This window comes from Eumetopias jubatus, unplaced genomic scaffold (assembly GCF_037043125.1).
Source record: "Eumetopias jubatus isolate StellerSeaLion01/CBP00866 unplaced genomic scaffold, mEumJub1_p1.0 scaffold_10, whole genome shotgun sequence".
NCBI lineage: Eukaryota > Metazoa > Chordata > Mammalia > Carnivora > Otariidae > Eumetopias > Eumetopias jubatus.
Window position 1 is genome coordinate 61,755,630 of NW_028274816.1, and position 59,720 is coordinate 61,815,349.

The 59,720-nt window shown below is 46.5% G+C and overlaps 5 protein-coding genes, 2 non-coding genes and 1 pseudogene across 15 annotated transcripts in view; all 8 read left to right on the top strand.

Moving 5' to 3' along the window:
• The window catches only part of LOC114202056 (leukocyte immunoglobulin-like receptor subfamily B member 3), a 6,911-nt gene extending 367 nt beyond the window's left edge, over positions 1–6,544 (top strand). Inside the window, exons 3-13 of one of the 5 annotated variants that reach the window (XM_028095051.2) lie at positions 97–381; positions 527–829; positions 1,057–1,353; positions 1,562–1,864; positions 2,168–2,218; positions 2,986–3,102; positions 3,430–3,472; positions 3,551–3,588; positions 3,708–3,820; positions 4,579–4,623; positions 4,816–6,544. In XM_028095051.2, coding sequence (XP_027950852.2) covers positions 97–381; positions 527–829; positions 1,057–1,353; positions 1,562–1,864; positions 2,168–2,218; positions 2,986–3,102; positions 3,430–3,472; positions 3,551–3,588; positions 3,708–3,820; positions 4,579–4,623; positions 4,816–4,962 — 1,742 coding nt within the window. In that variant the 3' untranslated portion in view covers positions 4,963–6,544. Of the gene's footprint in view, positions 382–526; positions 830–1,056; positions 1,354–1,561; positions 2,219–2,884; positions 3,103–3,429; positions 3,473–3,550; positions 3,589–3,707; positions 3,821–4,578; positions 4,624–4,815 lie in introns of all 5 variants that reach the window. The other 4 variants (XM_088027900.1, XM_088027902.1, XM_088027901.1 and 1 more) reach the window with 4 other exon arrangements.
• A 7,370-nt stretch (positions 6,545–13,914) lies between these two features.
• On the top strand, positions 13,915–19,643 carry LOC148163295 (leukocyte immunoglobulin-like receptor subfamily A member 6). The gene is made up of 6 exons (XM_088027903.1): positions 13,915–14,213; positions 14,359–14,661; positions 14,889–15,185; positions 15,395–15,697; positions 18,860–18,910; positions 19,054–19,643. Exons 1-6 carry the CDS (start codon positions 14,120–14,122, stop codon positions 19,188–19,190), a joined length of 1,185 nt encoding a protein of 394 aa, XP_087884029.1. The 5' UTR covers positions 13,915–14,119; the 3' UTR covers positions 19,191–19,643.
• Positions 19,644–23,057: 3,414 nt separating this feature from the next.
• On the top strand, positions 23,058–23,697 carry LOC114202081 (large ribosomal subunit protein uL6 pseudogene; annotated as a pseudogene).
• Positions 23,698–25,485: 1,788 nt separating this feature from the next.
• On the top strand, positions 25,486–32,720 carry LOC114202060 (killer cell immunoglobulin-like receptor 3DL3). 2 transcript variants are annotated; one of them, XM_088027220.1, is made up of 9 exons: positions 25,486–25,550; positions 25,749–25,784; positions 26,569–26,853; positions 28,102–28,401; positions 29,777–30,076; positions 30,671–30,721; positions 31,671–31,775; positions 32,102–32,154; positions 32,252–32,720. In XM_088027220.1, exons 1-9 carry the CDS (start codon positions 25,517–25,519, stop codon positions 32,396–32,398), a joined length of 1,311 nt encoding a protein of 436 aa, XP_087883346.1. In that variant the 5' UTR covers positions 25,486–25,516; the 3' UTR covers positions 32,399–32,720. The 2 variants fall into 2 exon arrangements, with proteins under 2 accessions (XP_087883346.1, XP_027950863.1); XM_028095062.2 differs by lacking the exon at positions 26,569–26,853.
• A 3,421-nt stretch (positions 32,721–36,141) lies between these two features.
• Positions 36,142–46,354, top strand: FCAR (Fc alpha receptor). Its single transcript, XM_088027023.1, is given in 6 exon segments — positions 36,142–36,212; positions 39,972–40,256; positions 44,465–44,716; positions 44,719–44,751; positions 46,097–46,237; positions 46,240–46,354. Coding segments are annotated over 6 exon segments (771 nt in total). The 5' UTR covers positions 36,142–36,178; the 3' UTR covers positions 46,266–46,354.
• LOC114202095 (U6 spliceosomal RNA) lies at positions 42,016–42,123 on the top strand. Its single transcript, XR_003607752.1, has one exon. It is a non-coding gene; the product is annotated as a U6 spliceosomal RNA (small nuclear RNA).
• A 5,753-nt stretch (positions 46,355–52,107) lies between the features above and the next one.
• NCR1 (natural cytotoxicity triggering receptor 1) lies at positions 52,108–58,435 on the top strand. Of its 4 annotated transcripts, none has more exons than XM_088027221.1 (7): positions 52,108–52,664; positions 52,848–53,132; positions 54,647–54,925; positions 55,193–55,243; positions 56,058–56,105; positions 56,228–56,368; positions 56,604–56,816. In XM_088027221.1, the coding sequence occupies exons 1-7, from the start codon at positions 52,514–52,516 to the stop codon at positions 56,660–56,662; spliced, it is 1,014 nt and encodes a 337-aa protein (XP_087883347.1). In that variant the 5' UTR covers positions 52,108–52,513; the 3' UTR covers positions 56,663–56,816. The 4 variants fall into 4 exon arrangements, with proteins under 4 accessions (XP_087883347.1, XP_027950867.1, XP_027950868.1 ...); XM_028095066.2 differs by lacking the exon at positions 56,604–56,816 and having other exon boundaries at positions 52,108–52,547; positions 52,629–52,664; positions 56,228–56,420; XM_028095067.2 differs by lacking the exons at positions 56,228–56,368; positions 56,604–56,816 and adding an exon at positions 57,926–58,435.
• On the top strand, positions 56,328–56,434 carry LOC114202096 (U6 spliceosomal RNA). Its single transcript, XR_003607753.1, has one exon. It is a non-coding gene; the product is annotated as a U6 spliceosomal RNA (small nuclear RNA).
• Positions 58,436–59,720: the final 1,285 nt, after the last annotated feature.

Below are 59,720 nucleotides of genomic sequence, written 5' to 3' on the forward strand. Positions count from 1 at the left end.
GTTCTGGGCTGACGGAGGGGGACGTCTGGGGGTTTGGGGCAGAGCTGGGACGTGGGGGTGGGGAGGTCTTGTGGCCCAACCTCTGTTTCCTTCCAGGGACCCTCCCCAAACCCACCATCTGGGCTGAGCCAGGCTCTGTGATCCCCTGGAGGACATCTGTGACCATCTGGTGTCGGGGGAGCCTGGAGGCCCAGGAGTACCGCCTGCATAAAGAGGGAAACTCAGAGACCTGGGACAGACAGAAGCCACTGGAGGCCGGGAACAAGGCCAAGTTCTCCATCAGATACATGACAGATGCATATGCAGGACGATATCTCTGTTCCTGTCTCAGTCCCACTGGCTGGTCAGAGCCCAGTGACCCCCTGGAGCTGGTGGTGACAGGTGCGAGCCCACTCAGGGTGCCAGCCCCAGGCTCTGCCCTCAGGAAGGGGGTCTGCTCTCAGGTGTCTCCCTGTCACAGCCCAGCCCTGGGGATGATGTGGGGGATCTGAGCCCCATTTAACACCATCCCCTTCTCCTCCCCTAGGATTGGACGGCAAACTCAGACTCATAGCCACGCCCAGCCCTGTTGTGACCTCAGGAGGGAACGTGACCCTCCAGTGTGGCTCGTGGGTGGGATTCGACAGGTTCATTTTGATGAAGGAAGGAGAACACCAGACCTCCTGGACCCGGGACTCCCAGCGAGCCCCCAGCGGGCGGTTCCAGGCCCTGTTCCCTGTGAGCCCTGTGACCCCCAGCCTCAGGTGGACGTTCAGATGCTATGGTTATTACAGCAACACCCCCCAGGTGTGGTCACTCCCCAGTGACCCCCTGGAGCTGGTGGTCTCAGGTGAGGGAGTCTGATTGTTGCCCCATCCATGTTTTGAGGCACCAGACAGGTTATGGGGGCTCTGCTCCCAGGGGAGCCCCAGACGAGAGGGTGGAATGGGGGACAACAGGGGCTCACAGGTCAGAGACACTGAGGGTGATGGACCGTGAGGCCCGGGGGTCAGGACGGGAGAAGGGAGGTTTGGGGAGAATAATCAGCCCCTGCAATCCACGGCTGGTCTCTCCCAGGTGTGTCGGGCAAGCCCTCCCTCCTGAGCCAGCAGGGCCCTGTCGTGACCTCTGGACAGAGCCTGACCCTCCAGTGTCGCTCTGATGTTGGCTACGACAGATTCGCTCTGTCCAAGGAGGGAGCAGGTGATCCTCCCCGGCGCCTTGGCCGGCAGCCCCACGCTGGGCTCTCTGGGGCGAACTTCGACCTGGACCCTGTGAGACCGTCCCACGGCGGCCGGTACACATGCTATGGTGGACAGAACCTCTCCTCCGAGTGGTCGGCCCCCAGTGACCCCCTGGACATCCTGGTCGCAGGTGAGATGCCACAGGTCAGTCAGGACCCCAGACCCTGCACAGCTCCTGCCAGGGGGGCCCCAGGTGGTGGTGATGGACCAGAGGTGTGGGGTCCCCAGGGAGGGAGAGAGACAGACAGAGACAGAGAAGGGAGAGACCCAGAGGACACAGACAGACTCAGTTCAGAACGAGGGCTGGACAGCCCCTCACCCGCCCTTCCTCTCTCTAGGACAGCTCCCCTACAAACCCTCCCTCTCAGTGCAGCCAGGACCCACGGTGACCTCAGGAGAGAATGTGACCCTGCTGTGTCAGTTATGGAGCTCTGTGGACACTTTCCTTCTGTCCAAGGACGGGGCGGCCGATCCCCCGCTGCGTCTTAGATCAAAGCACCAAGCTGGGCAGCACCAGGCTGAATTCTCCATGAGTCCTGTGACCTCAGCCCACGGGGGGACCTACAGGTGCTACGGCTCAGTGAGCACCTCCCTCTACGTGTTGTCACAGCCCAGTGACCCCCTGGAGCTCCTGGTCAACGGTGAGGGGCCCCTGACCCTGTCCCCTCTGTGTCCCAACATTGTCTTCAGGACCCTGTGCCCAGGAGGGCTCTGGTCTAGGACGGGAGTGAGGGGCTCCGAAGGAGCGTCGGCAGAGGGGTCCCCAGCTCACAGTGCAGGAGGGAGACAGGGCCCTCCCACCCCTGCCTCGTCCTTCGCCCCCATCACCAGAAGTCTCCAGGCGGAGGAGGACCTTGGGGGCCACAGGGCACATGAGGGAGAAGAGTGTGGGCAGAGACGGTCTCTAGGGGAAGCTCCAGCCCCCCTCTGGTCTTTTTCCCCAGGACCCTCTACAGACCCTGGCCCCTCACCCACAGGGCCCAGCTCGACAGCTGGTGAGTCACAGGGGCCGCTGTCCAGGGGCTTTTCTTCCAGTCCCTCAGACATGCCAGGGGGACAACGGGGCTCCAGGGGCTCTGAGGGTGAGCGAGGCTCTCAGTGGTGGGAGGGCCCATGGGGAGCAGGGGCTGAGTTACACCCTCGGTTCAGCGTCCTCTGCAGGCGTTGGCCTGGACGTGCCCCTCGCCTGTGTGGGCCTCAGTTTCCCCAAGTAAAGGAGAGAGTCGTGGCCTAGAGTAGAGTTCCGCTCCATTCTGACCAGGGCTCTGATCGTGGGAGAGGACTCACGGGGAAGCCCCCAGGTCATGACCTATGGGGGGGCTGTCCTTCCGCAACTGTGACAGTGATATTGTAGGAGGAGGGGAGGGAGGGCAATGGCCGGGGCGTTCAGGTGATAGGGGATCTGGAAGGACCCTCAGCTCCAGAAGAAGATGCTGGGACAGGCCGTGCCCCAGGTGAGGAGCCCAGAGCCTCGAGCTGGTGTCCCTACAGGGGACAGAATGAGGAGAGCACGGGGAACCCACAGCCCTGGTTCCAGCCCCAGCCCTGCCGCCCCCACGCTGGGCGACCTGAGACACGTGCATGACCCCTCTGTGCCTCAGTTTCCTGTCTGTGGAGTGGGCGGGATGGGCGGCAATCCCCTGCTGCGTGATCACTGACAGGGTCAGAGGTGAATGCACAGAGCCCAGCAGGTGCCTGGCACACAGCAGGTGCTCAGTTAAATGGCATCACTGGCTCCTTCATGGTGTGGCTCCTGCCCCAGGTCCCCACTGGTACCTGTACGTCCTCATCGGGGTCTCGGTGGCCTTCGTCCTGCTGCTCGGCCTCCTCGGCCTCCTCCTGGTCCGACACCGGCGTCGGGGCAGAGGCAGGAAGCCAGGTGAGAAGGGGAGGGGGTGACGGACCCCAGGGGGTGGTGGCTGCCCCGTGGGCCGACCGAGGGTGGGCTGAGGGCAGCGGCCAGAAGGAAGCCAGAGAGGTGGGAAAGGCTGGTGTGGAAAGACACTTGCAGAATCTCAAGTCAGAGAGTCTAGAAAGAAAACACCCAGGTGGGACCCACGTGCCAACTGAAGGTGTTTCCTCTTTTCAATCTCGGGAGATGGAGAGACACACAGACAATATGTGTGAAGGGCTCCTTTCCCTGGAATCACATGGGGGGTGGTCGTAACCTCCGCCCAGAGCGAGGCTGATCCCCAATGTCCTGCAGGGGCTGCAGACCCAGAGCCCAAGGACAGAGGCCTGCAGGACAGGTAACTCTTGCTCGCACACCCCCAGACTCCCACCTACCCGCGCCCTCTATGCCCCTTAACACCCTGTCTCCTCCCCAGCTCCAGCCCAGCTGCTGCTGCCCAAGAGGAGAGCCTCTGTGAGAGGAAGGGGATTGCCCTGGGGATGGGCTGGGAGGGTCTGGGGGTAGGGGACCAAATTCCCACATGCATGACCTTGGCACCTCCCCCCGCCCCTGCTGAATCCTCTGGATCACAGCTGCCCTGTCTGAGAAACCTCAGGGGACCTTGCCTGAGGTACCCCCATTCGCCCCAGCAGATGCTGCCGTGCAAGACACTCAGCCTGAGGAGGGGGTGGAGCTGGACCATCGGGTAAGACCCCCACTCTCGTGCAGACCCCAGGGCCCTCGTAGTGCCAAACTTAATCCAATGGACACTTCTCTGTCCTCACACCACCCAATCTCAGCAATGTCCCTCAGATGCCTTCTCCCTCCTTGGGCACTCTGGGTCAGCCTGCTGTGACCTCATGGGGCCTCCTCTGTGCTCCCCTTGCCTGGCTCCCTGACCACTGTCTGACTTCTGGTTGTTGAGGTGCATGCCCAGGTCTCAAGAGGGTGCATGAAGAAATGAATCACCCACAGGTCTTAGGCCCCCTTCATTCATTCACCCAGTAAATGGGCACAGGAAGCCCACCATTTACCAGGCCCCACCTCGTGCTGCAAGCACAGCAGTGGGCAAATCTGACCCACCTTCTATGAGCTCACGTTGTGGGTGACAGACAGAATATGCAAGGAAGTGGGCAGCACCCTCGAGTGCAAAGTGTGGCCAAGGAAAATAAAACAAGAGCAGGGGTAGCAGGTGCAAAAGTCCTGGGGCAGCAACATGTTTTGAAGGAACATAGGCTATGTGGCTGGAGCCAAATGAGCAAGAAACAGTGTCAGGAATAGAATCGGAGCCATAGAAAGCATTGCATGTCCCAAGGCTCAGGAAGCCCCTGGAGAGTCCACCAGGAAAGTGACCTAATCCGCCTGAAAGTTTGAAAGCATCACTGTGGCAACAGTGTGGAAAAGAGTCTGAGGCGGTCGATTAGAATCAAGGCGACAAACCTCCCCCTCACCGTCTGTCTGCAGCAGAACGCACGGGATGAAGACCGCCAGGGATTGACACGGGCCCAGGTGAGCCACTCAAGATCAAGACTCAGGCGGGGACTGGCCCCTTCTCCTTCCCCCGTGTCTGGGGCACTGCTGGGCTCGGAGGACAGACAAGCAGAGGAAGACAGGCAGACAGACTGTCAGGTGGGTCCCTTCTCCAAGCCCCCAGGCTCCCGCCTCCTCAATCACACACCTCCCCTCTCTCCCCCGCTGCAGGCTGCGACATCTCATGCCCCTTCAGATGTGACCTACGCCCAGCTGAACCGCTTGACCCTCCGACGAGAGACAAGTGCATCCCCTCCCTCCCAACCAGGGGAGCCCCCAGCAGAGCCCAGTGTGTATGCTGCTCTGGCCCTCCGCTAGCCCAGGAAGGACCCAGACCCCACACTCCAGGGAAGCGACCGCAGAGACCCTGGAAGGCACAGGAGCTGCCCACACTGGGCGCCACCTAATGCCAGCCAACCTGGACTCCTCACGCAGACCAGTAGGAACTCCGGGACCCTCTGGGAGTCACCTGATTCTGCCATCAAAGATAGTACTATCTCTATACTTTGGAAATCAAAGCAACGGACTTCTCAATAATTCAGGAATGAAATGAGAAAACCAAAATGGAAATGAGAGAATGTTTACACTGAAGGACAATGTAAATGTTACACATCAAACCTATGAAATGGGAAAATTAAGAACCAAGAACTAATATATTAGAACTAATATATTAGAACAGAAAACAGAGTAAAATAATGATATAACCTATTATATCGAGACTATAGAAAAAGAATAGCAGGGGTGCCTGGCCTTCGGCTCAGGTCATGATCCCAGGGTCTGGGATCAAGCCCCGCATCAGGCTCCCTGCTCAGAAGGATGCCTGCATCTCCCTCTCCCACTCCCCCTGCTTGTGTTCCCTCTCTCACTGTGTCTCTCTCTGTCAAATAAATGAATAAAACTTAAAAAAAAAGAAAGAAAAAGAATAGCAAATTATTCCAAATGAAGGTAGAAGGAGGAAAATAATAATGACAAGAGTATCTACTAGTGAGGACAAAAAAAAATAGAGAAAAATCAATAAAGCCAAAATGTTCATTTTTGTAAACAATGGTCACATTTATAAATCCTAGCTACAATAGCCAGGTGAGAGACAGAGAGAGAGAGAGAGAGGAGGTACACATCACCATTATCAGGACAGCATCACATCCTACACACTTTAAATCAATAATAGAATGTTATGAATCATTTTAAGCAGAGTAACTGAAAAAGTCCTCAAAAATACAAGTTACAAAATGATGAAGAAGTAGAAAATATGTATCACCCTATGTGTACATTAAATGCATTGACTCTGTGATCAAAAACCTATGACCCAGCGATTGCACTACTGGGTATTTACCCCAAAGATACAGATGTAGTGAAAAGAAGGCCCACATGCACCCCAATGTTCATAGCAGCAATGTCCGCAATAGCCAAACTGTGGAAAGAGCCGAGATGCCCTTCAACAGATGAATGGATAAAGATGTGGTCCATATATACAATGGAATATTACTCAGCCATCAGAAAGGATGAATACCCCACTTTTACATCAACATGGATGGGACTGGAGGAGATTATGCTAAGTGAAATAAGTCAAGCAGCGAACGTCAATTATCATATGGTTTCACTCACATGTGGAACATAAGCAATAGCACAGAGGACCAGCGGGGAAGGGAGGGAAAACCGAATGGGAAGAAATCAGAGAGGGAGAAAATAACCATGAGAGACTCTGGACTCCGGGAAACAAACTGAGGGTTACAGAAGGGAGGGGGTGGGGAGATGGGGTAACTGTGTGATGGGCATTAAGGAGGGCAAGTGGTGATGAGTACTGGGTGTTATTATAACTAATGAATCATTGAACACTACAGTAAAAACTAATGATGTACTATATGTTGGAAAATCAAATAAAAAACCCCCACCCCCCAAATGAAGTATGTGGAAACTGAGAGAAATGGAGAGCAGACTGTGTGGCTTCCAGGGCTGGGGTGTGGAAATGGGGAGGTGGTGGTCAAGATTATAGCTACAAGATGAACAATATCTCTAGTTATAAGACCACAAGTTCTGGGGATCTGATGTAGGACGTGATGACCACAGCTCATCACACTGTATCATATCCTTGAATGTTGCAAAGAGAGTAGATCTAAATGTTCTCAACACATGCAAGAAAGGCAACTATGTTATGGGATGGAAGTGTGAGCTAAGGCCATGGGTATAATCATTCTGTAATATAGAAATGTGTCTGTTGAGGAGGCTTCAGTGGGAATTTCCTCCAAACACCTATGCCCTTAGGAAACACACACGTGCATACACCCATGCATACACACATGCATATATACATGCATATACACACACCAAAATTACACAAACCTTTCCTGAGAATAAAAAGGGAAGGAGCAATATTGGATTAGGCCAGGAAACTATTGACACCAAAACCTGGCAAGGTAATTACAGAATGAAAAAGGCACATAAAGATGTCTCGCATAAATTTAGATGTAAATCTCTAAACAAAATGTTCAAATAAGATTCAGCAATAGTTAAAAAAGACTCTACATCATGACCACACTGGATTTTGGCGGGGAGGGGAGGAACAGAGTAGCTTAAAAATTTAAAACTCAATCAATATAATCTGATACATTAACAGAATTTGTAAAAATGACCATCTCACAAACCAGAAGAGAGGGGGAATGGGAAGATGGTTGAAACAGGTGAAGAGGATTAAGAGTTACAAACTTCCAGTTACATAATAAATGAGCCCTGGGGATGAAAAATACAGTTTAGGGAATATAATCAGTAATATTGTAATAATTTTTTGTGTGACACATGATAATTGCATTTCTTATAGTGAGGATTGCATAATGTATATAATTGTTAACTCACTCTGTTGGACATCTGAAACTCATATCATATGTTAACTACAATTTAATTAAAAATTTAAAAATGATGTACTATATGTTGGCTAATTGAACATAATAATAAAAATTTTTTAAAAATTTAAAAATTAATAATCTCAACAGATGCATGCAAAGCTTTTGATAAAACACACCAACAATTCATAATGAAAACAAAAACTCGTCTGAAATAAAAAGGTGTTTCCTACAATTTATGAAGGCATGGTTATCAATCAGCACCTGGATATCATCTTTGAAGGTGAGGACTTGAAGTCCTTTTCTCTGTGATGAGGATGATCCAAGTATGTTTCTTCTGACCATTTGTATTCAGCGCAGCACTCAATTCATTTAATTGGAGGTACCAGCCAATTAAAAGAAGCAAAACAAAACAATAAACATGGAAATGGATAAGAGTATTGTTCTGAGATTACACAGTTGTGTGCACAGAAAATAAAAAATATATAAAGTTGTGTTACCCAAAACAAAAAGGAGTTTTCCAAATTTATGGGATACGTGGTCAATATTTAGAAGTCAATTGCATTCAGAACTCTGGTTCTGAATGAAGATGAAGCAAGTGAATGTCTCCCTATTCCTTGACTTTACACCCGTGAGACTGTATTTATACTTCTGACATCCAGAATTGTAAGATAATAAATTTATGTGTTTTAAGACACCAAATTTGTGGTCATTTGTGACAGCAGGAATTGGAAGCTAATTCAACGACTTAAATTTTCTTTTGATTAGTGTTTGTATAGTACATTTTTTTTGTTATTCTACTTTTTTAATGTGGTTGAATATACATTACATAAAATTTACCATTTTAACCATTGCAAATGTATATAATTCAGCGGCATTAAGTACATGTACCGTGTTAGACAATCATCACCACTATCCATTTCTAGAACATTCTTATTACCACAATAGAAAGTCCCTACCCATTACATTATCACTCCCATGTGCCTTTGCCACCAGGTCCTGTCAATCTCTCTCTGACAAATAAATAAATAAAATCTTAAAAAAAATAAAGTGTTGTATTTACACCATTTACCTATAACATAATTACTGATAAGATTATTAGATTCATTATTTTATTTTTGTTTGTCTGCTCTTCTATTTCCATTTTCCTCCTTTTATTGGCTTTAAGAAATATGTTTCATATTACAATTTAATGTCCTTAAAACCTTATTGCAGTTTAAACTATACCTTTTGGGTGCTGTTTAAGTGGCTGTCTAGATACATATACATACCTAACTTTACACAGTCAAGTTAGAATTAGTATTTTACCTCTTCAATTAAATGTGGGAACCTTACAAACATATAAATGACTGTGTTCCTCACCCCTTTACATTGAAGTTGTTATATGTATTGTACCTACGACACTTTCAGGGTGTGTCAGGCCCCGTGGGACCAGGCACAGGTGGGTGAGTCCTCCCCAGAAATCCTGCTTCTGCCCAACAAACCACTGGGCTTTGGGGGTCACAGAGGGTCAGGGCTGATGGTGACCGGTGTGGGAAGGGCCTTGGGGCGACAGGTGGGAAACTGAGGAGAGAAGGGCACCCTTGCAACTCTATCTGATTCCTTTCCAGGGACCCTCCCCAAACCCTCCATCTGGGCTGATCCTGGCCCCATGGTCACCAAGGAGAGCCCTGTGACCATCTGGTGTCAGGCGTCTCTGCAGGCTGATGTCTACTATCTGTATAAAGAGAGGGTCTATGAATTCCTGTCCATGAAGACCCCACAGGATTCCAGCAACAGGGCCAGTTTCTCCTTTGCATCCATAAGCTCACACAATTCAGGGTGATACCAGTGTGCATATCAGAGAGGGAAGAGCTGGTCACAGGGCAGTGACCTCCTGACCCTGGTGGTGACAGGTGAGGGCAGGAACTGGTCCCCTCCCCCTGGGGGGAGGTGAAACCCTTCTCCAAGCTGAAGGAAACAGAGTGTGACCTCAGGAGGACCTCTCGCTCACAGCCCACATCTGGAGCATGTGGGACAATGGCCCCTTTTAACACAGCTCCCTCCTTCTCCAAGAGTGTATGGTACAAATCTTCTTGTTCATTTCTTATCAATCACTCTATCTAGATGGCAAACTGAATGAGTAATTGGAGCTTATGTTACCTCTGGTAATCCTTCCTCCTAGACAGATTGCCTGGTGGGCTGCAGAGATCCCACCATGTCATTCTTAAAAATAATAGATTGCTAGATTGAAGAATAGAAAGTGCTATGGAAATATATAATCCCAAGTCAGGGGCCAGAAGGAGCTGGCTGGTGTGCCGGGATAAAAAGAGAGACCCAGCCTTCCACTCCTCCACGTTCCTGATTCTCAGGACAAAATGAAGCCTCACATGTTTATTTTTGCCTCCTAATTAGACGGAAGTTGAGACTCTGGAGACGCTCACCTCAAGGGATTGAGAGGACATTAGCTAGTTTCAGGAACTCCCTAGAGATGAGGGAAGGGAATACTTCAGCATTCCTAGGTCTCCTCAATCACAGGCTCTATTTTTGACTCTCAGGTGTAGCTGATAGCCTCAGACCATCACAAAACAAGTCAGACTCCAGGAGGGATGAGTGAGGAGGAATATATATGCATTCTCCTTCATTTTTATTAACCACATTCTTTGAAGTATACTTCTGTTCCTTATGGAACACAGAATCTGGTTTTGAATAGATGGGGTAAAAATAGGGTCTACTTGGAAACAGATGATGGAAAACAATTCCCTAAACCCTCTCTGGACTCATTGAGCCCTTCTCTCCTCATCCAGTGATACCTGGTAGTTTTCCAGAAATACCATCAGTTTGAGGGAACTCAGGGGTGTTTGAAGTGACAACCAGGTGGTGAGCTGCTACACTGGCTCTAAGAAATAATCGGTTTTTAAAAAGCTGTCCTTCGTGGCATTTGCCTCTTTCTTTGGTGTAAATATGCCCATCATGGCCAATATCAAAAATCTGTGTGAATGCTCTGTGTACTGTGGTGGGAGTCATGGATACACCGTCTTTCACATGTGAGTGTGATCCAGCTACCGGCACACCTCACTGGTGACCCCAGCATGCACGTATGCCTCCTTCTATTATACTTTTTCCCTTTCTTTTTTAAGTAGGCTCCAGACATAGCATGGAGCCCAACACAGGGCCTTAAATCACAGCCCTGAGATCCAGACCTGAGCTGAAATCAAGAGTCAGGTGCTTAGCCGACTGAGCCACTCACGCACCCCTCTTTCTATTTTATTTTATTTTTTTTAAGATTTTATTTATTTATTTGACACACAGAGAGATGGAGAACACCAGCAGGGGGAGCAGCAGGAGAGGGAGAAACAGGCTCCCGGCTGAGCAGGGAGCCCGATGTGGGGCTCGATACCAGGACCCTGGGATCATGACCTGAGCCGAAGGCAGACACCCAACCAACTGAGCCACCCAGGCTTCCTTCTCCTTCTATTTTAAATATTTATTTTATTTATTTGAGAGAGATAGAGAGAGAGTAGGGGGAGGGACCAATGGTGAAGCAGAGGGAGAGGGAGAGAATCTCAACCTGACTCCCCTCTGAGCATGGTCCCTGACACAGGGCTCAATTGCAAGACCCTGAGATCATGACCTGAGCCGAAACCAAGAGTCAGACACTTCTGACTCACCCACCAACGTGACCCTCCTTCTGGCTTCCCAAGTCTCCTTGGAACTGGGGATGTGTGCCCTGCTGACCCTTTCACCTTTTTCCCTTCACGATCCCATGGGTGAGTAAAGCATTCCTCACTCATCATTCCTTACAAACGCTTTTCCCAAATCTCTCTGCATTTTTCTTCTGCTCAAAAGTAAGCTCCCATCAACTTCCTTCACTCCACCATAAGATATGGAGACACAGATTTCATGGACTCGTCTGAGCACACCAGCGCCTGCCTGTTCTGTCTCTGTAAAACACCTGGCTATTGGCCGCTGGGACTATTGCCTGACACCCTTCTCACTGCTCTCCTTCCAGAACTCACAAACCCACTGGCCTCCATGTTCCCTGGGTATCTGCATGCTCTCATTTCAGTCTGTCTGTTTTGCATCCGACAAAGAGTCCTCAGCATTGTCTTCCAATTTCATGTTCTGCTCTTCAGCTGTGTCTTATCATGGATGGAACAAGTAGCTGCATTCTGTTATATCAAGTATTTATTTATTTATTTTTATTTTTTTGTTATGTTCAGTTAGCCAGTATATAGTACTATATGTTCGCTAAGTTTTTCTTTTTTTACCTCCAGAGTATTTGACTAATTCATTTCTACATTTTTATCTTCTTCCATAATATAACTTCTGTTATAGCATCAAACATTCAATGTTCTTTTCCACTTTTCCGATATTTCACATGCTTACTGTAAAATGAGTTTCCCATATTCCTGCTGTTCCACATCCTGGGCTATCATTGATGACTCTGCACACAGTCTTCCATAGCACTCCTTATCACATTGGGATCAGTCTCTGATGTCCATTCCTGTTGGACACTCACCGCCCACACACCTGAGTTCCAGACACAGTAGATCACAGGGCTGTCCTGAAGACTGGACTGAAAGGGGTGGATGTTCACAGCCCCACTGACCCTGGCATCCACTCTCCTAAATTAGCATCTGAGCAGGGATGTGTCCAGCAGGTATGGCTCCCGTGGGAGCCACACACTCACACATGGACAGATGCCAGTGCAGGGGTCCACTGGACATAACCACTACACACACACACACACACACAAAGGGGACATGGCTCAGTGCTGACCTCTGGGCGGGTCAGTGGGCAGAGACATGCCCGTGCCCACCCTGCACATGGTGGAAGGGTCATGTCACTTCCACAGTCACCCAGAAACTATGCATTTCCTGCCTATGATGACCTGGCCACCTGCCTGACCGCACAGAGGCTGAAATCAAATTTGACCACCCCCATATTGACCCCAGGCACTGGTGGTCACTCAGCTTTGGCCTCTGTTCTATTGTAGTCCCTCTCAGTTCCAGAAATTTTTGTTGCCAACAATTTCAGAAATAATATAAATAGCACTTCTCGGTGTTAAGAGCACATGGGGTCTCTCAAGGACATGTGCATCACTGGTCCACCCTCACTGTAGGGTCTGACACATGGCCTCGGGTGTCTCAACCACACCACTCTTAATCAGGTTGGGAAACTAACAAGATTGATCCCACCCATGTTCCAGGTCCCACTGACCCCACAACCGCTCTGAGGAATGGGGTTCAGGATAGCATGCTATAGGACAAGTCACTGTGCTCAAGATCACCCGGGCAGTGGACACTGGAGTAGTATTTATATTAGAATCAGCTTTGTCTCCCATATCACAGCACTTACCCATGTATTGTCCCCTATAGCTTACTGGCAAGACCCCAGTGTGGGGAGGACGGCTCTGCCCCTGGAACAAGGGGCACTGAGGAGCCAGGAGGGACTCACACAGGTGTGTTCCCATGAATGGGGTGTGCACGGTGTCACAAGAAAGAAGAAAATAGAGAAGTGATAGAAAGCCTCAGGGAGGCTGTGACAAAAGAAAGCCCACGCTCCGGAGCCAGGAGAGGGGCTGTGTTTCCTTCCCTATTTGCCTGTATTTCTCCTCTGGGCTCAAGGCCACCATGACCTCAACCTGAGCGGAGCAGAGACGTCTGGTGTCTGTGCTGACATGAGCTCCCCAGGACTACAGGAACACATGTCCCCTGCAGCATCTCTGAGATCTGGGGGCCCCGTCCACGGTGAGGACCCCAGGGATGTGCTGAGGTTGAAGGAGACCCATGGGGGGAGGCTCTGGAGGGAAGGACATGCCCTGGTCTCCTCACCTGGATGGGGCATCTCAGGAAGCCTCGGGGTCCACTTGCTGCACCATCATGGACACCAGAGCCAGGCTAGGTCCTGGGGAGGGGCTGTTCCCCTTCCTGTGGGGCTGCTGACGTGACAACCCCGTGACAAGGAAGATCAGCCTCCGCATGACCACACCCTGTGTGTCTGCCCCTCCTGTGGGCACCGAGGTCCCTCCCTATGCACTGCTAGAGCCAGAGACGGGAGACGCCATGACCCCCGCCCTCACGGCCCTGCTCTGTCTCGGTGAGATCTGAGGAGGGGAGGGGACGCCCTATTCTGGGAGGGACCCGCCCCACAGCCAGGCCCTGGGCTGTCGGAGACCCCAGACTCAGGAGGCTCACGGGAGGAGGGGTTCTGCTCAGGATTCGGGGCAAACCTCTCACAGGAACTCTCTTCCAGGGCTGAGTGTGGGCCCCAGGACCCGAGTGCAGGCAGGTGAGTCTGTCCCCAGGGGTCTCAGTCCCACCTCCTCACTGGGGGTCACCCACCAGGCAGAGGGGATGGAGAACAGCAGGTCTGGGCTGGCGGAGGGGGACGTCTGGGGGTTTGGGGCAGAGCTGGGACCTGGGGGTGGGGAGGTCTTGTGGCCCAACCTCTGTTTCCTTCCAGGGACCCTCCCCAAACCCACCATCTGGGCTGAGCCAGGCTCTGTGATCCCCTGGAGGACACCTGTGACCATCTGGTGTCAGGGGAGCCTGGAGGCCCAGGAGTACCGCCTGCATAAAGAGGGAAACTCAGAGACCTGGGACAGACAGAAGACACTGGAGGCCGGGAACAAGGCCAAGTTCTCCATCAGATACATGACAGATGCATATGCAGGACGGTATCTCTGTTACTGTCTCAGTCCCACTGGCTGGTCAGAGCCCAGTGACCCCCTGGAGCTGGTGGTGACAGGTGCGAGCCCACTCAGGGTGCCAGCCCCAGGCTCTGCCCTCAGGAAGGGGGTCTGCTCTCAGGTGTCTCCCTGTCACAGCCCAGCCCTGGGGATGATGTGGGGGATCTGAGCCCCATTTAACACCGTCCCCTTCTCCTCCCCTAGGATTGCACGACAAACCCAGACTCATAGCCACGCCCAGCCCTGTTGTGACCTCAGGAGGGAACGTGACCCTCCAGTGTGGCTCGTGGGTGGGACTCTACAGTTTTGTCCTGATGAAGGAAGGAGAACGCCAGACCTCCTGGACACAGGACTCCCAGCTAGCCCCCAGTGGGGGGTCCCAGGCCCTGTTCCCTGTGGGCCCTGTGTCCCCCAGCCTCAGGTGGACGTTCAGATGCTATGGTTATTACAGCAACACCCCCCAGATATGGTCGTATCCCAGTGACCCCCTGGAGCTGGTGGTCTCAGGTGAGGGAGTCTGATTGTTGCCCCATCCATGTTTTGAGGCACCAGACAGGTTATGGGGGCTCTGCTCCCAGGGGAGCCCCAGACGAGAGGGTGGAATGGGGGACAACAGGGGCTCACAGGTCAGAGACACTGAGGGTGATGGACCGTGAGGCCCGGGGGTCAGGACGGGAGAAGGGAGGTTTGGGGAGAATAATCAGCCCCTGCAATCCACGGCTGGTCTCTCCCAGGTGTGTCGGGCAAGCCCTCCCTCCTGAGCCAGCAGGGCCCTGTCGTGACCTCTGGACAGAGCCTGACCCTCCAGTGTCGCTCTGATGTTGGCTACGACAGATTCGCTCTGTCCAAGGAGGGAGCAGGTGACCCTCCCCGGCGCCTTGGCCGGCAGCCCCACGCTGGGCTCTCTGGGGCGAACTTCGACCTGGACCCTGTGAGACCGTCCCACGGCGGCCGGTACACATGCTATGGTGGACAGAACCTCTCCTCCGAGTGGTCGGCCCCCAGTGACCCCCTGGACATCCTGGTCGCAGGTGAGATGCCACAGGTCAGTCAGGACCCCAGACCCTGCACAGCTCCTGCCAGGGGGGCCCCAGGTGGTGGTGGTGGGACCAGAGGTGTGGGGTCCCCAGGGAGGGAGAGAGACAGACAGAGACAGAGAAGGGAGAGACCCAGAGGACACAGACAGACTCAGTTCAGAACAAGGGCTGGACAGCCCCTCACCCGCCCTTCCTCTCTCTAGGACAGCTCCCCGACACACCCTCCCTCTCAGTGCAGCCAGGACCCACGGTGACCTCAGGAGAGAATGTGACCCTGCTGTGTCAGTCATCGAGGTCTGTGGACACTTTCCTTCTGTCCAAGGAGGGGGCAGCCGATCCCCCGCTGCGTCTTAGATCAAAGCACCGAGCTGGGCAGCACCAGGCTGAATTCTCCATGAGTCCTGTGACCTCAGCCCACGGGGGGACCTACAGGTGCTACGGCTCAGTGAGCACCTCCCCCTACGTGTTGTCACAGCCCAGTGACCGCCTGGAGCTCCTGGTCATAGGTGAGAGACCCCTGACCCTGACCTGTATGAGCTCGGTCAGCTCAAGATGCACGTGTCAGGAAAGCCCGACACAGTAGCAAATGTGGGGGTCACAGGTGCTCCACGGAGGAGGGTCCATCCCAGGGGAGACTGGAAAGATCCACAGCCTCCACCGGGTTCCCCTATACTGCAGTCTCAGCAGAGGTAAGGAGGCGGGGGCTGCATGAGGGGTGGGGGGTGAGAATGATCGTGAGTAGACAGAGGCCTCCCACTCACCTCCTGCCCCCTCCATATCAGAATCTGCTCTGTGGTGTCAGCCCCACAGGACACTGTCCTGGAGAGAAGCCGCCCCACCTGCAGGCTCTGCTCTGCTGCCCCCTGTGCTCACCCGGGGGCCTCCCTGCCCCTCGGTGCACACCCGAGACTGAGGAGGGGCCATGCCCGGCTCACGGGAGTCCCCAGGGATGCCGCACCGTGAGCCCATGTGCAGCGGGTGTCCACTGTGCACTGTGCGTGGACGCTTGTTCAGGGTCCCTGTGCCTGCTTCTCACACCTTCTACAGCAGCACCTGCAGACGTGATGACAAAGGGACCTCAGGTGACAGGGATGCAGACGCAGAAACAAGTCATCCTTCTCCAGTGCGCACGGGGTTAGATCAGATTCACACATTCCTCGTGGGGAAGAACTTCTGGGCACTATGGAGTCTTAGCACATTTTCAACAAGTCTCATTTATTTACTTATTTCCTGCGTAAAAATCAGTGATTCATCACTTACATGAACTTCATAGCCTTTGAACTTTTTTCGTAAAAGTAGTGTCAATCTGCAGCCTGTTCTATGAACTTCTTACTTACTTTAATACCATATATGTCAGTTGTCTGAATAATAGTTCGCTAAGCCTAAGAGAGCTATGAGTATGGGCCTATCTTTATGTGCTGTGAACTCACTACGCTCTTTTCCTTTCAACCATTTCTCAATACGCTGCTCAAAATTACACACGGAAATTTCACTTTCTCGTTTCCAAAATGCACACCTGTGTTTCTCACTTCAAAGGACAGAGGAAAATGTCCTGAAGCTTCACCTCAGGGAAACAGCTTGATTTATCTCCAAAATTTATTTTAAAGCAAGCTCATTAGAAACCTATTTTTATTTTTTAAAATTTTTTCTTAAAATTTTATTATGTTATGTTAGTCACCATACAATACATCATTAGTTTTTTTCTCTTTCAATTTTTTATTGTTATGTTAGTCACCACACAGTACATCATTAGTTTTTGATGTGGTGATCCATGATCCATTGTTACTATTTTTATATCAAAAGCACTGCCGACCTATCCATTTCAACCCATTTTCCTGCTTCATTAGGGTTTTATTAAAAATGTGATCTTTTCCTGAAAGATGTACGTCTCCTGAACAACTATTTTTCTCTTTGATTTTTAGCCATATGAGGCTCTTTACAAATGCTTCCTGGTTTCAAACATTTGGGTGTTAACCCAACTGCATAACGTTTACTGTTCACTCGTATTTTCTGAATTGTATAAGCTAATATTACTTTTTTTAAAAGATTTTATTTATTTGAGAGAGAGAGAATGAGAGATAGAGAGCACGAGAGGGAAGAGGGTCAGAGGGAGAAGCAGACTCCCCGCTGAGCAGGGAGCCCGATGCGGGACTCGATCCCGGGACTCCAGGATCATGACCTGAGCCGAAGGCAGTCGCCCAACCAACTGAGCCACCCAGGCGCCCCTAAGCTAATATTAGTTTGATTATTTGTATGAATCTTTGTAATTAGGATTGGTTCATATTTTGTTTTACCTTTTTTTTTTTACTATTTTCTTTTCATATGAAAACTAGGTTAAGAGAGGTCAATGGTTTCCCAGTTTGTGTGTTCCCTCCATAGGAAATTCCACCAGCTCTCTCCTTTCCTGGAGGTTAGAAATCCACTCGTAGGGACTTCCTCAGGTCTGGCCTGTGATATAGTGGGGACAGAGGTTGCCCTTTCAATGGAAATAAAACGATTAACTCTCCCTACTTGAAACCTCACCAGATTGCTAGAGTTTGTCCCCAAACAGTGAGATGAGGATGGAGACTCCTCCTTCTGGGCACGCGTCCCTGACCTGCCTCCAATTCCCCAAAGCCTGAGTCCAGACCCTCCTGTCCCCTGCCCACCCCCACGCGCCACAGACTCGAGTGCCCTCCTGTTGAGGGACAGACAGACTGTACCTCTCTCTCTCTCCAGACAGAACACCATAGATATCAGTACATATACAGCTGCTTATGTATTTATATTATATCTGCTATTTTACAAATAAACATGGTTATGAAAATCCATACCTATAATCTATGAGCATAAAACACATATACATCTATATCCATGTATATGTATCTGCAGCCATTGGTCCTCATGCCCATCGTCTTCATCCCATAGCTTTTCACATGTCTGCAACTGGTCTTCCTGTCTAGATCCACACTGCAAGCAAGGAATAATGGTGTTCATATGACCCAAAGACTGAACATCTTTAGGAGAGACAGATCAATTTGGTTGATGTAGATGTGATACAGATCGATCTATCTATCTATCATCTATCTCTCTATGAGTCTAGCACCATAGGTATTTCTAACTATATGAAGAATGAATTAATGAACATATCCAAGAATGAATATTCTAGGTACAGATTAAAATGCAGACCCTGAAGAATGGGAGCCGGTTGACATGGAGCTAAGGGGACCCTGCCCCAGACTTTGGCCCTTCTGTGCTCCTGACAGTCAGGAGCCCCTGACACCAGCCCCTCGTCCATGGACGCTGGGTCCTCAGCTACTGAATAAGTGGGAACTCTCATCTGCAGGGACATGAGCACAGGAGGTTTGTGTCCCAGACTGAACAGAAAACATACAAGGACATGATGATTTCTGTGTTGGAGGCCATTTTTCTCTGCAATCCTGAGCGCCTGGGGCATGGCTAGAATCTATCCAGAATGACTCAGAAGCAAAATCTGAAATCGAGGAAAACAAGGAGGCTGAAGGAATCCAGTGAGGAGAGCAGAGCAAACTCTCCTAGTAGAGAGAGGGGCTAGGTCAGGAACTGTACAAAAACTGCTAGGGACAGGATGAGGGAGATAGAACACAGACCAGAGGGCTGGCCGGACGGGGGTCTCCAGCTCCTTCCATCTGCTTCCATCTTCCCTGCAGGAACAGCTGACACCCTGAGCCCACCCCAAAACAATTCAGACCCCAGCAGTGGTAAGTAGAAGAATGTCTCAGTGATGGGCCTGGGGTGGAGGGGGTGTCCTGTCAGGGGGAGGCGGGTGTCCTGGGTGCACATCCAGGATCTGGGTGATTTGGGCCCACACTGACCTCTGCAACCTCTCTGTCCTCATTCTTAGCCTCAGATCGCAGGGATTACACGGTGGAGAATCTCATCCGCATGGGCGTGGCTGCCTTGATCCTGCTGCTCCTCGGGATTCTGCTACTAGAGGCTCAGTACAGCCAGACAAGGACCCCAGATGCAGCCAGGAGCTAAACACAAGGGGAGCAAACACACCATTCCCTGTGGCAGACCTTTGGACATCAATCTGATGTGCCCAAGGGGATCCGGAAGAAAGCCTACAGCTCATGCTAGCTGATCTGTGTGCTGAGAACATCCAGGGGAAAACATGGTTTAGACGCCAGGAAATGTCTGGGCTGTTCTCAGTCCAGGACTCGTCCCCCATGAACTGTGGTGCTTTCCCTCCTGCCATTGTTGGACATCCTTGACTGCCCCCCTGTCTTTCCTCATCCCTGTGGTGTGAGGGTTCGTCCCACACAGCGGAGTTGCGTTCATACCTTCTTAGAGCAGCAGCTCTGATCCACCTTCGTGCGATACATTTCCCTCTACTTTCCATTTCCTCATTCCCGGAGGTGCACTATAGACCACCATCTCTTCAGCCCAAAACACAAAATCTGTTTTCATAAGTAAATAGATGGGTGAAAATCAGGTCCGCTTTGGAACACATGAATCCAAAACCTTTCCCTAAACCCTCTCTGGACTCATAGAGCTCTCCTCTCTCATGCAATGACACGTGGCAGAGTTTTCCAGGAATACCATCAGTTTGAGGGAGCTCAGGGGTGTTTGAAGTGAAGCCTGGTGGTGAGCTACTATACTTATTCCAAGATATAAATGTTTTTTTAAAAAAGTTTTGATTCATGGCATTTGCCTATTTCTTTGGTGTAAACACTCCCGTCATGGCCAAAGTCAAGATGCCATGCGAATGCACAGTGTGCCCAGGTGGGAGTCATGGATACAGCATCTTTCACAAGTGAGTGTAATCCAGCTGTGGATGCACCTCACTGGTGACCCCGACATGCAGGTGTGCCTCCTTCCATTTTAATGATCCTGGTATTTTCCAGCTCCCTGGAGAGAGAAAAAAGTGGGGCCCTTGAAGAAGTACCCCCATTTCCTCCAGGGCTCACCATGCACCAGGGTCCTAGATATGCTGACCCATTTCCACGGCAATGAGCATACAATCCTCCATGCCTGCAGAAAGAGGGATGCTCTGAGCTCCAGGATAAACAGGCTCTATGAGATCCCAGAGTAAGACAGCAAGCCCCAAGCAATGACTGTGGGTGTTGCAAATGCCCCCAACAGAAAGTGCCCCTGGGGGTGGAGATGCCAGGTCAGGGGGCACCACGAACCACTCTTCCACTCTGTGCTTTGCCCTCAGGCTGGACAGTGGCCTGTGTCTCCATATGAAGTCCATCTACCTCCTGTGACCTCAAGTACCATAGGGACCACACCTGGGTCACGGTGCTGCTGAGTCTCACAGTAGCCCCATAGACAACTCTCTACAGGTTGTTCCATACCCTTCAGATAACAAGGTGACATGCAATTTGTTTTAAGTGCAACAGATAATTTAGTTCTCACATAAACCTCAGGAGGACATTACCAATCTCATCCACATTTCCACAATGAATGCCTTGGGATTGCTGGAGATGGCGGGAAAATGGTGAAATAGGAGAGCCCAGCGTCCCAGTCTGCTGACAAAGATGGAGGATTGGACAGCTATCCATGAACAAAAACAGCTCTGGGAGACAGAAAGACTGAGACTAGTCTCACAAGAAAGGAAGGAAGACACTGTCATTTGCTAGCATCTGCCCATCCCTTGGGCCAGCACTATGCAGTGCCAGGGCTCCTGCCCAGCCTGAAAGAGCTCTTTCTCCAGGGAAGGCAGGAGAGGCTGACTGGCCAGCTTCTCCCACCTCTGGGGCACTGTGCAAAGGTCCCACTTAGATGTGACCCCCCACTCCAGACTGGCAAGGCTGAGAGCACTGAGCCAGCTAGGAGCAAGGAAGAAGAGCAGAGGCTATGTTAGCAATCCTGGTTCACAGAGGCCAGGTCTGCAGAAAACTCAGCAGATTGCACCACTGATGAATGTAAGCGGTCTTGCCAGCTTTCACCCTATGGGTGTTTGTATTCATTGATGCCAGCCTCCAGAGTCCCTCTCCACCCCCACTGGTGCCCAGGAGCCACACTAGCAGCCAACTTAGGCTGCCATAGCTGTGTTAGAACAGGACACCAGTCAGGGCCTCCCTGGATAACCCCACCACCATGCCCACAATCAGGGTTAGCCCCTCCAACTGTGCACCTGCATGTCACGGGTCTAACTCCTATCACCAAGCTGCACTGCAGTATGCATCCTCGTCGAGAGAGCACACTGACAGCCAGGGCCCACACAGCTGCTGGCAGACCTGGATCAGGCCCTGCCTCTGTCACTGGGCAACACCACTATGCCTGCCTGTGGCTAACCCCTCTAGCTGTGTACTTGCATACCCAAGCCCAACCCTGTCACTGGCTTCCCTGCAGTGTGCATGCCTGGGGGAAGAATGTACATACAGCCAGAGTCTCTGCAGCTGAGTGTGTGCACGCCACCAACTCCAGCCACCCCTGCTGCCTTCCCTGGTCCCTAGCTACTGGGTCTGGAGGCACTGCTTATGATCACACCAGCCCTTGTAGCCTCCAGATCCCCTACAGTGCTCGCCAAGGACCACACTATTGTTGATGCTGTGGAAGGACCCACGTACTGTGAGCCAAAGACACATGACATCCCCCTGAATCTGGTGACATCACACACCCCTGCACTTGGCACTCTGCACCACTAGCCCCAGGGTCAAGATCCAGTGTGCCCCCACCTGCAGAGGAAAGACTTCCCAAAGTTAGCAGAAGGAAAGTTTCTCAAAAGATAAACAAAACTGACAAAACTTGAGCTAGACTATCTCAGAAAAAAATGAGAAGACACAAATAAGTTAAACCAGAAATGAAAGAGGAGATGTTACAACTGATCCCACAGAAATGCCTAAGATCATAAGAGACTGCTATGAACAGTTAAACACCAACAAACAAGACAATCTGGGAAAATGGATAACTTATTGTAGACACACAATCTATTAAGACTGAATCAGGAAGAAATAGAAAATCTGAACAGACCAATAATGAGTAAGGAGATTGAATCAGAGCCACAAACCTCTCAGCACACCTGTCCCAAAGACCAGGACAAGATGGTTTCCCTGGTGAATTCTACCACACATTTAAAGAAAAATTAATGCTGATTCTTCTCCAACGCTTCCAAATAACTGAAAAGGAAGGAACTCTCAAGCTAATTTTATGAGATGAGCACTACCCTGATATCAAAGTCAGATAAGCACAATGCAAGAAAATAAAATCACAGACCACTATTCCTGATGAATTATAGGTGCAAAAATTCTGAACAAAATATTAGCCATCCAAATTCAATGACACATCAAAAGGATCATGCACTGTGATCAAGTGGGATTTATCCATGGGGCCCGAGGATAGTTCAACATACACAATCAATAAATGTGAAACATCATATTAATAAAATGAATGATAAAAATCACATAATCATCTCAATAGATGCAGAAAAATGTGTTTGAAAAAAACACAACATCCTTTCATGATGAAAATGCTCGACAAATTGGGTATAGAAGGAACACAATAAAGGCTATATATGACAAGCCCTCAGCTAGCATCATACTCAATAGCAAATACCTGAAAGCTTTTCCTCTAAGATCAGGAACAAGACAAAGACTCTCACCACTCCTATTCAACATGGTATTGGAAGTCCTGGCCACAGCAATCAGACAAGAAAAAGAAATAAAAAGACATCCAGATCACAAAGAAAGAAGTAAAATGGTCTTGGTTTGCAGATTATGTGATGTTATATAGAGAAAATCTTGAAGACTCCACCAAACATCCTTAGAACTAATCTACAAACTCAGCAAATTTGCAGGATAAAAAATCAACATACAGAAAACAAGTCCATTTCTATACACCAATGACACAATATCCGAAAAAGAAATAAAGAAAACAATTTCAGCTGCATCTACTGTGAGAATGAAGACCATCCTCAGTAATCAGACTGTTGACATTCCAGAAAATGTCGACCTCATTCTGAAGGAACACACTGTTATTGTGAAGGGCCCCAGAGGAACCCTGTGGAGGGACTCAGTCACATCAGTGTAGAACTCAGTCTCCCAGGAAAGAAAAAGAAGAGGCTCAACTGACAGATGGTGGGGAAATAGAAAAGAACTGGCTACTGTTTGCACTATCTGTAGTCACGTACAGAACATGATCAAGGGAATTAAAGGGACTTCTGTAACAGGATGAGGTAGTTGTATGCTCACTTCCCCCATCAATATTGCTATTCAGGAGAATTGTTTTTCTATCAAAATCCAAAATTTCTTGGGTGAAAAATATATCCGCAGGGTTTGGGTGAGGCCAGGTGTTGCTTGTTCAGTATCTCAAGCCCAGAAAGATGAGTTAATTCTTGAAGGAAATGACATTGAACTTGTATCAAATTCAGCTGCTTTGATTCAGCAAGCCACAACAGTTAAAAATAAGTATCACCAAAAAATTTTTGGATGGTATCTATGTTTCTGAAAAAGGAACAGTTCAGCAGGCTGATGAACAAGATCTAAGTTATCCAGCTACAGAAACAAATAGATGCCAGATGATTTTTCAGACTTATTTGTGATATTTTAAAGATACAATAAAAGCTATATTGATGTGGGGGGCAAAAAGAAAACAATTTTATTTACAATAACATCAAGATAATAAAATATTTGGGAATAAATTTAACCAAAGGCATAAAAGCTATACTCTGAAAACTATAAGACTTTGATGAAAGAAAATGAAGAAGACACAAATGGAAAGATGTCCCATGTTTATGGGTTAGAAGAATACTATTGTTAAAATATCTATACTACCCATATTGTCCAGATATGCATGTTAGCCAGATATCTATAATAATGAGAACGGATAAATACATGTTGATATACTCATGCAAGAAATATTATATTGCAGTCCAAAACAATGCAATGGAACTATAAAAAATTGATATGTGTGTATCATAGCAATATAAATTGAAGTACAAAAAAGAGGGCATGTGTTGTGATGAGCACTGCGTGTTATAAACAACTAATGAATCGTTGAACACCGTATCAAAAACTAATGATGTCATGGATCACTACGTCAAAAACTAATGAGGTATTGTATGATGACTAACATAACATAATAAAATAAAATTAAATTAAAAAAACTAATGGTGTACTATATGTTGGGTAACTGAACATAATAAAAAAAGATGCAAAAGCTGATAATTTTAAAAATTCGAAACAACTGTATACGTGGGTGCATACATGTATGTGTGTACAAACATATTTTATATTTATTACAATTACACATTTTACAAGGAGAGATAAGTGCTTTAAAACTGTATTTACAATGCATGGTGGAAAATTTCCTACAAATTTCAAGACATGGGGTTAAAGAAGGAGATGGGATAAGGGCAAAATATGTAGGTAGATTATGTTATGTGGTCATTGCAATCTTCTTGTTTTAAGTTGGAAGGTGTTACTATTTTGGGGTTTTCTTCATAAAATGTTTTGGGGTGAGTTTTTTGACATTCTCAATTGGCTGTTAGAAAGTGAATTTCCTATAGCATTATATTAATGGATATTTATATTTATATAAAATTGAGATATATAGATATATACAGATAAACACAGATGAATTTTGAGTTTGGATTCCTGGGTCATAAGGTGAATTTCAGGTAAAACCATAAGATCCAGAATTTACATGCATTGTTCTTTGCTAATAAAGTGAAATTCTATGATTCTAAATAACTGCATAATCCTTCTACAGGGAAATTAAATAATTTTTAACAAATATTTAATCAATACTAGAAATATCAGCTTAGAAAATCATTTTGAGGGGCGCCTGGGTGGCTCAGTCGTTAAGCGTCTGCCTTCGGCTCAGGTCATGATCCCGGGGTCCTGAGATCGAGCCCCACGTCGGGCTCTCTGCTCCGCGGGAAGCCTGCTTCTCCCTCTCCCACTGTCCCTGCTTGTGTTCCCTCTCTCGCTGTGTCTCTCTCTGTCAAATAAATAAATAAAATCTTTAAAAAAAAAAAGAAAGAAAATCATTTTGATTTATACATTCTAATTCTTTTTATAATAGTACCTACTAGATATGTTGCATATTACATATGAAGATTTTGAGGCTTAGATTTAAAAAAAATACTATCATTTCATCATTCTGAGTATGAGGGATAGGGTCTGAGATGTGTTTCAAGTCTGACCACAGTAAATGATGCAACACGACAGGTGCAGTTTAAACAATTTCCAGGAAGCTTGATTTTACCCTTAGCTGAGCCCCCACACCCACCTATATGCAGAGTAAAAAGAGCCTCTATGCATCACCTTTCCTTATTGCGGTCAACTTATGAATGTGAGCTGGGCCCCATTTCACAACATCCTGTGTACTTGTCAACTCTGTTCAGCAGAAGCAGCGCCATGTCACCTGTGGTCATCAGCCTCACAAGTCTGGGTGAGTCCCAGAAGGGGATGAAGGAAGGGAATACATGGTGGAAATATTGGCCTGGAACGCTGGGTCTCCCCACAGCAGAACATTCCCATGGGGGCAAAGCAGACCTTGATGGTGAAGCTCAGGCCAGGTGGGGGAAGGAATGGGGGAAGCCACTTCTTCTGTGAAGATGGACCATCCATCATGAGTCTTTCTTTCCAGTGTTCTTCTTCATCCAGAGGATCTGGGCACAAGTGGGTGAGTCCTTTCCCCAAACCCTGGGCTGCCATCTACTCAGAATAAGAGAATTCCTATAACAGGAAGGCAGATGGCACAGGAGGTTGGGTGATGGGTTGACTGTGGGAGGCCTTGTGGGTGAATCTCTTGTGAACTAGAAAGTGGGGGCCCAGGGAAACCCTAGCCCCAATTCTGGTCCAGAGACCCTCCCTAGACCCTCTTCCCCTTGGCTGAGACAGGCTCTAAAGCCATCTTAGGGACACTGCTGCTCAGAGCTAGGGTGTCTGGGAGGAACTGGTGCCGTCTGTAGATCAGGGGATGCAAGCAGTGTCAGGAGCAACAGACTGTCTGAAGTCGGGACAACGACTGAAGCTCCCCAACACACCCATGAGTGTAGGAGCCCCAGGATGCTGCCACTGATGTTCTACAGAGGTGGGAAATCCGCATGCCAGGACCCCTGGAACTCCACCACATTCTGATGCAGCTCTGTCATGTAACGTGCTTCATGTGTTTGCTGATGTTATGGCATACACATAAGTCATTACTCTCCTGTTCAGTGTCTACTTTGTCTTCTTTTACACAACAACTTACATTATCAACACCTAGTAAGAGCCCACTGTTCAGTACTCACTCAGAACTCTCAGCCGACATGTTTGTTGTAGGAGATGCCATGTTTGTGTGGTGTGGGGAGTCTTCATGTGGTGTGGGCACCCCGGGTTTGGAATGGAGCCTTAGAGACCTGGAAAGAAGGGGAGCCTCTGAGCCAGGGGAGGGGAGACCAATGCTGTGCCTCTTCCTCTCCCAGGTGGTCAGGACAAGCCCTCCCTATCTGCCTGGCCAAGCCCCGTGGTTCCTCAAGGACAGCATGTGACTCTTCAGTGTCACTCCCATCACAAGTTTGACACATTCAGACTGTACAAGAACAACAGCATCTTCATCTCCAAGCTCCACAGCACAATATTGCAGAACAGCTTCCTCATTGGCCCTGTAACCCCAGCACATGCGGGGACTTACAGATGTTGTGGATCCTATCTTGGCTCCTCTTCTGTGTGGTCAGAACCCAGTGACCCTCTGGTGATTGTGGTCACAGGTCAGAGAACACTTGTTTAGAGGGGCTATTCACTGTCCCAATCTTCCTACTGTCAGAGTTTCCTGGTGGGAGTGTCAGTCAGGTCCAATTAGAACAATAGGAGCTGCTCCAAGTATTTTAAATAAAAGGGCATTTCATGCAGGTGGGCAGAATAATGACCCCCAATGATGTCTATATCATAATACTCCAAGTCTATGAATAGTCCAAGGGCAATTAAGGTTGAATGTGGAATTAAGGTTATTAAGCAGGTGACCCTGACATGGGGAGATTATCCTGGATTATCCAGGTGGGCTTATTGTGATTACAAGGGTAGAAGGAAGCAGGAGAATGAGTTTCAGAGTCATGCAGCATGAGAAAGACTCCAGCAGCCATTGCTAGTTCTGATGATGGAGGAAGGAGGCACAAGACAAGGAAGACAGGCAGCCCCCAGGAGCTGGAAAAGGCACAGGCATGAATTCTCCCCTTGAGGCTCCTGAAGGAATGCAGTCCTGCCAACCCCTTCCTTGGTCCTAGCCCATAAGACCCAGGTCTGACATCCAGAACTGTAAAATGACAGATCTGTGTTCTTTCCAGCCATCATGTTCATAACAATTTCTCACAGCAGCTAGGTAATCATTACAGATACCCAGGGGAAGGACAAATTAGGAAATGAAACAGAGGAAGCGAGACTATGCCCAGCAATAGGTAAGAGCAGGATGTTGATGCCACCACGAGGCTGCAGTGACAGGGAGGGGGTGCTGTTCCCGGAGCCACCTCAGGGGTGCCTGTGGAAGCTGGGACCATGGAGAAGGCACAGACACGGCAGATGTGCCCCTCCCCACGCGTCACAGGCTGGGTGGACACTGGAAGTTACTGTGGTACCTGCGTTACTGCTTAATTCCTACCTCCTACCAGGGATTCCAGTTCATCACACAGGGCAGGAATTGGTCAGTAAGAGAACCTGGAAACACAGCCCGTGGTGCCAATCTCCCACCCCAACCAGAGAAAGCAGAAAAGGAATCTGTGGGAAACAGGTGCAACACTGACAGTGCCAAGGATGAGTGCAGTGGGAATGGAGTCTGCTGCTGATGCTAGACACAGAGACACACAGCAAAGGAGGGGCAGAGACAGATGGGGACATTCAGACAGAAAAGGACACAGAGAAGAAGGAGACAGACAGACACAGGGGCACCCTCACTCATTTCAGATGACAGGGAATCGGGTGGGGCAGGGTGGCTCCTTCTAAATTTACAACATCCATGTTCTTAGGAATCTACAGAAAACCTTCTCTGTTAGCCCAGCCGGGTCCCCTGGTGAAATCAGGAAGGAACGTGACCTTGCATTGTTGCTCTGAGATCGTGTTTGAAAGCTTCATTCTTCAGAGAGAGGGGGTATCCAAGGACACTTTGTATCTTGCTGGTCAGCGCCATCTTGGGGGCTCCTATGCTAACTTCTCCATGGGTCCTGTGACAGCTGCCCATGCGGGGACCTACAGGTGCTTCGGTTCTCTCAATCACTCCTCCCATGAGTGGTCTGCCCCCAGTGGGCCCCTGGACATCATGATCACAGGTGAGACTGTCCAGACCTGCCCCCATCCTCTTTGGGATACAGACAGGATGTTCTAAGACCTGGAAGTCCCAGGTGGTGAAGAAGGAGATGAATATGGGTTTTTATGAAGAGAGACAGCCTTGGCGAGAGCTACACCAAGAGAGACAATGACAGAAGAGCAACAGTAGAAACCGTTTGTTATAAAGGACAGATAGAGGGCAGAAACAGGAAGTCAGTATGGAGATAAAGAGCAAAGGGACAGATAGAGATGGGTACACCCACATCAGAGACAGGGTGCTCTTCCACTCTGAGTTTGTTCAGAGACCTGGGACAGTTCAGAACATGGTTTCCAATAAATCTCCACACCTTCTTCTCTACCAGGAGAATCCAAAGACACACCACATATGTGAAGAAGTTTCAGGGCCAGGTTGACCTGTCTCAGGCTGATGGCCCATGGGCCCCGGGTCCTCACTCCATGTGGCACCCACAGATGCTGTGTTCACTCTGACATGACTTCATCCCATGTAGCTGAGTCACAATATGCCCCAGGAAACCATGGTCCCAGGTGGAGGAGCCAGATACCAGCTCCCATATGTGGTGTGTTTTGTGGGTTCCCAAAGCTGTTTCCCAGGCCCATGTTGAAGATCACCCCAGATCTTACAGGATTACTGAGGTCAAAGCCTACAGAGAGATGCAATCAGAGAGAAAGCAGAGTTGATGTATTCAATGTACATAGAAAGTTTCTATGTGAATAGACACAGAAATGCATGTGTGCACATGAACACGCACACACAGAATGGAGGGATGACAAATACAGATGGATAAACAGACACTGGCTCAGACACACAAAAAACAAAAGAAAGAAAAAGGGATAGAGAAATAGAGAGAAAGACGGAGAGGGCAGATAAAAGCCTTAAAAGACTGAGACCTGAGTGTGGGGCACAAAGAGAAAGATGATGATGTGGGGCTGGGTGACAGAGATCCCAAAAGAGGACTGGGGACAGAGGAGCAGAGCAAGTCACAGAAACCAAGGTGATGGAGATAGATGATAGATAGGGAGATAGAGACAGATGATAGATAGATAGATGACAGATAGATGATAGATAGATAGATGATAGATAACGCAGAAAGATAGTGACAAGGCAGAATGAGAGACTCAGAATGAAAGAAAAGGCAGATCAAACCAACAGATCCCAGGAGAGACAGAGTAAGGCAGTGCGAAAGTGAGAAAGAACAAGAGGGAGGCAAGGACAGGAAGCAATAGGAGAGGTAGCCAGGAGGGGCCACAGTGGGCTTTGGGCTCTGGGAACAGGGAGAGGGAATTCTTAGTCCAGGTGTAAAGGACACAGTGAGCAAGGAAGAGCCTCTCTGACCGAACTGCCTCCACTTCCTCCAGGTCTACACCAGAAACCTTCTCTCTGGGCCCAGCCAGGCACTGTGATGAGGTCAGGAGAGAACGTGACCTTGTCCTGCTGCTCGGAGAGTTCCTTTGATGTGTACCATCTATCCAGGGATGGGCAGCCCCATGAGCTCTGGCTTGCTAAGGGGCAGAGGCACGGTGGTGCATCCTGGGCTGACTTCACTCTGGGCCCTGCACACCCAGCCCTGGGTGGGACCTACAGATGCTACGGTTCTTTCAACCCCTCTCCCTGTGAGTGGTCAGGCCCGAGTGACCCACTGTACCTTTCTGTCACAGGTAAGGAAGCCCAGAACATGCTCTGTGTCCAGTGATTCAGGATAGATTTGAAGGCCATATGTGAGGGGCATCCTGCTGGTACCAGGGGGATGCTTAGGAGTTCTGGAGAGACAGAAACATAGATAAAGAAACAGGGAGGAAGAGCCTGAGGACTCACCTCCAGCATCCTCCTGCATGGATTGTGTGGAAACCCAAACTGGGGGTCTGTGTCCCCAGGAAGATGGAAAGGGGTCAGGGCAGACCCAGGAGCAGGGGAGAAGGGGCTCAGTTTGGGGAGATCAGAGGTTGCATTGGCCCGTCACCATTACCCGCTTCCTTAGCAGCCCCTCCTCACCTCATGCACAGAGTGGTCTCCCAGGTGGTACAGGTGTCTTTACAGCAAGATCGGGAAGCCTCCTCTTAAGTAGAGGCCCCTTTCATCATCAACCTCTCCCATCTCCTCTCTGCAGCTTGAAGTCTCAGGGAGTCAAGGCCCCAGAGATTCTGGGGAGAGGTCCCAGGAGCTCCCAGGAGCTCAGTGTTAGATGACAAAGAGCTTCAGTGGGTAGAAGACAGTCAGTTCCACTTCCCCCCCTTCCCCTGGCTTGTTTTTAGGAAACTCTTCAAATAGTTGCCTCCTATCCACAAAACCAACCCCCCAAACTGGTGAGTAAAGGATCCCTTTTATCCCTGTTTGTGGAAACCTGACAGAGAGAAGCCTTGGGTTTGAGGGTTGGCTCAGCCACCTTCCAGCTCTGTGATCTTGGGCTTGTTACCTTCCCAGTCTGATCCCCAGACTCTACAACAGCAGAAGGGTTTCGGTCAGCCTGGGGCTGGTGAAGACTCTTCACTTCTAATTTTATGCAGCAGAGACCTCCTCCAAGAGAGGAGGGTGAGAATAAACCGGATCTCCTGGCCAGGAATAATGCTGTGCTTACTCTGTCCCCATTCCTAAGTGGAGATAAGATTCGTGGGGACTTGGGGGTGGGGCGGTGGGTGGGAGGAAGGGAGCAGCTGATGAGGGACAGGCAGTGCTTAGAGAAGTTCCATTTGCCAATGAATGGGCTCTTGTCTGTCAGGATGCAACCCTGATGTGCTAAGTAGAGTGGGAGAGAACTCAGAACGCAGTCTGTCACGCATATACATGATTCCTTCATTTATTCATTCAAGCACTGATCCAGTGCATATATACATCCATGTGCTGGATATGCCATACGTACTCGTTTCTTATTGCTGCTGTAACAAATGTCCACAAGCTCAGTGCATTAAAACAACAGTTTTTAAAATGATCTTACAGGGCGCCTGGGTGGCTCAGCTGGTTAAGCGACTGCCTTCGGCTCAGGTCATGATCCTGGAGTCCCGGGATCAAGTCCTGCATCGGGCTCCCTGCTCGGCAGGGGGTCTGCTTCTCCCTCTGACCTTCTTCCCTCTCCTGCTCTCTATCTCTCATTCTCTCTCTCTCAAATAAATAAATAAAATCTTTAAAAAAATTAAAATGATCTTACAGTTCTGTAGGTCATAGATCTGAAATGGGTCTCGTGGGGCTGGAACCAAGATGGCAGCAGGCTCGGTGCCTGCCGCGATTTGCTTCTGTTGGATTCACATCTTCCTACAGGTAACCCCGGACACCTGCATGTTCTGGCTGGACCCTTAGTGGCCATCATCTTCCTCGCTGTCCTTCTTTTCTTCCTCACTCGTCAGTGGTGCCCTGCCAAAGAGAGTGAGTCTCGGGAAGAAGAGGCCAGTGCCTGTCTGGGAGGAGTGGGGGAGCCAGGGAGCCTCCATTTGCAGGCTGACTCCTGGTTCAAAGCAGGAGCCACAGAGGTTGGGCTTTCTAGAGAGAACCCCCATGCCCCCATCCTCATCAATGGAATGGAAAGAGGGAGACATTAATGGGATGTGTCTCTGAACTTCAGAGAGGTAGAATTTCTGACTCTACTTTTTGGCAGCAATTCCAGGCATTGGCTGCACCTGTCTGTGCTCTGGTATCTGTATCTATAAAATGAGAACCTTTGAAGTGTTTTTGATGACTTCTATTCCCTACAGATGCTGCTATAATGAACAGAGAGCCTGAGGTGGACAGAACGGTGAGCAGGGAGGTAGGTTGTCCTCAGCTCACTCTCTTCAGTGCCATCTCATTTCCTCCTAGTCCCCACAAGTGTGTGCACACCCTCCTCACCATTTCCCATCATGCAGGACCCTCAAGCAGAAGACCCACAGGAGGTGATATACACACAGTTGGATCATTGCATTTTTATGCAGGAAAAAACCACTCCCACTTCCTGGAGGCCCAAGGAACCCTTGCATGATGACAGTGTGTACATGGAACTCGCAACATGCTAAGACCAATCAAGGCATGAATTCTATGCCCCAAGCACACACAGGAAGACCCTGAGGAGGCTCTCCACAGATGCCATAGCTCTTTCTGAAACCCCTCCTAACAACAGCTAGAATCTGAAGACAGAAGTCTTCATCTTCCTCTCACCCTAAGATGAGATAAATATCTCAGGACCCCCTAGAAAGCCCCCAATCCATTCTAGGAGGCTATTATGATGATACAGACATTTCCAATATTGTCCACAAAATCACCTTTTCTTTTCAAGGGTAAGTTCTGACTTGTGTTGCTATGTTACTACAAACAAATAAACAAAATTATCATCTATCATCAATCATCTTTCTTCCCAGCTATTGTTGATTTTCATCTACATGGAATCACATAGTATGTATTTCTGTGACTGACTCCTTTCATTCAACATTGTATGTTTGAAATTTAATCCTATCTTTGCATGTAAGAGAAGTGTTTTCCCTCCTGTGTAGGAATCCACTGTATGACTATGTCACAATTATGTATCTAGTTGTGTTGAGTCTCCCAAATTCTGATGTCTTAATTTCTTGCATTCTTTCATCCTTCTAGAGTCATCCAGATAGATTTGCCCATTCCTATTGGAATCTGGGAAGCCTTGCTGGGGCAGGTCCAGACATCCTCAAGTGAGAGACCCCTGGAAGTTCTGGTTGGTTGCCAGAGAGCACCTGGCTGGTGTCCCCAGCATGGGGACTGGCTCTCTTCCACCACCTTTGCAGCTACCACTTCAGGGCACATTAGGGGACCCCAGGCACACCATGTCTCAACTCAGTACAGATGATTGCCCCCAAGGCTCCAACAAGGAGATCCCATAGGAGCAGGTGGATCTATCTGAGTGATTCTGGAAAAACAAAACAGTGTAAGAAATTAAGACATCTGAGTTGGGGAGACTCATCAGAACTATAGGTCTAGCAATATTTTGGATGCAAAATTAGCATCAAAGTTAGTGAACATCATTGTTAGTGAACAACAGTGAAAATGATAGGTGTCTGTGTGGCAATGACAGGAATTCACACCTTTGAGCACCTGTTTAATGAAATGTGTTTTACAAATGTTTCCTTGATGAGTCCTTATGTAAAATTTATCAGAGCTCCTTGTTATCTCCATTTTGCAAAGTAGGGAAATTCAAAGAAATTGTCTTGTCAAAGGCCACACAACATGGCATGGTTGTTGACCATCATGGGGCCCCAAAGAGAAGAACCTTGAGCCCATCCACTATCTGTTGAACCATCCCCTGTAAACAAATGTCACACCTTGGGCTTAGGGGATTGTTCCAGATTTGGACTTGAAGACACACTTGGGTTTTGGAACCAGGTGAGGCCTTGGGCTTGGCTCAAAAAATTTCCAAGAAGTCAGATATTTTTGTTCAGCACACACTGTGGGAAAACCAGAGCTATGATTAAGAAAGGAAGTTTTCAGCTTCATCTCTTGTCATCAGTTTGTAGAGTGACCTGAACAGTGATGACAGGGACTGACAGACTGCACCCAGTGCATGGATCAGCTCTGTGGGGCTCCTGGTTTCTGCACAACAGAGGTGTACAATAACCAGGGAAGGAAAACAAGCATATTAGATCTTACTGAGATCTGCAAAAGGAAGCATTGTGGAGTTACCTGGAATTCCCCAGACATCAGGGCATGGACCCATAACTATCACATGGACAAATGAGGTTTTCTGCAACCCCAGCCTAGATGTGGCTTTTTGAACACAAGGTTTCAGCATGGATGCTAGGGTTAAGGCAAGAGTTTGGAAGAGAGGTTAAGTTTCCATGTGGCTTCTCTTAGAGTGTTATGAATGAATATGAGAAGGTGAGTTGCTCCCCCAGACTACAACATCTTCCTTCTTGGTGGAGAAGCAAGAGGTTTCTCCAGAGTAGCTGGGAGGAAAAAATAGGGTGTTTAGGATAAGGTTGATTCTGGGAGGAACTTGTTGAGAACTCAGGGAACAGCAGATTAAAGGAACACTTTGAGGGTTTGTGCCTAGAAATGTGCTCTAGAGACCTTCCCATTGGACGATTCTATGTCCTGTGACCCTAAGTGGGGCTTACATCCTGTAGAACCTAAATGCCTCAAGGAAGGGACATGAGATGCTGTTGGATGCATGAAGCTCAGTCATGTCTCAGAACAAGGTCTAGTTCCTCAGCCCGAATGTGCCAGCAGACAGCAGAGGACGCTGGTTCTCAGCTGGGGCAACGTTGCCCACCAGGAGTCATTATGGTAATGTCTGGAGACATTTTTAGTTGTCATGACTGTGGAGGGGGCTGCTACTGACATCTACTATGCAGAGGCCAGAAATGTTGCTCAACATCCTTCAGTGTCCAGGATGGACTCCTCCACACACACAGGCAGCAGAGAATCATTATCCAGCCCTAAATGTCAATAGTGCTAAATTGAAAAAACCCTTGTCTAGGATACAGTGCTGGTCACCATCTCAAAACACTAGCAGCTGGAAAATATGACATATCCTAAGGTAAGCTCATTTTTTACAATAACAAAGGCATATTTTATTAGACAGTGATAGATATATATTATAGCTATATTAACTATATATATATAGTGACATTTCCATTTATTCTCTGACATACAATATAAAATATTCACATATCAGAATATATGATATAAGATATAAGAATATAAATATATAAAATATAAGAAAAGCAACTTTCACCATTTCTCAAAATAGATCCCTCAGGTCTTTTCAAGTCAACCCTTCCCTCAAGGGTAAGTCACTATGTTACTACAAGCAAATAGACAAATCCACCATCTATCTATCATTGGAATGTAACATATTTGTCATGATCATCTTGTCCCAGGGTGAAGTGATCAAGTAACCCTAGCATCTCCCCTGGAGAGTCCAAGTCATGCTGCAGAGGTGGATATTTTTTTGGATGTTTAACAATTAGATTTTGTTTTGCTCCCTCTTAGCTGCAGGATCTTTGGCAAAGTCACTTCTCTTAAAGATTCATTTTCACTATTTTTAAAATCTGTTGGTGGTGCCTTCCAAAAGAGGTGAGAAGCTCAGGATTTTAGGCATTTGGTGTATTGGAAGGCAAGAGTATGTAGGTATGTATTATAATGAAAATGTGATAAGTGTTAGAGAATTTGATTTGGAATATTTGAGTTCCCATCCCATCTTACAGTTAAATATCTATCTATCTATCTATCCAGTATCTGTATCTAGATATATAGATTGGTATAGGTATAGGACTTTCTTTCCCTACAGATGATGAGTAGCTCCTGAGAAAATTCCTTGGCATGCTGGCATAAAGAAAATCCCCAGTGCAAGAGTATATTGTCTTCCTTATCAAGACCAAGTGGATATACTTAGTCCCTGAATTCCAGAGAAGATACATGGGTACATAACAGGCAAGGACACATGACTTTTGACTAAACAGTCCAATGAAGGCAAATCTCTGTCTGTATGGCACCATCTTATACTCTGTCCCAGGCCCTTCCACTTGGATGTGGGTTCCGGTTTAAAGAAGGATTTGAGCCCCATTAGACATCGGTTGAGGAAAACACTCGTTTCTCATAGGAAACATAAGCAGGAAGATTGGTCTCCTCTTGGGCCCAACCCAAGAGCTATCCAGAACTAAGTTCTTGGGAAGGAACCATTACTTGTGGGGCAATAGATGGAGAAATTCTCTGACCAGAGACTCTGACCTCATACTTCCTGCTGATCTATCTAACTGTCTTACGAGGCTCTGTCATTCTGCAAATGTGCACCAACAAGAGACTAACTGGGCTGAGGCTGTATCAGAATCATGGACCCCAGAGACACTATCTTTCTCTGTCTCGGTGAGTTCTCGAATGCAAGTGGGTAAGGGGGGGAAGATGGGGGAGCCCCAAAACAGTCAGTGTCCCTCTTACTATGAGGAATCAGGAGATTCTGACCTCCATATTGGAGAGTTGGCCTTTGCCCAGATATCTATAACTGTGTCTTCCCATATCCAAGTAGCCTGTGGGACATGTTCAACCCATTTCATGCTGTGTAGAGATCAATGATGGGTCCAGAGTTCCTGTAGATGAGAGCCTTAGGGCCTGAAATCTAGAAGATAAAACTAAAAGATGAGCCTCAAAGCTATGCTTGCTGTGGAAGAAAAAATGACACCCTGCGTGTCATTAGGCAGGGTGACTTAAAACAAACACTGGAAACTGGAAGACTCGTCTCTCATGAATCTCTCTCTTCCAGTGCTCTGTCTGAGCCAGAAGATTCAGGCACAGGAAGGTAAGTGTTCCGGTAACTCTCTCCCAGCCACCTTATACCTTGGTACAGAAGGGTTAGAAGAACAGTCAAAAGCCCAAGCAAATTCCAATTTTATTCCCCATTCCAGCCATCTCTGCTGTGTTCTTCTCTCCAAAACCCTCGAACACATTGTACTCAGACCTGGATTTAGTGTTTTCTTCCATTAGGCTGTCTGCCCTGATGTCAAAGACACATATTTTACTGAATGTTCACAAATACAGGGGTGAGGAAGTTGGGAGCCATTGGCGATTGCCCAATATCTGTCCCTATGTCAGACCTACTTTTTTTCACAACCTAATTCTCTCCACTCTATCCACTTTGCTTCATCTAATGGGATGTTGCCTTAGTCCCACCCTCTCAAGCAGTCTCTGTAATGGACACCAAGTAGCTCTCAAGTATGAGTGTATATTGTCACCTCCACTCCTGCCTTGTCCATCTGTGTCTTCTCTCTTTCAGAGCCTTCTAAAGACTGTAGCCTGGATTACTTGTGTGCTTAAAACACGGGTATCTTCATCTCCCTCGAACCCCTCAGGGGTCAAACTTCAGATAAACATACTGATGTAACCGGTTGTCCCAAGCACTGCCTGCCCAGGTTGCATCTGCTCCCCTAACCCAACTTGCACTCTCCCACTGAACCTCTGCTCCTCACCCATGCTGAACTTACTTTAGTTTGTCCCTTACTTCTTTGTACTTCATTAACCCTTCTCCCATCATCCCTTCTATCCACAATGCCCCCGACCTGCCAGTCCACACTGCCTAGGCAATTGCTACTCATCCTCATGTATCAGCTGAACCCTTACATCTATTATCAGACCTCCAAGATCTATATCTCTATGCTGCAGACTATGTGTCATGAACTGCGATTATATACTTGTGTATTTTTAAAAATTAGTATCTGACATTTCCCACATCATCAGTCCCTTAAAGATCTTACACAGGTTGTATAGGTCAGGGTTTCTCAACCTTGGACCTATTGACATTTGGGAGCAGATAATCCTTTGTTGGGAGGGAAGTCCTGTGCATTGTAAGATCCCTGGCCTTTACCCAGTAGATGCCAACAGTGCCTCCCGTCCCAACCAAAAATGTCCCCAGGGATTGACAAATTGTCCCCTGGGAGGCAAAATTGCCCCCTGTTGAGAACCACTAGTTTAGGTCATGATATGAAATGAACACTGTGTCTGCATTAATGGAGGCATCTCTCCATATACTTTGGAAGAACAAAAGCGTGGATGTATTGGTGAATGAATAATACTGAATAACAGGAAGTCCTGCAATTTTTGGTAAATACAGTCAACATCTTCCATGGCCACAGGTAGTAGGTTGGTCTTCCTTGATGGCATTCCTCCTGAACATGGCAGAGCCCCTTTCATTCCCCCCTCACAGAGCTGCAGTTGAGTACATCACTATCAGATCTAAAATAGATGATACACGTCAATAAAGGAACCAGCAGATTGTGAGTTGTTGATGAGGATTGCCATGGCAACAAAATACCACTCTTGGTTGCTGGGGGAGGGGCTGTGGGAAGAAAGAGTGGGAAGTGACCTCTTAGTGTGTACAAAGTCTCCTCTGGGGTGATAAAAATACAAGATAGAGGTGATGGAAAATCTTTAAAAAAGGAGGGGGGGGGCGCCTGGGTGGCTCAGTCGTCAAGCGTCTGCCTTTGGCTCAGGTCATGATCCCAGGGTCCTGGGATCGAGCCCCGCATCGGGCTCCCTGCTCGGCGGGAAGCCTGCTTCTCCCTCTCCCACTCACCCTGCTTGTGTTCCTTCTCTTGCAATGTCTCTATCTGTCAAATAAATAAATAAAATCTTAAAAAAAAGAGAGGTGATGGTTACACAACATTGTGAATGCATTAAATACCACCGAATCCTACACTTTAAAAATGGTTCATTGTGGATAATCAAAATGTGGTCTACACAGACGATGGAATGTTATTTGGCCATTCAAACAAAGGGTATTCTGACACATGCCACAACATGCGTGAACCTTACTCAGGGTATTATGCTCAGTGAAATACACCAGACACAGAAGGACAAATATTGTGTTATTCCATGGATACGGAGTACCTTGAATAGGCAAATTCATAGACAGAAAGCAGATCAGATATTACTGGTGGCTGAGGAAAGAGGGAGTCAGGAGTTATTGCTTAATGATTATAGAGTTTCTGTCTGGAGTCATGAAAAAATTCTGAAAATAGAGGTCATGTTTGTACAATGTAGTGAATGTAATTAATGCCTTTGAACTGTTCACCTAAAAAAAATGGTTAAAAAGGGGGGAGGGTGTCTGGCTGGCTCAGTCGGTAGAGCACATGACTATCAATATCAGGGTCATGAGTTCAAGCCCCATGTTGGGTGTGGAACCTACCTAAAAAAAAAAGAAAAGAAAAAGTTGAAATGCTAAATTTCACATTTTATATATTTTACTACATTTAGAAAATACCAAAAAAAGATTTTAAAAAGGAAAGAATTGCAGGTCCTTCACACCTTAATTTTTTTTTAATTTTTTTATTGTTATGTTAATCACCATACATTACATCATTAGTTTTTGATGTAGTGTTCCATGATTCATTGTTTGTGCATAACACCCAGTGCTCTACGCAGAATGTGCCCTCTTTAATACCCATCACCAGGCTAACCCATCCCCCCACCCCCCTCCCCTCTAGAACCCTCAGTTTGTTTTTCAGAGTCCATCGTCTCTCATGGTTCCTCTCCCCCTCCGACTTACTCCCCTTCATTCTTCCCCTCCTGCTATCCTCTTCTTTTTTTTCTTAACATATATTGCATTATTTCTTTCAGAAGTACAGATCTGTGATTCAACAGTCTTGCACAATACCCTCCCCAGTGTCTATCATCCAGCCACCCCATCCCTCCCACCCCCCACCACTCCAGCAACCCTCAGTTTGTTTCCTGAGATTAAGAATTCCTCATATCAGTGAGGTCATATGATACATGTCTTTCTCTGATTGACTTATTTCACTCAGCATAACACCCTCCAGTTCCATCCACGTCGTTGCAAATGGTAAGATCTCATTCCTTTGATGGCTGCATAATATTCCATTGTGTATATATACCACTTCTTCTTTATCCATTCATCTGTCGGTGGACATCTTGGCTCTTTCCACAGTTTGGCTATTGTGGACATTGCTGCTATAAACATCGGGGTGCCCGTACCCCTTCAGATCCCTACATTTGTATCTTTGTGGTAAATACCCAGTACACACCTTAATTTATTTGTATTCTGCCCAGAGAGAAGGAAAGCAGTGTGATTTCTCCATAGCCGACCACCTGAGTCTGGGCTTTATTTTCTTCTAGGGGAATTTCCTGTTCCTCTCATATCTGCCACACCTGGTTCTGTGATTCCCTGGAATGAGTCTGTGAAGATCCTGTGTTGGGGGACTCCTGAGTCTTACTTGTACCAACAGGAAATCCTGGGAAACTCCACATTTGAGGTGGTGAAGAAGAAATTGGGATTTCAGAAGAAGGCTGAATTCCTCACTGAACACATGAATCCAAACACTGCAGGGTGTTATCAGTGCCAGTATAGGAAACAGGACCACTGGTTGGAGCACAGTAAAGCCTTGGAGCTGGTGGTGACAGGTGAGGACACATCCAGGGTCTCCAGCCCTCGGTGTTCTTTCTTTCTTATTTTTTCATAGACTTTACTTTTTCTTTAATTTAATTTAATTTTATTGTGTTATGTTAGTCACCATACAATACATCATTAGTTTTTTGGGTTTTTTTTTTTAGCTCTCATTTTCATTTTATTTTTAATTTCCAGCAAATGACCATGATTTGTTTATGGGTTGTTTTCGGTGTTCCAAATTTTTTTAATTTAATTTTATTATGTTATGTTAGTCACCATACAATAAATCATTAGTTTTTGATGTAGTGATCCACGCTTCATTGTTGTCGTATAACACCTAGTGCTCTAGGCAGTATGTGCTCTCCTAAATACCCATCACCAGGCTAGCCCCCTCCCCTCTAAACAAACCCTCAGTTTGTTTCTCAGAGTCCATAGTCTCTCATGGTTCATCTCTCCCTCTGATTTCCCCCTATTTTTCCCTTCCTTCTCCTAATGTCCTCCTTGCTATTCCTTATGTTCCACAAATAAGTGAAACCATGTGATAATTGACTTTCTCTGCTTGACTTATTTCACTTAACATCATCTCCTCCAGTCCCATCCATGTTGATGCAAAAGTTGGGTATTCATCCTTTCTGATGCCTGAGTAATAGTCCATTGTATATATGGACCACATCTCCTTGATCCATTCATCTTTTGAAGGGCATCTCGGCTCTTTCCACAACTTGGCTATTGCAGACATTGCTGCTATGAACATTGGGGTGCATGTGGCCCTTCTTTTCACTACCTCTGTGTCTTTGGGGTAAATACCCAGGAGTGCAATTGCTAAGTCATAAGGTAGCTCTGTTTTTAATTTTCTGAGGCACCTCCACACTGTCTTCCAAAGTGGCTGTTACCAACTTGCATTCCCACCAACAGTGTAAGAGGGTTCCCCCTTCTCCACAACCTCTCCAACATTTATTATTTCCTGCCTTGTCAATTTTTGACATTCTAACTGGTGTAAAGTGGTATCTCATTGTGATTTTGATTTGAATTTCCCTGATGGCTAATGATGATGAAGATTTTTTTCATGTGTCTGTTAGCCATTTGTATGTCTTCTTCAGAGAAGTGTCTTTTCATATCTTCTGCCCATTTTTGGACTTGATTATTTGTTTTTTGGGTGTTGAGTTTGAGAAGTTCTTTATAGATCTTGGATACCAGCCCTTTATCTGTAGTGCCATTTGCAAATATCTTCTCCCATTCTGTAGGTTGCCTCTTTGTTTTGTTGACTGTTTCCTTTGCTGGGCAAAAGCTTTTTATCTTGATGAAGTCCCAAAAGTTCATTTTCGCTTTTGTTTTGCTAGCTTTTGGAGATGTATCTTGAAAGAAGTTGCTGTGGCCGATGTCAAAGAGGTTACTGCCTATGTTCTCCTCTAGGATTTTGATGGATTCCTGTCTCACATTGAGGTCTTTCATCCATTCTGAGTTTATCTTTGTGTATGGTGTTAGAGAATGGTCCAGTTTCATTCTTCTCCATGTGGCTGTCCAATTTTCCCAGCACCATTTATTGAAGAGAGTGTCTTTTTTCCATTACATTTTTTTTCCTGCTTTGTCGAAGATTATTTGTCCATGGAGTTGAGGGTCCATATCTGGGCTCTTTATTCTGTTCCATTGGTCTATATGTCTGTTTTTGTGCCAGTACCATGCTGTTTTGGTGATCACGGCTTTGTAATATAGCTTGAAATTGGGCAATGTGATGCCCCCAGCTTTGTTTTTCTTTTTCAACATTTCCCTGGTGTGCTCGCTTTGGCAGCACGTATACTAAAATTGGAACGATACAGAGAAGATTAGCATGGCCCCTGCGCAAGGATGACACTCAACATTTCCCTGGTGATTCAGGGTCTTTTCTGATTCCACACAAATTTTAGGATTGTTTGTTCCAGCACTTTGAAAAATGTCATTGGAATTTTGATAGGGATGGCATTGAAGGTATAGATTGCTCTGGGTAGCATAGACATTTTAACAATGTTCATTCTTCCAATCCATGAGCATGGAATGTTTTTGCATCTCTTTGTATCTTCTTCAATTTCTTTCATGAGTGTTCTGTAGTTCCTAGAGTATAGATCCTTTACCTCTTTAGTTAGGTTTATTCCAAGGTATCTTACGGTTTTGGGATTACTGTAAATGGGATCCATTTACCAAAGCATTTAGTTTTTGATGTAGACTTTACTTTTAGAACAGTTTCGGGTTTCCAGAAAAATTGAGAAGATAGGACAGAACATCCCCATATACCTATCACCCACTCTCCCCTGTTGTTAACATATTCTGTTGGTATGGCACTTTTCTTATCATTAATGAACCAATATGGATAACTTAGCATGTGCCAGAGTGCACAGTTTATTTAGGTCTCCTTAGCTTTTACAACTGTTGATGGGCATGCAGGAGGGCGCCTGATGTGATGAGCACTGGGTGTTATAGGCAACTGATGAATTATTGATCACTACATCTGAAACTAATGATGTACTATATGTTGGCTAATTGAATTTAAATAAAAATTTTAAAAAAGATTTCCTTAGCTTTTATGCAGCGGTCATTCGTCTGCTCTAGGATCCCATCCCACACTGCATGCAGTTGTCATTTCTCCCTAGGCTGCTCTTGGCTGTGGCAGTTTTGAGGAGGGCTGGTCAGATACTTTGTAGGATGCCCCACTATTGGAAGTTGTCTGATGTTTCTCTCATGGTAAGACAGGGTTCCTGGGGTAACTGTGAGGAAGACCACAGAAGCGCAGTGCCATTTTCACCACATCACATTAAGGGTACACACCATACAAGTGAATATGGCTGTTGATGCTGAGCTTGAGTACCTGGCTGAGATAGCATGTGCAGATTTCTCCTCCTGACCCTTTCTGTATGGATAGAAATCAGTAAATGCAGCCTGTACCTAAGGAGGGGGAAGTTATGCTCCCTGCACAAGTCCGGCCCTAGATTTTAAGCCCTCTGTCCTCAGGGTGGCTTGACCCTGTGTTTCTAGAAGGGTTTGTTTCTGGAAGGGTCCATCCTGAATTTCCAGGTCTTTTCACCTGCTAACATTCTTTTTACATAATGTTGCCTCTCTCAGCCTCTGACATAGCTCCTCAAAGTCTTTGGATACTATTCCCCCTTTCCCCAAATATAGCTTGTGATATTGTGATTTATAATAAGAACTATATATTTGGTCTTTGTTCCTGTTCCTGGCACAGAGCTCTTAAATCCCTTGGAATTTCCTGAATGACTAAGAATGGTAAAGTGTTTTGATATTCTAACAAACCCTTTCTTCCTACCTTGCCTGAGGTTATGTTAATGAGGTGACTTTTGGACCCCACTTAAGGACCGGGGCTGGTTGCCAGGAGAACCGACCATGTGAATAAAATGTTTGAACTTTCAGTCCGACCCCACCCCCACCTCCAGGGATGGGTGAGGGGCTGGAGGTGGAATCAATTGGCTAATGGCCAAAGATTTAATCAACCATGCCTAAGTAATGAAGCCTCCATAAGAACCCAAAAGGATGGGGTTCAGAGAGCTTCCAGGTTGTTGAACACGTAGAGGTGCTGGTAGAGAGGCGCACCTGGAGAGGGCACCTGGCCTTATGCATCCCTACCATCTGGCTGTCCCTGATTGTGTTCTTTATAATAAACCAGTGATCTAGTAAGTAAACTGATCTCCTGAGCCTGTAAGTTGCTCTGGCAAATTAAATGAACCCAAGGAAGGGGTTCACAGCCATTCTGTCAGAAGCACCGGTGACACGAGAGGCTTGTGATTGGCATCTGAAGTGGGCGTGTTCTCAGGACTGAGCCCGTAATCTTTGGGATCTGATGTTATCTCCAGGTAGATAGTGTCAGAATTAAGTTGAATTATGGGATGTGCAGTGGGTGTCTCAGGACTGCTTGGTGGTGTGGCGGGGAACCCCACATGTTGTCATTGGAAACAGAATCATATGGGTCTTATGGCTCTAGAAACAAGATCTCTATCTCTTGAAGATGGCATCTCATTCAAGCCGCACAGGCTGCTTGCTTACTCAGCCCTGTCTGAATAGTTTGGGACAGAGTATGGGTCCTGGGGTAGTGAAATGGGAAGTTCCCAGTTCCCATTCCTTTGGATCAGGGAACATCAGCGTGTTCCCTTCTCTTACTGTGGATCCAATAGGAGTGGTGGGGATAACAGGGAAAGGAAGAAAAATCTTGCTATTAGCTTACTCTCTTCTCTTTTAGGCTTCTACAACAAACCCTTCTTCTCTGCTGACCAGGGCGTTGTGGTGATGCTAGGGAAGAATATCTCCCTGCAGTGCAGTTCAGCACACATCCCATTTGATAGATTTTCACTGATCAAGGAAGGAGGAGCCACCCTGTCACAGAGCCAAAATGGCAGACACCAAGGCAACTTCACTCTAGGTCCTGTGAACCAAAGCTTCTCGGGGAACTACAGGTGCTATGGTTGGTACAGCGGCAGCCGTTATGTGTGGTCAGCCCCCATGATGCCCTGGGGCTTGTGGTCACAGGTAGGTGCACCCCAGCCCAGCCCTGTGTCCTCCTCCTTGGGGCCTTGGCCTCCGGCAGGAATACAAAGAGGGACACTGAGAAAGAACAGTGGGGCAGTAGAGGCTGTGAAGAGAGAAAGACTTTCATCCACACCCCATTTGATTTTCACATCCTCTCCTAGAGTTCTCCAGACAGTGCCCTTTAAAAACATGTGGTCTGTTGAGAATGCAGCAGCCAAAGTTCAGAATCACGTTAAGGGGCATTGTTGAGACAATAGATCCCAGACACCACCTCAGACTAACCCACCTCTCTTCTTCACATCCTTGGTTGCATCTGGAAACCCTTAAACTAACCTTCAGTACTATAGGCCGCTCTGAGTGATTGGCTGGAAATTTATGGCTTGTGGAAAGAACTCTAAAAACTCTAACATGAGACCCATTATCATAGTGTTTGCACCTCTCTAATTGGCAGAAGAAGACAAGTTACAGCAAAGGAAAGCAACTGCTGACTGCTGCACAGGGCAACCACATTCATCTCTCGTGCCCACCTTGTCCAGTCACTCTACAAGCTGAGCACATATAGTAGTCATGGCACTGTAAGATCATAGAGGCTAGAGTGCTTTTTCATTTAACAGTGCATAGATAATTGGGCACTGATGGAGGAGGAGTGAATTTATTAGTCTTTTTCTTTAAAGCAGATAGCCACAGTATCTTGTCTTAGAAATCATCTATTTGATTATCCCAGGGTTGGGATAATACTATCCTGTATTATCCTCTCAAACTCAAAATACTGTGCATTTTGTAATTAGGAACTAATTTGAAATTCCAAATCCATTTGAAATTATTTCAGTATTTTAACAAGAGAGTTACTATGATTTCTGAGCATTGTCATTTCACAGTATTTTATTACATCCTTGAAAGGGACATGGGCCCAGAAAGTCCATATAACAAATGAAGAATTTTTTTTAAAGATTCAGAGAACAGCAATGTCTAGTGAACAGTCACACAATAGTGGAGATACAATTTACCTAAGATTATCTGAAAATTTTCTCTGAGCTACTTCCCATATACCAACACTGCTGTATCCTTTGTCATGTATGAAGAAGGAACACAAGTTGTTACGTGGGGTGAAGAAAGTGTAGAGGAGAAAATTTAGGATTCCAAATATATGAAGGTGTTGCAAGGAAGGATATGACTGGACTTTGAGGGAAATGAAGAGGGGATGAAAAGCAAACACAACATCGCCATAGTCACCTCCTTTCCTGTTCACAAGACTCCCCTTTGACCCAGGCTCAAGGATTAAGTATGGCACTTGTGAATGCATGAGTTCATTGAGGAGGGGTTCTGACACAAATAGGGAAATGAGCTCCTTTTCAGGGCTCTGGGGTTGGGATGAAATGGAATATGACCAGTGATCGCTCATCTCCTTTTAATTATGTCTGCAGATATAATGAAACAAGATTACACAATGGGGAATTCGATCCGAATGGGTGTGGCAGGGCTGGTCCTGTGGTTCTCTCGACCATACTGGTTGAAAATTGGCACAACCATCAGGCTCCACACAAGGAAAACTGTCCAGATTTTCCTGAACTGAGCTGGAGTAAACAGAAAGGTCAGACATAATGGTCCTTTGGACAAACCCCTAACAGCCAGAAGGTAGACACCTGTTGCTGAAGTAGAAATGAGTCAGCACTTGTGGAGTCCTGCAGAGCTACTGGGAGAACAAAAGAGAGAAAGGGGCACTAACAATTTTGGATCCATTTTCACACCAATGGTATTTTCTTATACATATCTGATACAGTTGTATACCACCTTTCTATATGTTGGTGATAAAATTCTTGGTATAGTCTTGGTTTAGTTCATTCCTGTGATAAAAATCATGCAGAGCATTCTCAGTTCTCATTGCTGACTGTTTTTCTCCCAGCCTCTGCAAAAGGTCTGGCTCAAAATTTCGATCTGTCTTGAATTTATCAGCAAAACCAGATACCCTCACATCCTTCTAGGTAAGCTCTTAACACTTAGAATTCCATAAATTATTAATACTACTAATTAATTATTAATGCTGTCCATTCAACATACCATATATTCCATGACATGTATGCTTCTAGTTTTCCCTACACTGACATTTGTGTATTAACACAGGCTTTCCCCATTGCTAAGAAGACTCTCCTGTTCTTATGAAACTAACATTTCTTTTTTCTTTTTATTTATTTGTTTAAAATCAATTAATTAACTTATACTGTATTATTAGTTTCAGAGGTAGAGTTTAGTGATTCATCAGTTGCATATAACACCCAGTGCTGATTATATCAAGTGCCCTCCTTAATGCCCATCACCCAGTTACCCCAACCCCCTATCTCCCCTCCAGCAACCTGCAGTCTGTTTCCTATAGTTAAAAGTCTCTATGGTTTGTCTCCCTCTCTGATTTTGTCTTATTTTATTTTTCCTTCCCTTCCCCTATGTTCATCTGTTTTGTTTCTTAAATTCCACATATGAGTGAAATCATATGATATTTGTCTTTCTCTGACTAACTTATTTTGTTTAGTATAATACCCTCTAGTTCCATCCACATCATTTCAAATGGCAAGATTTCATTCTTTTTAATGGCTGAGTAATATTCCATTTTATATTTGTAACATTTCAAAATATCTCATGCCTCCAATGCAAATTCAATAGACTTGTGAAAACAACCTCAACAAGCATGTCCTCTGGGAATTTTCGATAGACTGCTCAGTCTATTGATCCATCTCTTTGTAGTATTTGGCATAAAATATTAGAAATATTTATTGAGATTATGAATAAATAAGTTGATGAAGGAAATGTTAGTGATTGGACCAGATAAAACTACAAGAAAGTGCCATAGTTTCGGACAAGGGCTAATCAAAGACTTTACATCAGAGCCAGGATTTGGACCCAAGAATGCAATGGGGTTTGATCCTGACAGAAGGAGAAGATTAGTTTCACACACTTGGTTTTGTCCACACCAGAGTCTTGTTTGGAAAAGCAGACTGTAACCCTGGGAATAAAAAAGATCTTCCCCTCCTAGGAAAAGACTATATCATCCTGTAGCCATGATGACAAGGAGCCACCAGAACCGGTTTTTCACCCATCATCAATGACCACTCACCTTAGTGAAAATACCTTGGTGATTCAACCAATCAGCTCCTTGTTTCTAAATGTCAGCCAATCAGAAACAGGTTTACTCCAGTAAGAACATCCGTGAGTGATAGCCAATCAAAAGTCCCCCTCAGGGCGCCTGGGTGGCTCAGTTGGTTAAGCGACTGCCTTCGGCTCAGGTCATGATCCTGGAGTCCCTGGATGGAGTTCTGCATTGGGCTCCCTGCTCGGTGGGGAGTCTGCTTCTCCCTCTGACCCTCTTGGATCTCGTGCTCTCTCTCTCTCTCTCTCTCTCTCTCTCTATCTCATTCTCTCTCTGAAATAAGTAAATAAATAAATCTTTAAAAAAAGTCCCCCTCAAATAAGCGTCTTTTACAAATAATGCCAAACCATAAGAGGCCCTGAGAATCCCAAAAACCCTGTCTAGGATCATCTGTAGGCTCTGCTCAGAGACTCAGATATCGCGTCTGGCCAACACACCAGCATAACTCTCCCTTAATATAGTAAAAACAAATTCCACTCTGCCTTTTTTATTTCAGGCACTGAATGGTGAGTGCTTTGGCCTCGACAGTTCATATATTGGGTTGATTTAGGTTAAGTGTAAGGCTTGGCTTAGGGCAGAGTATGGGGACTTATATTCCATACCTTCACTTCTATGTTAGGCTTTATTCTAGTCACTTCATTTGCAGGAGCATGCTGCAAGCCTGTGAATTTTATTCTATTCAATCCATCTATCATGTGGGCAAAGAGATGCTCACAAATGATATGATTTGATGGGCACCTGCTGGCTCAGTCCATAGAGCATGTGACTCTTGATCTCAGGGTTGTGAGTTTGAGCCCCACACTAAGTGTAGAGATTACTTAAAAAAAACTTTAAAAAAGTTTTTTTTTTAAATGTTATGTTATGATTTGAATAATGTTATGATTTGAATAATGATGCAAACATATGGATACAGAGTTTCAATTTGGGATGATGAGAAAATTCTGGAGACATGGTGGTGATGGTCCCACAACAATGTAAATATGCTTAATGCCACTGAACCATACACTCAAAAATGGTTAAAATGAAACCCTATGTCTGTCAAAGAACAACTCCCTTTGGGGATATAGAGGTTTAGTTTTGAAAGGTGAAACAGTTCTGGAGCAACAATGTGAATGTACTGCACACTACTGTATAATGGGTGAAGATGGTAAATTTCATGTTATGCGTTTTTTACTACAATAAAAAACTTTTTAAATAGTTAAAATGGTAAAAAAATTTATGTTACATATTTTTATCACAATCTGTGAAAAGTTCGTTGTGGCCTGTAGAGACTGAAAGTAGATTACTGGTTGCCTGGCGCTGGCAGAGTGGGCGGGGGGGTGGTAATTGGCATTAATGGCCAGGGAGCACTGGGTTTCTTTTTGTGGTGGTGGAAAAATTCTAAAATTACATTGTGGTAATGGTTGAGCAATTCTGTGAATGTACTAAAAACCATTGAATTATATACTTTAAATAGGTAAATTGTATGGTATAGTTCAATAAAGTTTTTTTTTCAAGTACCAAAAAAATGAATATATTGTTAATGACATCCTCGGGGTTGCTCACTCTTTTTTTTTTAATTTTTTATTGTTATGTTAATCACCATATATTACATCATTTGTTTTGGTGTAGTGTTCCATGATTCATTGTTTGTTCATAACACCCAGTGCTCCATGCAGAATGTACCCTCTTTAATACCCATCACCAGGCTAACCCATCCCCCTACCCTCCTCCCCTCTAGAAACCTCAGTTTGTTTTTCAGAGTCCATCATCTCTCCTGGTTCGTCTCTCCCTCTGACTTACTCCCCTTCATTCTTCCTCTCCTGCTATCTTCTTCTTTTTCTTTTTTCTTAAAATATGTTGCGTTATTTGTTTCAGAGGTACAGATCTGTGATTCAACAGTCTTACACAATTCACAGCGCTCACCGTAGTTGCTCACTCTTTAAGTGATTGAGTGATGGCTTGAAATCCATCATTTCCAACATAGCTTACAAACTCTAAACATAGACAGTCCCAGGAGTATGGGAGTGAGCTTAAGACGACAAATGGGCTCAAGTAAAAACACTTTGATAAAGTGAAGTCCTTGGAAGAATTTCCCTCTTAGAAAAAGTGGCTCTAGAACCGCTCCAATCATCTCAGAAAACAACAAGCAAACCTGTCCGTCTTCAAGTCTGGACGCAGACTTATGAAAAATCAGAAACACTGACATCTTCCACAAGAGTGTGACGTTGAATTCCACTTCTGAGCTATGTAGGACCAAAACCACAAATGAATGTAAGATTGCTTACAGCCTGCTGAGACACCTGGGCCCTCCAGAAGAATCAAATGGAAGGCAACACTTTCGCTACAAGTACACACAACAATAAACATTGGAATCCCATAGGTAGGAAAACTCACTGTGAATAACCAGCAATAAAAAATTGCAAACTTCATAAAGAAACAAAGAAGCCCCCAAATATTATGGAAGAATTAGCAATACCAAGGGACTTGAGATACAGAACTCTCATATGCCTATGTAAATTATTAAAGTACTTAGCAGAGAAAAAAGCCACAAGGAAACCGAGGCTAGACCCATTCTCTAAAGTCCAGACCCAACTCCAATTAGGGCCATGCCATGGAGATACTAACCTGATCCTCTGTGGTGCCAGGAGGTTGACTTAAATTCCAGGGAGCTCCCCCCAACTTTTAAAACAATTTCACAGGAACATGTTATCAGGCAACCAGCCTCTTGAATAGACTCTCAAACTCTCTAAGTGAGAGGTAGCAGAACGTTCTCACCATACCAAGAGAACTACTTCTCTGCCCCTGGTCACTTTATCCCCAAAGGACAACTAGCTCTTTTCTGACACAGGGACCCACTCACCAGGAACCTTACCTTCATGCTATGAATGGTATTTAGGCTGACAATGATGAGTAAATTAAGATGTATTATGGGAGAGAAGTGAGACCAGATCCCTTCTTGGCCCAGAGACATCTTCGTCATCTATAGGCAAGCCTGCCTCATTGTCTCCTCTGAACTAGCAACCACTGCCTCTCTCCCCCGTGGTTTGGTATCTAAATGTTTCCATAGGTCAAGTCCACACTTGAAATTTGTTTTAAAAACAAAAAACAAAACAAAACAAAACAAAACAAAAAACCCATGGCACATAGCCAGGTTTCTCACAGACATTGGCTGTGCCCACTCTCTAGAAATGAGGTCAATGTAAAAAACTCCAGTGGCTGGTCCTGGGTCCTCGCCTACTACTTTTTTCTGCACCCATCTTTCCTGTAAGTTTCCTAAAAGATGCACACAGGAAGTCAGCTGGAAGAACCCCCCCCTCCCCGCTATATCCTTAGCAAGTCCTAATGGGGAGGACAGGACAGTAGAAATCCAGGGTATGACCCTTTTTACAGGGAGAGCAGAGCTTCTGATTTTAGGTCTAAATCTGCCCAGGAGTAAATGCACAAGCTGTCATCTCAAGAGTGACCATCTCACTTGAGCTTTTCTTCTCCAGGATGGCTTCTGAGAAAGACTTTATAGATACATGAGAATGATGCCCTCCCTCAAAATGTTGTAAGGCCATTTTGGTGGAGACCATCTAGACAGGTGGCATGGGTGGGTGTTGGCTGGCTGGAGAAGATGGGTGCTGGAATTTGGAGTCAAGGATTGGAGGCAACAGAAAAGAATGGAATAGAAATCCTATCATTTGCAACCACAGGAATGAACCCACAGGGCATTATGCTAAGTGAGATAAGTCAGACACACAAGGATAAACACTACCAATACCACTTATACTAGGACAAAATTGTCCTATATTTTGATTTAAGTGTTGGTTACATGACTATATACATTTATCAAAACTCATATAGAACTGAACAAGAAATGAGTGGGTTTTACTATATGTAAATAAGAAAGTGAATGGAATATATTCAACCACAAAATCAAGAAATAAGAACAATGGTAATAGATTGGGGGAGATTTCCTCATAGAATGTAAGGCAGAATATAAATTGGCATTACATTTCATTTTCCAAAATTATTTAGACTCTTTGAGGAAAAAAACACATTTTGAGTTTTAAAATATATTAAAATATTTAAGATTTTAATATTTAATTTCTGCTTTATAACAGACTAAAGGAATATACTTATGTACGAAACAGAACATTTTGTTTCAAAAATTGCATTTTTTGAAATGTTGTAACAAATCTTTGGAGAAGATAGCATTATCATTTCATTCTAATGAAACCAATTAACTGACCCAAACATATGCATACCAAACAAAGAGGAGCCAAGATTAAACACATATTTTTTTAATGATTCTAAGGTTTCTGCTCTGTACACTTCTGTATGCCTTTCCTGGGCATAATGTCCATACTTCAAAATTTGGAAGAAGACCCTGAAATGAGTTTCAGGTGGGGCAGACAATTGTCAGAGGATCTGGTTAGACCACAGAGATGACCAGATGTGTCATGGGGACAATGACCAGTCCTTATGCCTCATGGTCAGAGGTAGAAGGAAAACTGTGAACCATCTTGTAAAAAGTCAGTGTGAAAGCCCCATGGTGATTAGTGCTGGGCTTCACCCACCACATCCTGTGCACCTTCCCGGCCTGCTGGACTCAGTCTCCACCCAGCTACTCAACATTCTCCTGGTACAATCAGTACTATGACCTCTACACTCAGTGCCCTGCTCTACCTCGGTGAGTTCTTGCAGGTGAGGGAGACAGAATCCAGGGGTCTGGGTGTGGGGGGCAACATGTCTCACTGTTCTTGTCTTCCAGGGCTGTACCTGAGCCAGACCATCAGCACCCAGAAGCGTGAGTCCCTCCTTCAGAGCCCCAGAGTCTCTCTACTGGGCTCAGACAAAGTATCCACCTAGGAGCCACCAGAGGAGAGAGCAGGGGCTCTGGTTTGCTAGGAGTGCTTGGGACCAGCAACCGGGTGGAAATGTGGGTGGGAAGGGACTTTATCTGGAACTCCAGCCTCTGATTCCCTTCCAGAGATTCTTTCAAAACCCATCATCTGGGCCAAGCCAGATTTCATGATTCCAAAGGGAATGCGAGTGTTGATCTTATGCCAGGGGACTCCTGAGGCCGTTGAATACCAGCTGTATTTTGAGGGACACCTCTCTGCCCAGCAGAGCCCAAAACAACTTGGAAGGAGGAACATAGTCATGTTCCACATCCCAGCCATGACCCTGCTCACTGCAGGGCAATACAAGTGCATTTACCGAAGCAAGGAGCTCTGGTCAAACCCTAGTGACCCTCTGGATCTGGTGATAACAGGTAACTGTCCCATCCTCAGCCTGAATCCTGGGGAGGGTCACCATTTATTTATTAATCTCCTTTGGTGTCATTCAACCTCACTCAGCGGTTACCTATGACCTAGAGGCAGATTGGTCTTAGGTCAGGTTCTCCAGGTGAGATGCTCTGAGATGGATGCATGTGTGCAGGGGGGAACACTGGGGAGCATCTTCAAAAGTGACCCCAGCGATGAGGAGTGAGGGAAACAGGCCAGGCAAAAGGCAGAAGCTGGACCATGGTGCAGTTTCAACAGACACCTCAGCCAAGCAAATGTGGAACCCTGGACCTGGGATGGCCATTCTGAGTGGTCTTGAGATGAGGCTAGGGGTTCTGTACCCACCAGTGTCAACCCCTCCTAGGGAGGAGGTTCCATTCAAACATCCGGACTCTTATGGCACTTGTATTCTAGCAGGGGAAGACAGACCACGAGTATAAGTCAGGACAAATCAATCATGAGCACCTAAGGAGTAAATGATGATATGGAAAAAGACAGAGTAGAATGGGGTTGGGAGGGAAGGCAGTCTCAGGAAGGCAGTCTCAGCCTCCTTCAGCTGAGGAATGTGGTTTTCAAACTTAAGCAGGTATCAGAATCACCTGGAGGGCTCGTGAAAACACAGATGGCCCTAGTACACCCATGTTCACGGAAGCACTATTCACAGTAGCCAAAAGGTAGCAACAGGCTCAGTGTCTACTGACAAAGTAATGGATGAACAAAATGTGATCTATACACATGATGCAATATTATTCGGCCTTGAAGAGGAAGGAGTTTCGGACACCTGCTACGTCATGGACGGACCTTGAGGGCATCATGCTGAGTGAGATAAACCAGTCACAGAAGGACAAATACTGTAGGAGTCACTTCTGTGTGGGAGCTAGGATGGTCAGATTCATAGAGACAGAAAGCAGAATTGTGGGTGCCAGGGGCTGGGGGGCAGGGATGGGGTGAGGGTGCTTAATAATGGGGACAGTTTCAGTTCTGCAAGATGAAAAGTGTTCTGGAGATGGATGGTGGTGATGGTTGCATGACAATGTGAATGTACTCAATGCTACTGAATTGTACCCATAAAATTGGTTAAGATGGTAAATTTTATGTGTAATGTATTTCATAACAATGTAAAACAATAATAATTTTTAAAACACATTTGGCTGCCTTACCCCTGAGTTTCTGATGCAGTGGGTCTGGGGTGGAGCCTGGAAATCGGCATTTCTGATAAGCTTCCCGCTGATGCTGATGTCGCTGGTCCCAAGGATCTCTAACTCTGAGAACCACTGATGTTAGGCAATTCCCAGAGAGAGAGTCATGCTAATGCCCCTGAAAGTTAGAGGAGTGAGTGTCTCAATCTTGAAGGGAGAGATCAGGGAGGGCATGTCCACGACCAAAGCAGAGCAGACAGAGATTCTTGGGTGTGACATCCCAGTCTTAAGGCCAAGGAGGAAGGGAGACATAGGAGGCGGGATAAAGACTCTCTTAACCTTCCTGTCTCCTTCTCCCACAGAAATGTATGACACGCCCACCCTCTCCGTTCATCCTGGGCCTGAGGTGACCTCAGGAAAGAACGTGACCTTCTATTGCCAACTAGGCACTGCAACAAACAAGTTCTTTCTGCTCAAGGAGGGAAGATCTGGCCGCCCTCAACACAGATATGGGAACACCCAGGTGGAGTTCCCCATGGGTCCTGTGACCACAGCCCACAGAGGGACGTACAGATGTTTTGGCTCTTATAACAACCATGCATGGTCTTTCCCCAGTGAGCCTGTGAAGCTCCTGGTCACAGGTGAGGATAACCATATTTCCCCCATGTCCTCTCCGGAACCCCAAGTGAACCCCAACCAGTGATGAGGAAGGCAGCAAAGGGACAGGTGGGAAGATGCAGAGGGCACCTCCCTGCAGTGCCCTCATCCACATACATTTTTGCAGAGGCCCAGTTGATTTTTCCTGAGGAAGAAGGCCAGAGGGACAGAGAGAGGGGGGACACAGAGACTAGGTGGGAAGACCAGAGGAAACCCAAAACCCTTATGGTTTTCTTTGTTTCCACTGCCAGAAGATGTTGGGGACAGCAGCCTTGCACCCACAGAACACACCTCCTTTTCTGGTGAGTAACAGTTACTTCTAAACTTGGGTGGGGGGTGATCAGAGCCTCCCAGTGACACTAAAAACATGTCGTTCATTCGAAATATCCATTGACTGTCTAGCATTTGCCATGACCTGCAGTTCCCTCAGTGGAGCAAATACCCTTGGTTTTGCGGCACTTGTATCCCAGCGGGAGACAGACCATGAGTCAAAGTCAGAGAAATAAGGCAAGCATATAGCACAGGGGGAGCAAACAGTGGTGTGGAAGAAAGGACAAACAAGGTGAGGGTGACCTGGAGGGCAGGTGGCAATATTAGAGCTGTCTGAATCAGCCTCACAGCGGAGCAAATACCTAAAGAACTAAGGGCGTTCGTTCTATGGCTACACGGGAAAGAAGGTTCCAGAGAGAGGGAGTGGCCATTGAGTAATGGCAGGGGGAGGGCCAGCGCCAGGAGTAACTCCCTCCACTGGGAGTGACATTGCATGGTGCTGGTTGGGACGGGGTGTGGGCTCAGAGCTGGAAGAAAATGGGGAGACTGTGAGTCATCCAACATGTGAGGAAGAAGCCATGTTGACCCACATAATGAGGAAGCTGAGGGCCAGAGGGAAGACATGCCCGGTGGGAGGTCCTGGAGCTGAATTCCCCCTCGGGTTTGCCTGTCCTCTGGCTCTTCCTCTCTACCTGCCAGATGAAGCCACTAGGACCTGGAGGGTGGGGTGGGGACCTGGAAAAGCTGCACAAGGCCATGGGGTCCAACCGAGGGGAGGAGCGGCAGCCTGGGCAGAGGCCAACACTCTCTCTTTTTCTCACTGCTTCACTTCCCTATCATCCGCAGACCTTTGGGACCTCGACTTGTTAACCACAGAAGCAGAATTCCAGCAAGGTAGGCAAGCAGCGAGCAGGGCAGGCTGTGAAGGAGCGTGATCTGGAACGGGGAGAGGGAGAGGCAGGGCGAGGCATGTCCATCCATTCCTGTCAGCCATCAGTCTGTTCTTCTGACCCCAGACCTTGGCCTCTGGGATCACACTGCCCAGAATCTCCTTCGGATCGGTCTGGCTTTCCTGGTCCTGGTGGCCCTCATGTGCCTCCTGGCTGAAGACTGGCTTTGGAGGAAGAGGGCACAAGAAAAAGCCAATGGGAACGATACAGAGAAGATTAGCATGGCCCCTGTGCAAGGATGACACACAAATTCATGAAGCATTCCATATTTTGGGGTGGGGGGATGGGTTAGCCTGGTGGTGGGTATTAAAGAGGGCACATTCTGTGTGGAGCACTGGGTGTTATGCACAAACAAGGAATCATGGAACACTACATCAAAAACCAATGATGTAATGTATGGTGATTTACATAACAATAAAAATTTAAAAAAAAAAAGCCAATGGGGCTTCAAGTCAGGAACGCAGGAGAAGGTCCAGAACACAGAGACGCCTGGACAAATGACTGAGAGAGGTGCTGGCCACAGGTAGAGCTGAACGCTGGTCTTGACCCTGAGCTGAGTGAGCTCTGTGTTGTATCCATGGAGGGGGTTCCCTGCAGGAAACTGAAGGACAGCTGCGTGGAGTCTAAGCTTCCAGGAGGAGTTGGGCAGGGGGAATGAAAGACCTAATTTCTCCTGCAGACAGACCCTCTTGTCTCTTGTTGAGTGTAAGCAATTTTGTGCCTGCCTGATGAAAACCAAAGTTTTAACCACCCTGGTTTTCACCGAATGTATCTCCTTTGTAAACAGCATCACCACAGAATATTTCCTTCCTGCTTTGGTCTTTATCCCTAGTTCTTCTTTCCTTTGCTGCAATATGTCATTCAAGATTTTTAATAACAGGTACAGAAAAAAATAATAATAACCAGTACAGAATAGGCATTTATCAAAAGGAACATCACCCAGAGAGGCACCACCGGGTTAATGGAGATGCAGGCTGTGAGCACACGTACAGCTGAGTGTGTCCTGGCTAGGTCTCAGCCTTGTCCCAATTCCTCTCTCTTATACCACCTCAAGCTTCTGTCTTCCTCACTTCTTTATCCAGAATTTGCCTTCCTCCTTGGGTTTCCCCCCAAGAAAGTTCCCCAAACCCTCCAACTTGACTTCAGATATCACTTCCATGCTCCCAAAGCACCTGTTGTTCGTCTGTAACATCACTGGGGCTCTAACACTGCATACATATCCATTTTCCTGTCTCTACAGTGAACTTGTGTGAATTAAGTCTGTGTTGGGTCTGGTGGCTGTGCTCACAGCTCCTGACACTAAGAGAGTTCTCCAGAAATATACGTCAGGTCAATGGATATACAAATGAGGCTGTAGCTCAGCTTAGCTCTCGAGACTCCTGATTATTGTCCTTGAAATGCTATCTGGACCCTTTGTTCCTTGAGAACTTCTTCTTGATCAACCCATTAATATAACCATTATATGGGTCCCTGCCCTCCTCAAGATTCTGACACCTCACACGGTGTCAAATCCATCCTCTAAATCTGAGTTCCTGTTATGTATCAGAGAACATTAATTCCAACCTCAAAAGGGTTGGACATGCATTTTTAATGAGATAAAGAATATCCAGAAACCAGTATAGGCTCTGACACATGTAAGTTAACTCAATGCATGGTAGCTGTTATTATTCCCAGTACAATGGGGAACTGAAACTCACACAAATTGTTACCTCAGTACCAGTGGATCAGTACTGAATGTCCTTCTTTCTGTTCTTCATCTGCTAGGTCTTCACAGACCAAGAACTTCTGTTGATACTGAATCATAATGTTCTTTATCCCAAGACATGATGGACTTCCTCAGAGTGTGTTTATGACATCCCAAATTTTCCATATCCTAAGCTATGGCAGGAAACCTACAGTCTCAAGGGGGGAAAAATGTGTAAGGTAGAAGAATTTTGGATCTCCAGATATAAGTGCAGGGGCTTGAGAGCCTCCTCAGAAGGATGGAGGGGTCTTTTCCACACAAGGCTGTTCCCCTCACTGCTCCAAGTCAAAATCTTCCAAAACTGGTTAACAGGACTAGACCAGATGGTTAAGTAGAGCATTACTCTTTTTGAAATGTTGCACCCAGTTTGTATTCCAGACAGCGAAATGAAGCATGGGGAAGAAGGAAGGGAGGGAAAGGGAGAGAAAGTACCGGCCAATTGTTTGTTATGGAGGTTTATCGGAAACACTTAAAAACACTTCCATTACAGCAGGGAGGACATTAGGAGAAGGAAGGGAAAAATGAAGGGGGGAAATCGGAGGGAGAGATGAACCATGAGAGACGATGGACTCTGAGAAACAAACTGAGGGTTTTAGAGGGGAGGGGGGTGGGGGGATGGGTTACTCTGGTATTAAGAAGGGAACGTACTGCATGGAGCCCTGGGTGTTATACGAAAACAATGAATCGTGGATCACAACATCAAAAACTAATGATGTATTTTATGGTGACTAACATAACATAATAAAATTAAATTAAAAAAATTTTAACCATTAAAGTGTTAACATGATAAAAAAACACAACAAAACAAAAACACTTCCATTTATTTCTCAGTGGTTAGAACCTAAGAGCTTGCCCCACTTGGATGCAAGGGAGGTTGAGGAAGATGGCCTTTATTCCAGGCGTCTCTGTGACAAGATAAATGCTGGCATTTCTGTTACCAATGGAGTGAGGAGGGATGTGACAGAGTTGTGATAGGCAGCTGCAGTCTCTGCAACCAGAGCCTACTATGTGCCAGGCACTGGTAAAAGGACCACATCCCTGCTAGAACAGGGATGATTGTCCAGGAGAGCAGATCTTCAAGAAAGTGAGTAAATGCAGGGAAAGGGGACAAGTTGGGATAGAAGAAATACAGGATGCCACTGGAGCTTCTTTCTATGCAAAATTACATTCTAGAGAGACATTGAGGAGGGCATACAAATGAGGAATGGGGGTGACAGTGGCAGGGGTCTGCACCAATTCATGCAGAGGCTCACATGTGGGACAGAGGGTGAAAACCATGCAGTATTAGTAGAGCTTTGATTCTGGGTGACACTGGGTGCATCACACCAAGCACAGCCATGGAAGCCACATCTTAAATGCACATCTCATCTTTAAGGCAAAGGGAGCTCATTTAGCACTTTTATCATGGCTGGGATAGGATGACGTGTGCATTGCAGAAAGATCCTTCCAATTAGAGAGAGAAAAGAATAAGCAGAAGAAAACAAAACCATGGAGAAACAGCACAGTTGAGAATGTCATCTATTTCTGGGGTTGCCAATCAGAGAGAAGACAAACTGATAACCCAGAGGGAGGTTCAGCAATGGATGATGGGTCCTGGTCCTGAGATTGGTAATATTTGCTGGTTTTGTTACTTTTCAGGATTGCCTAGACTATTCTGAGCCCTTTAGATTTCAATATTAACTTTAGGATGTCGGTTGTCACAAAAGACCAGCCTGGGTTGTGCAGGAAATTGTACTAAAGCTACAGATCAATTTAGGGGGAATTATCATCTCTTCAATCTTTCAATCCATGCAAGTTTGCACCCTAAATGTGTTA

Bases quoted from the DNA above. Each gene is read 5' to 3' on its own strand.
- LOC114202060 (XM_088027220.1), top strand. From the start codon at position 25,517: ATGTCACCTGTGGTCATCAGCCTCACAAGTCTGG. The intron at 26,854-28,101 runs GTCAGAGAACAC...CCATGTTCTTAG, and splicing joins TCTGGTGATTGTGGTCACAG to GAATCTACAGAAAACCTTCT. The intron at 30,077-30,670 runs GTAAGGAAGCCC...GCTTGTTTTTAG, and splicing joins ACTGTACCTTTCTGTCACAG to GAAACTCTTCAAATAGTTGC.
- LOC148163295 (XM_088027903.1), top strand. From the start codon at position 14,120: ATGACAGATGCATATGCAGGACGGTATCTCTGTTACTGTCTCAGTCCC. The intron at 14,214-14,358 runs GTGCGAGCCCAC...CTCCTCCCCTAG, and splicing joins CCTGGAGCTGGTGGTGACAG to GATTGCACGACAAACCCAGA. The intron at 15,186-15,394 runs GTGAGATGCCAC...TCCTCTCTCTAG, and splicing joins CCTGGACATCCTGGTCGCAG to GACAGCTCCCCGACACACCC.
- NCR1 (XM_088027221.1), top strand. From the start codon at position 52,514: ATGACCTCTACACTCAGTGCCCTGCTCTACCTCGGTGAGTTCTTGCAG. The intron at 54,926-55,192 runs GTGAGGATAACC...TTCCACTGCCAG, and splicing joins TGTGAAGCTCCTGGTCACAG to AAGATGTTGGGGACAGCAGC. The intron at 56,106-56,227 runs GTAGGCAAGCAG...TTCTGACCCCAG, and splicing joins AGAAGCAGAATTCCAGCAAG to ACCTTGGCCTCTGGGATCAC.